Source organism: Topomyia yanbarensis, chromosome 2 (genome assembly GCF_030247195.1).
Source record: "Topomyia yanbarensis strain Yona2022 chromosome 2, ASM3024719v1, whole genome shotgun sequence".
NCBI classification, from domain to species: Eukaryota; Metazoa; Arthropoda; class Insecta; order Diptera; family Culicidae; genus Topomyia; species Topomyia yanbarensis.
The window spans coordinates 259,339,100-259,402,001 of record NC_080671.1 but is presented as its reverse complement, the minus strand read 5'-3'; the positions used below and the strand labels follow the sequence as shown (position 1 = coordinate 259,402,001).

Genomic DNA, 62,902 nt, shown 5'->3' with positions numbered 1-62,902 from the left:
CATACATACATACATACATACATACATACATACATACATACATACATACATACATACATACATACATACATACATACATACATACATACATACATACATACATACATACATACATACATACATACATACATACATACATACATACATACATACATACATACATACATACATACATACATACATACATACATACATACATACATACATACATACATACATACATACATACATACATACATACATACATACATACATACATACATACATACATACATACATACATACATACATACATACATACATACATACATACATACATACATACATACATACATACATACATACATACATACATACATACATACATACATACATACATACATACATACATACATACACACATACATACACACAGATATTTTGCGATCTCGGCGAACTGAGTCGAATATTATATGAGACTCGGCCCTCCGGGCCTCGGTTAGAAAGTCGGTTTTTGGAGCAATTGCATAACCTTTCTATATGAGAAAGCCAAACGAATAATATTTAATTAGCTTAATCAGCATAAGTTTAATGTTATCTTCATGTGATTATATTTTCAAATGTAGGTGGAATGGGTTTGAAAGTGGAGGGAATGGGGGGTTAGTAGAGTGGGAGTGGAGGATGCGTCAGAAATCCTTCATCTTATTTCGGTATACGGGGTGGAAGAAGGAAATGCGGGCGTGAGGGTGGTCCAAGGGGTGGGGAGTGATGAAAGAGGGAGGTGTAAGGGTAAGGCGGGGGGAGGGGCGGCGACGCAATACTCAACTGCATATTTTGCCTTCCATTTGAGACGTGGTTTGAGAAAATCGGTTCAGTCATCACCGAAGAACCGATGTGACTTTAATTGTGGAATATGTCCGGAATTCCGGACTTCCGGAATCGTCGATAGTGGACAATATATTTAAAGAATGTTTGATTGGCAATCCGTGATCTAGATCTGCGATTAGAAGTAATTTGGTGACCATTTCAATAGTTTTTAGCCTCTGAGGTATTACGATTGTACCGATTTATATGGGAAATTCCAGTGTATCCTTACTAACACCCCTGTAACTCCGGAAGCAAGAGTCAGAACCGAATAAAATTCAGCAGCAGTCAATGGCATTACTGTATCTTTTATTTGAAATCAAATTTGTAAAAATCGGTAGAGAATTCGTTGTGGAATGGGTGTGATATTAGCTTAGGAACTTGGCGGGTTCCCCGGGGGCGTCATGAACCTTAATAGGTGGCCAATATGGTCAAAGCTGCTTTGATTGATCATTAGTGATCTAGACCCGCAAACTAGAGTAATTTTACATCAATTTTAATATGTTTTACATCATTTGAACATCATGGTGGTACCAGTTTATATGGGAATTTGCTATGTGACCGCACTCTTCAACCCGTAACTCCGGAACTGGAAGTCGGATCAACTAAAAATTCAATAGCAGCTTATGGGAGCGTTATACCTTTCAGATGAAACTAAGTTTGCGAAAATCGGTTCAGCCATCTCTGAGAAAATTGTGTGAGTTTAAATGACACATACACACATACACACACACACACACAGACATTTGCCGATCTCGACGAACTGAATCGAATGGTGTATGACACTCGGCCCTCCGGGCCTCGGTTAAAAAGTCGATTTTTACAGTGATTGTATAGCCTTTCTTTATATGAGAAAGGCAAAAAGTGCATTTTTGACCATTTTTAAAAGTTACTCATTTTTAAATGAATTTGTTACAGAAAAACAAATTTTTGTTCGGACCTTTTAGAATCTAGGATGACAGATAATATGTTTACGTTAATTTTAAGCCTGATATTACTAACATCGGATGGAAAATGTTGATGCTATGGCACATTGAGCGAAATTTAAATTTTATGATTTTAGCAGACCCTGCCCTGGTGCGGCGGTTTAGCGGGTGTAGCACTGGTCGCATAAGCCAGTCGTTAAATATTCGAGTCCCTGTCGGGAAGGAGTCTCAGTGGGATCGTAGCACTTGCCACGTAATGTTCTGTGAACTGAGAATCTGCTGCGAAACCTGTTGCAGCAGAAGGTGAAAATTCATTTAGTTCGTTAAAGCAAAACTTTTCTAACGAATATTTCCACATTCTAAAAAGAGCATTTAGTTGTACAATGAATTATCCAAAACCATTTAAATGCCGCAGGGTGGATGGATGCAAGCTCGAGAAGACAGTACCCAACACAAACAATAACTATCAAGTATTAAAGATTATTTCAGCCGAAAGTATGATTGTGCGAAAAATAAAAAGTTTCAATTTTCAATCAGTGTTTCATACCATCTACATTTTTCATCCGATTTTTGTGACCATTGGCTTAAAATTTATGCAAAAAGATTATTTATCTCATTAGATTCTAAAAGAATCTTCTTCTGTCCTTGATTTATTATAAAAAAATTACTAGAAATATGCATTTTTTTAAAAAGGTCGAACATTAGACTTTTTTTTACTTTGGTCGATTATAATCATAATAAATTTACATTTGATCAACGCATATTCTACATTTTCGGAAAGGACACATCAATACCATTCGAACTGTTTCGATCGGATCTTATTTGAACGAGATAATTAAAATAGTGCCCAAAAACACCTTTTTCAAAGAAATCTTGAAAATGCTTCTTTGAAAAAAAAAATGGACTAGGCTTTCGTATTCAGCGATCCAAAATTAACTTAGAAAAACCTGTTTTAATCCACCTAGAGGTGCAATTATGCCTTTCTCATTTCTCCAAACTATGATTTAATACCAGGTTCGTACAATAAAACATTATGGAAATGTCTTACACTTGGTAAGTATATATAAGAGCACCTTTTTGCATTCATCGCGATATCGGTTTGAATCGGAGTTTTCTATGTGATCGCACTCCACAACCCGTAACTCCGGAGCCGGAAGTCGGATGGAGATGGAATTTAATATCAGTTTCTGGGGACGCAACACCTTTCATTTGAGACTAAGTTGATCAAATCGGTCTAGCCATTTTCGAGAAACCAATATAACCGTTATTCTGAATTTGGATGCTTCCGGATCCGTCGATGGTGGCCAGTGTGGCCAAAGAGACTTTGAATTACTGTTGGGGACCTAGATCTACAAATTCAACAGTTGTGTTTACATTTTGGAAAAAATTCACCTTTTTACATTCATCGCAGAATTCGTTAGAATCGGGATTTGCTGCGTGATCGTACGTATCACCCTGTAATTCAGGAACCAGAACTCGGATCAACGCAAAACTCAACAGCAGCTGATGGACCTTTCATTTAAAATCAAGTTTGTCAAAATCGGTTCAGAAAATTCCGAGAAACCGATGTGGACAAATCAACAAATTTTGTTTTGTAACCATACTCTTCAACTCGTAATCCGGAACAAGATGTCGGTTGAAAATGGAATTCAATAGCAACCTATGGGAATATTATACCTTTCATTTGAATCTTAGTTTGTAAAAATCGGTTCAGCCATCTCCGCGAAACCGATGTGGACATTTTGTTAACAAATCCGCACATACACACATACATACATACATACATACATACATACACACACACATAAAAACACATACATACACACATACATACACACAAACAAACACTCATACATACACACAGATATTTTGCGATCTCGGCGAACTGAGTCGAATGTTAGTAGAGACTCGGCCCTCCGGGCCCCGGTTAGAAAGTCGGTTTTTGGAGCAATTGCGTAACCTTTCTATATGAGAAAGGCAAAAGAATAATATTTAATTAGCTTAATCAGCATGAGTTCAATGTTATCTTCCTATGATTTTATTTTGAAATGTTGGTGGAATGGGTTTGAAAGGGAATGTGGGGTTAGTAGGGACGGAGTGGAGGATGCGTCAGAAATCCTTCATCTTATTTCGGTATACGGGGTGGATGAAGGAAATGCGGGCGTGAAGGTGGTCCAAGGGGAGGGGAGTGATGAAGGAGTGAGTTGTAAGGGCAAGGCGGGGGGCGGGGGTTGGTCGGCGACGCAATACTCAACTGCATATTTTGCCTTCCATTTGAGACTTGGTTTGAGAAAATCGGTTCAGTCATCACCGAAGAACCGATGTGACTTTATTTGTGGAATATGCCCGGAATTCCGGACTTCCGGAATCGTCGATAGTCGACAATATATTCAAAGAATGTTTGATTGGCAATCAGTGATCTAGATCTGCGATTAGAAGTAATTTGGTGACCATTTCAATAGTTTTTAGCCTCTGAGGTATAACGATTGTACCGCGATTTATATGGGAAATTCCAGTGTATCCTTACTAACACCCCTGTAACTCCGGAAGCAAGAGTCAAAACAGAATGAAATTCAGCAGCAGTCAATGGTATTACTGTATCTTTCATTTGAAATCAAGTTTGTAAAAATCGGTAGAGAATTCGTTGGGGCATGGGTGTGATATAAGCTTAGGAACTTGGCGGGTTCCCCGGGGGCGTTATGAACCGTCATAGGTGGCCAATGTGGTCAAAGCTGCTTTGATTGATCATTAGTGATCCAGACCCGCAAACTAGAGTAATGTTACATCAATTTTAATATGTTTTACATCATTTGAACATCATGGTGGTACCAGTTTATATGGGAATTTGCTGTGTGACCGCACTCTTCAACCCGTAACTTCGGAACCGGAAGTCGGATCAACTAAAAATTCACTAGCAACTTATGGGAGCGTTATACCTTTCATATGAAACTAAGTTTGCGAAAATCGGTTCAGCCATCTCTGAGAAAATTGTGTGAGTTTAAATGACACACACACATACACACACATACATACACACACAGACATTTGCCGATCTCGACGAACTGAATCGAATGGTGTATGACACTCGGCCCTCCGGGCCTCCGTTAAAAAGTCCATTTTTACAGTGATTGCATAGCCTTTCTTTATATGAGAAAGGCAAAAATAATTTCGAGATAACATAAAATCTCGACGTTTCATGCATTTTAGAGATGTTTGGCATCAAAAATACGAATTCGATTTCTAAAATTTCATGGGGTCCTCCCTTTGAAAAAAAAATTTGAGTTCCGGCTTATATGGGAATTTCATATGTGACCGGACGATTTAGTCTATATTTTCGGACCCATATAAGCGATCCGTACGAAATTTTATAAACATCTGAACAGCCCCACAATAGTAAACACCTAAAAATGCGCAACCAACAAGTCTATGGTTGACCTGAAAAAACTCGCCACTAGCGAATTTGCAAACGCAGCGGCTTAAGTCGCAGTGCACATAGCACAACAAACGTGAGTCACTGTGTTGCTCGAAGAATTAATGATTGTTTTCCAATGACACCGGCTGCAGGTGTTTATACGGTTGTATAGAATTTGGCTGTGCCAATATTAATTAACGTAATTATTTACATAGGCGTGGCGTTTTTATGATTGTGAGCGCATCGATACAAATGCATAATTATGTTCGGGAAATAGAGCGTTCAACTGCTTACGAATAGCTTTAGTTAGAACAAGAGAACACGAGGTTCTAGCGAGAACCGAAGGCTCACTAACACTAAACCAATTAGGAAGTACTCACGTTCGGGGAACCTTCGTAAAATAATAGAAGACAGCAAGAGTTACTTTAAGGTAGAGGAGAATAGGAATACATTAACATAAAAACTACAAACGAAGGAGAAAGATAGAAAGCGATGCGACACTAATACAAATATAATGTCAATCGCATGCTGAACAAGGATAGATAGCCAATAATTGAAATCTTGCTGAAGTAAGCAAGAAATTTACTATATAAACTTCAGAAGATTTAGAATCGAGGCTTTTTTTCTTTTTCTCCCTTTTCAATTAACTCGATCAAGGCTGGGCCCCATGTACTGTGCGTACCTCTGGCTGCCAACAACCGAGATCGATTTTAAGTTTTGAATAGTTAGGCGCGAAAAGAATCGCACAGTAGGGTAGTCTATACAGATGTGTACAAAAAGTAGGAGTAATATATGTTTTTCTAGAATCGTAAACCTGACTTTTGTGTTTTTTCCCGTTCGCGTTTTCCCCGTGTTAGGAAGGGAATAATATGTTGGTAACGTGTTGCGCGGGAGTAGCCGTTGCGGGTAGGTGCATGTGGTGACAGCGGTTTAGCAATCCTGAGAGATTGCAGGACGCATTTATGACTGGAGGCTAAAATCAGCTAAAGTCTTCAGATCAGTGTATACCATAAAGTGAGAAGAAAGGTTACATTTTGAAAGTGTTTGAGCGTTTTTTAGTGAATAAGTTGGCATTTTACCGACTACTATCGTCAAAGAGAAAAAAAAAAAAAAAACATCGAGACAGGCGTTGGTGGTAACCAGTTTTAATGCCTGAAATAAGTCTCGTCGCGAGGAAACCTTAACCATAAGTGTAGATCCGAGAAAAGCAGAAATTCGACGATTTCTGATCGTGTTAATATTGAATGTGATGAAAAAAAATGCGTAAATTGTCTGCGGAATTTGATGGTGAAAACTGAAGAAAAATAACAAACCACGAAAAATACGATAGCTTAAATGTGGAAAAAGACAAACACTCAGCATATCTGATCGATTCAGTGAAAGTTTCTTTGTTCACAAAATTTTGACAGAGTGCGTCAACGATCTCTACAAATACATATGCGCTTGCTACGAGTTTAAGGATCTAGATCATCTCGACAGGAACTAACGAGTAGATCAACAATGCAGCTCAGGTAAGTGAGAAAAAGAAATTTTCTTTTATACTACGCAGGGACAATATAAAAAGATCAACTTTATTGAGCGTTTACGCCGCGATAGTAGGATCATAAGAACTACATCTGGCTACTTTCGTTTTTTTTTCGAAGAAACGGTTAATTTTGTACATTGCATCACTTAATTAATTAATTAATTAATCCACCACACACGGTGAATACATTCGACAATGTATGAGGACATATAGTGACGACCATAACACGACGAACGAGAAGTAAATGAAACCTTACACCACGAAGCGAGAACGGACTAGCAGAATAAGCATTTTACGTTAGCTACCAGCCATGTACTGAAACAGCTGGTACCGACGAAGAGACCGAGACTGTGGTTGATGACGAAATAATTAAATAGCGGGAGAAGATATATCAACAATCGTGACGCAATCAGTGGGTGCAAGGAACTGAACGCGCTGAGGCGATACGATTGCAATTAAAACACATTTCATCCGTAAGTTTAAAGACAGCCACCCAATTTTGAAATGATGCAAGATCAACGCGTTGCGTTGATTTTTCGTTCCATATATACATATGCATATTGGTTTAAAGCAATAGAAGAATAATTGATTTTACGACTCTATACATAAGAAAGTATCGTTATCTTTCATATTTTAGAACTATTTTCGCTGGAGTTTTCTTGGCCATGGCGAACGCAGCGTTGATTCTGGAAAGACTCAATGATGTATTACTGGCACAAGGGGTCTACGATTTTAAGGTAACGCTAACGTATAAGAGTCTTGTAGAGGATCAAGCAGAATTAGAATCGGCACTAAATGCTTTTAATGAAACCTGTACAGCGCTAATAGAAAGAATTCCTAATTTGAAATGCGGGGTCATAACCTCGGTTTGGAGCAAAGACACTAGTGACATTGCGAACATAAACACGTACATCAGGTATTTCTTTAAAACAAGAACACCAAGAGGGTTTTGGTCAGCAATTGGAGCAATGGACTCCGACGACAGAACTAGAATTGACGAAAATATGGATAAACTTAGACGAAACGAAGAAAGATTCAACAAAAATACAGAACATCAAGCGTCAGCAATCGAAAAAATATACAATTTCGTGAGCAACTCAACAATCACCATGAATAAGGCAGTCGAAAGCAACAATAAAAATTTCGAATCTTTAAAAACAGAAATCAGGAACACTCTTAACAGAGCCAATGACAGAGATAAAGACCTATACCTAGAAGCAACGCTCATGGAGATAGGCATGTGGTATAACAGTATGAGACAAAACTTAAAACTAAAACAAAAAACGTGGATAGCAATATTACACGCAGAAAACACAAAGAGCCTCGACCTAGCGGAAATAATAAACCCAGTACAACTAATCCGAACATTAGACAGTGAGGAAGCAACGCTGAACGACAACCTTACTTTCCCGAGAAGAGCAGACGGGGCAATTATGCCAGAGATATTAAATACACTTCATTACTACGTAAACCTCACCAACGACTTAGATATAATTATGACACTTCAAATTCCGCTCGTGAAAAAAAGCAAATGGTATGCGTATAAAGGCACAATCGAGCCAAGCATAACCGGAAACATATTGACAATATTGCACTTAGAGGAAGACATAATAATAAAACAAGAAAACAACTGGGGATATGTATTAACCCAGGCAGATTATGACAACTGCGATAGAATAGGAGACACTAGGCTTTGTAAATTAAGCAATATAGAAAGAGACCTCAAACAAGAGGACACATGTATGGCCGCGCTATATTTTAGAAACATAACGACGACATGCAAAACAAAAGTGCTGCAGTTGAACCACGACATATGGTTGGAAACTGCAAATAGAAACATATGGACGTATTTTACACCTAACAAATTGAAGGTATCCGTTTTCACGGGAAAGAACGTTACGGAAACTACAATACAAGGCAAAGGAAATATAAAATTACTGCCGGACATGATGATACAGACGGATAGTATAAGAATTACACACTTCAGTGAAACACAAGGTGAAACAAAATTAACATACCACATACCACATACGGACATACCAAATATTTGGAAGGATAAGGGGATACCGTCTCTTTCAAAACGTAATAAGATAGTTTCGTTATTTGACACAAAGAAACTCTTCGACATAGGGGTAGAAGTCGACGAAATAAAAAACCATAGAACCACGCTAGAAAATTTAGCATATGCCCCTCTAGAGAACCCATGGACGACATTTAGTGTCTTCTTGGTCATAGGAGGAGCTTTAGGCATATTCTTCCTATGTTTCAAAGGGGAGATATCATGCTGCACACGGAAAACCGTTATAGAACCACACATACCAAATATAGGACAAAGGGAAAACAGAAGACAAACGAAACACACACTGGATAGGAACATTATAAGCAAAACGAAATTACAGACCATAAATGAGAAGAAAAAAGAGAAACAACCAGACATGAACATGCGCTTAAATAAACAACAACAAAAAATTCAGAAGGGAACGCCAAATATTAAAGAAGGGGGTACAATGCAACCCAATCAACAAAGGACGCAAAATATTACGACAGCGCATATTAGTAAACCAGCACTGAAAAAAATGCAAGGAGGAATAAGAACGTATTGAGCAACAAAACGCAATAAGAGACACAATGCAAATTAAATAAACATGATAATCGTTGTCATTAATTAACATGGATATAAGCAATTTACAATATGAGGAAAAGCGAAAGTGAAAGGAAAATAAAGAGTAAATAATCAACAGTGAGAACATAAAACCATAAACATAACATAAAGAAAAAATTTAGATAAAGGTAAAGGTATACAAATATGATACAAAGGAACAAAATTACCACGAAATGGGTAATAGTTCGTTTGATATAGGATGAAGAAAAGCTTTTAAAATGCGAATACAAAAAAGGAGTATAATTGACGAAAATATTTATTTGCAACTAAGAAAGTAATATTTGCAAAGCCAGAAGCAAAAGTATGGAAGAAATAAAGAACATACTACAATATAAGAAGGAAAAGATAAAGACAGAATTTATTGAAAACTCTTAAATTATAAAGACACATGCGGCGCAATATAAATAAGAGGTTAAAAGCATTGGAATGAAAAAGCATATCAGAAAAGCTGCAATAAAAGGAAGCGGGAAACGCCTGCGAGTAACGCAGAATTACAATGCATGATTTACAAATAATAAAAGATGGAGACTCACTCTGGAAATCATGAAGCAGAACCTAGACACAAAGAAAACATGGACAACAATATATGAAAAGAATGAACAATTTTTAATTGGAATTATTTTTTTTCTCACCCTACGCTGGCCAGCGGATAAAACATATGCAATATTGATTAAGAATCATTTATATCACTTAATACAAGTATGAAAGCATATGAGCGGACAAGGGAACCGGAACCCGGAATGAGTATGAATGTCTTTATTTTATGAACGTGATGACAAATTCTATTTACATGACGACTAAGAATCGCAGTCGAATTAAAATATACACGAAAAAGAAAAACGTAAAACATGAACGCAGCGACAGAAGGACACAACAAGAAGAAACACAAATATAACATGACCTACAGAGAAGATAATACAATAAAGGGAAAAAAAAGGTTAAACAAGAGGAACGTTTAATTAAAAACGGCAAAAGTGATAAAAACCAATGCAATCATGAAAAAGCAAAGAAAGTATTCAAGGGGGGCTAAAGAAAACAAAATAGAAGGGTTAATAATAGGAAGCTTACATACTTCCGGGGAATAATATTTTTACGGTATCTTTATAGGATCACCCTGGGTTGTCAAATTGAGAAGAATACGAATTAAGAGGTAACAGATGAAATGAAGAAAAGCGTCTGAGGGGAATAATTAAAGGAGTAATGACATACAGGATACAGATGGAAAAACAATGGTTGAAGGAATGTTTCAACAAACACGTAAAATATATAAATAATACTGGATACGAATCAAACAGATATCCATGCCCAATAGCAGGGAACTTTATAGGATGAAATTAAGTAATATAACAAAAACACCTAACAGACAACATATCGGAAAACGGGAAACAAGAGAAAAACAAATAAAGTGGAGAATTATGAATAAATAAATAAAACAAAATAATAAAGAAAGAATCTAAGTCTAATTTCAGTAAAACCAGGTCCCACCTGCAACCACCTTACTGGAAAGGGGGGAGGAGGCCACACCAATCCGAATAAAGGATACCACAGTCTCGCCGAAAGAAGGAAACATAGGTAACATTCAATCACATTTACAGCGCACTAACAAACTAAGCTAATCACAACAATTCGAAGCAAATTACTAACAAACTACTATGTCTTCATATATATATATATAAAAAAAAAAAAAAAAGAAAACAGCATAGTACTAACAAACGGTTATTTCTCCATATGAAAAAAAAATAACATAACTAACATTACTAACCACTTGTTCGAACAAACATAGATTAGATAGAATACCCGAACGTGAAGATAGACTAGATTGAATGCGCAAACGCCAATATATGATTTAATAAGCGATGAAAATTACATAATAAGAAAGATTAGATTGAAATGCCCAAACGACAATATATGAGCGATGAAAATTACATAATAACATTAATAAGCAAAAAAAAAAAAAAAAAAAAAAAAAAATTTTTTTTTTACACAATTTAATATCAATTTATTATCCACAAAGAATTTTTTTTGAAAAGCAACAAACAAGCAAGTGAAATCTGAAGATCAGGGACAAAAGAAATTTTTCACCCCCAGGAAGCCAACATCACCACATACTTTTGGTCTGAAAATTTATGATGACAAAGGACGAATCAGGCGGAAGACAGAGGGTTGAAGGTGTTGGGTTGTGACGGCAAGGGCGGAGCAACAGTGAAGGATGAGAACTGGACCAACGAACGAAAGGGCAAAACCGGAGCGGGCAAATAAATCGAAGGTAGAGAATGGTTGTAAGACAAGCCGCAATATGAAGCAAGTAAAAGAAAAACCATAGCAAAGAATCGGAGTCGCAACCACTGAAAAAAAAATCGACTCAAGCTGGACATACTGCCAGTCATTATGCAGTGTTCAGTAAAGCGCAGTCAGAACCGTCAAACTCTGGCTGGAGCTAAAACACCAACAAAATATATAAACAACGAACTAAAGAAACGCATCAACACCACAGCATGCGGGAAGCATTTTTACAAACTAGATGGCAGGAATAAAGTAGCCATCAGGAAATCAGCAAGGCAGATTAAACGTCAGTAGGAAGAATCCAGTAGGAAAGGTCGTAACACTAGCAAGTCAGCTACAGATTACGCATTGCAAAGACGACTGAGATAAGTTACACGTCGCATTTCGTCTGCAACATTTTACAATTCACGAGGCAGGATAAGTCAAATATCCTATCCTCGGTAACCACAAAAACGACAACAACAAACGGAGAAGAAGGAGAGGAAGGAAACGAAGTAACGAAATTACATAATCCACTCGAACAGGACGCAAACCAAGCCCCAGATGCAGCATAGATGAAGGAAGCTGAGGCAAACGAACGGAAAACCAACCCCGGACTCACGAGATGGCAGTCGAAACACCCACACCCGATATCCGAAGTCGACCAATTGATAAGTCCCATGATACACGGAACATATGTACAGGCAGTACTATATGAACAAACAACCCAGAAGACGACATCCCAAGGCAGACTTCAAGCAACAGCAACTACAACGGCTTCTGGGAGGGCAGCATGGTAACATATTTAGGAGAACAGTAAAGAATTTATTATAAAACCAACACGTAACATTGATAATGATCTCTTCAAGATAATTATCAACTCATTAACAAAGGGGAGATGAACAGCCCCACAATAGTAAACACCTAAAAATGCGCAACCAACAAGTCTATGGTTGACCTGAAAAAACTCGCCACTAGCGAATTTGCAAACGCAGCGGCTTAAGTCGCAGTGCACATAGCACAACAAACGTGAGTCACTGTGTTGCTCGAAGAATTAATGATTGTTTTCCAATGACACCGGCTGCAGGTGTTTATACGGTTGTATAGAATTTGGCTGTGCCAATATTAATTAACGTAATTATTTACATAGGCGTGGCGTTTTTATGATTGTGAGCGCATCGATACAAATGCATAATTATGTTCGGGAAATAGAGCGTTCAACTGCTTACGAATAGCTTTAGTTAGAACAAGAGAACACGAGGTTCTAGCGAGAACCGAAGGCTCACTAACACTAAACCAATTAGGAAGTACTCACGTTCGGGGAACCTTCGTAAAATAATAGAAGACAGCAAGAGTTACTTTAAGGTAGAGGAGAATAGGAATACATTAACATAAAAACTACAAACGAAGGAGAAAGATAGAAAGCGATGCGACACTAATACAAATATAATGTCAATCGCATGCTGAACAAGGATAGATAGCCAATAATTGAAATCTTGCTGAAGTAAGCAAGAAATTTACTATATAAACTTCAGAAGATTTAGAATCGAGGCTTTTTTTCTTTTTCTCCCTTTTCAATTAACTCGATCAAGGCTGGGCCCCATGTACTGTGCGTACCTCTGGCTGCCAACAACCCAGATCGATTTTAAGTTTTGAATAGTTAGGCGCGAAAAGAATCGCACAGTAGGGTAGTCTATACAGATGTGTACAAAAAGTAGGAGTAATATATGTTTTTCTAGAATCGTAAACCTGACTTTTGTGTTTTTTCCCGTTCGCGTTTTCCCCGTGTTAGGAAGGGAATAATATGTTGGTAACGTGTTGCGCGGGAGTAGCCGTTGCGGGTAGGTGCACATCTGTGGGGATATTATAGCTATCATTTGGGTCTAAGTTTGTGAAAATCGGCCAAACCATTTCCGGGAAACTGATGTGAGTTCGTAAATTTTGAAAGATGGCCGCTTTTCCCGGGCACTTCCGGAACCGTCTATGGTGGTCAATGTAGTGAACGAAAGTTTGGTTGGCCGTCGGTGACCTAGAACAGCAAATTTAAATTGTTTGAGAGACATTTTAGCGAAATTTTTACCTTCTTTGCTTTCATCGGAGTATCGGTTTGAATCACAATTTGCTATGTTATCGCACACCACAACCTATAACTCCGGAACCGGAAGTCAGATCGGGATGAAATTAAATAGCCACTTACGGGGACGCAATACTTTTCATTTGAGGCCAAGTTTAGTCGAATCGGTCTAGCCATCTCCGAGAAACCGATGCGACTGTTATTCTGAATTTAGATACTCCGCCGGGGCTTCCGGAACCGATGATGGTGGCCAATGTGGCCAAATAGACTTTGAATGGATGTTAGTGACCTAATACTACAAATCGAAGCAGTTGTGGTCATATTTTCGAAAAAATTTCACCTTTATGAATTCATAGCAGAATTTATTAAAATCGACATTTTCTGCGTGTTCGTACTTATCACCCTGTAATTCCGGAACCGGAGGTCGGATCCATTAGAAATTCAATAGCAGCCTATGGAAACGTTGCACCTTTCATTTGAGACTAAGTTTGTCAAAATCGGTTCAGCCATCTCTGAGAAAAATGAGTGACATTTTTGGTAACATACACACACACATACGCACATACACACACATACATACATACACACATACATATACACACAGACATTTTCCGAACTCGACGAACTGTATCGAATGGTATATGTCACTCGGCCCTCCGGGCCTCCGTTAAAAAGTCGGTTTTCAGAGCAATTGCAATACCTTTCTATTGAGAAAGGCAAAAATTTCACGTTTTTAGATTCATCGCAGAATTCGTTAGAATCGAGATTTGCTGCGTGATCGTACGTATCACCCTGTAATTCAGGAACCAGAACTCGGATCCACACAAAATTCAACAGCAGCTGATGGGCCTTCCATTTAAAATCAAGTTTGTCAAAATCGGTTCAGAAAATTCCGAGAAACCGATGTGGACAAATCAACAAATTTTGTTTTGTAACTACACTCTTCAACTCGTAACTAGGGACAAGATGTCGGTTGAAAATCAAATTCAATAGCAACCTATGGGAATAGTATACCTTTCATTTGAATCTTAGTTTGTAAAAATCGGTTCAGCCATCTCCAAAAAACCGATGTGGACATTTTGTTAACAAATCCGCACATACACACATACATACATACATACATACATACATACATACATACATACACACATACATACATACATACATACATACATACATACATACATACATACATACATACATACATACATACATACATACATACATACATACATACATACATACATACATACATACATACATACATACATACATACATACATACATACATACATACATACATACACACATACATACACATACATACATATATACATACACACATACATACACACAGATATTTTGCGATCTCGGCGAACTGAGTCGAATGTTATATGAGACTCGGCCCTCCGGGCCTCGGTTAGAAAGTCGGTTTTTGGAGCAATTGCGTAACCTTTCTATATGAGAAAGGCAAAAGAATAGTATTTAATTAGCTTAATCAGCGTGAGTTCAATATTATCTTCATGTGATTATATTTTGAAATGTTGGTGGAATGGGTTTAAAAGTGGAGGGAATGGGGGGTTAGTAGAGTGGGAGTGGAGGATGCGTCAGAAATCCTTCATCTTATTTTGGCATACGGGGTGGATGAAGGAAATGCTGGCGTGAAGGTGGTCCAAGGGGACGGTAGTGATGAAGGAAGGAGACGCAAGGCCAAGGCGGGGGGGGGGGGGGTGGAGGGGCTTTGATGCAATACTCAGCTGCATATTTTGCCTTCCATTTGAGACTTGGTTTGAGAAAATTGGTTCAGTCATCACCGAAGAACTGATGTGACTTTAATTGTGGAATATGCCTGGAATTCCGGACTTCCGGAATCGTCGATAGTGGACAATATATTTAAAGAATGTTGGATTGGCAATCAGTGATCTAGATCTGCGATTAGAAGTAATTTTTTGACCATTTCAATAATTTTTAGCCTCTGAGGTATTACGATTGTACCGATTTATATGGGAAATTCCAGAGTATCCTTACTAACACCCCTGTAACTCCGGAAGCAAGAGTCAGAACAGAATGAAATTCAGCAGCAGTCAATGGTATTACTGTATCTTTCATTTGAAATCAAGTTTGTACAAATCGGTAGAGAATTCGTTGGGGAATGGGTGTGATATTAGCTTAGGAACTTTGCGGGTTCCCCGGGGGCGTCATGAACTGTCATAGGTGGCCAATGTGGTCAAAGCTGCTTTGATTGATCATTAGTGATCCAGACCCGCAAACTAGAGTAATGTTACATCAATTTTAATATGTTTTACATCATTTGAACATCATGGTGGTACCAGTTTATATGGGAATTTGCTGTGTGACCGCACTCTTCAACCCGTAACTCCGGAACCGGAAGTCGGATCAACTAAAAATTCAATAGCAACTTATGGGAGCGTTATACCTTTCATATGAAACTAGGTTTTCGAAAATCGGTTTAGCCATCTCTGAGAAAATTGTGTGAGTTTAAATGACACACACACACATACACACACACAGACATTTGCCGATCTCGACGAACTGAATCGAATGGTGTATGACACTCGGCCCTCCGGGCCTCCGTTAAAAAGTCGATTTTTACAGTGAATGCATAGCCTTTCTTTATATGAGAAAGGCAAAAACCTTTCTTCTTAGCTTATCGCGATTATCTTAAAATTGTTGAAATATGTCACATTAGATATGAAAAATCAACTGAAAATATGAAAAATTATTTTTTCTGTAATAAAAAAATAGAGCAAAACCAAAAATAAAAACGTTTTGTTTTTTTTTAACTCGAACTTATTTGAAAGAGCAATAGAGATTTATTTTTGTGTTCAGCGACCCAAAATTAATCAGGAAAACACTTTTTCTCGTAAATTCATTGTTCTTGTAAACTAGTGTTAGCTTATTTTAGACCAAAAGAGATATATGAAAAACAGAGTAATTTTCACTCGGTGCTTAATAACATCACCATTTTTTATCGGATTTCCGTGATCTTAGGCTTAAAATTCACATAAAAATTTTGTCTGTCACATAAGATTTTTAAAGATTTTTTTTGCCGAATTATTTTTTTTATGAAAAATCAACTAAAAATGAGTAATTTTACCAAACGTTACTTTTTTGACTTTGGTTGCTCTTAACTTTAAATTGTTGATATTTTATTCTAACATGTTATACATTTTTGGAATGGGCACATATATAACTTTCGAATGGCGAGTCGTTTGTGTTAATCGGAAGATTTTTTCCTGAGATATTGACCAATAACTGCAAAAAGTTTCTAAAATCACAAAAACGGTTCTTTGAAAAAGGTAATGGATATGATTTTCGTGTTCAGCGACCCAAAATTGACTTAGAAAACACTTTTTTTCTTAACACCCCAAAATTTGTAAACTAGTGTAATAAAGGTTTAAGTAAATTTTATTAATACCTCGGCATGCAAGAAATGGATTGCGTTAAAATCGTTATCAATATGATGGCTTCATTCGTCAGCACAGTATTAAAATTCGCACAAAAAACGGATGTTACACGCAAGCTAATGATTAAATTTTAAAGTGCACGACAAACCTACATGATGGTTGAATCAGTTTATTTGTACCCTGCGTGTTTGGCTAGCGTATCATCTACTGCCCCCACAAACATTCAAACTATTCACTATGAACACCATAAAAGCACCTAGGGTGTGGAGACTATTTTCGCCCCATTTCTATTGTCACCCTACCCATTTGAACCCGTTAGTTAGAGCAGCGTCTGCCATCTTTGTTCAACGCATTGGCTCAAATGGTAGTGCGAAAATAGGAGCATTCAATTCGAGTTTTCGTGGCGCTCAAACAAAATTGTTTCCCCATTCTCCGGACATTTTTGATAATAATTTGGTTCTTGGGAACGAAGCAAGGATACTGATGCCAATTTATGCGCCTTTCATCGATTGTAGGCTGCGTAATTAAAAGAATAGTGTTGCGCCATCCCTAATGGGGCCAAAATTAGGTCTTTACCCTAACTAGAATTCTTTTTAATCAGTTTGATTTTTCATTTCGCCTGAGCTAGAAAATATACTAGTTTCCCACAAAAATACGCCATATGCACCTCAGAGAGCTTGGAAGCGCCCTACGAGTTAAGATAGACTATCCTCTACCATCTCATGAGCTCAAATACTCACCAACGCTCCAAAGAGATACAGTATATGCGTCCCAGAAAATCTGAAAGCGCCCGGTAAGTTTGGATAGACTATTCGCATAACGCCCCATATTACCTACCCGTTAGCCCAACATACTCATACTACTGACCCATAGAGCCTGAAAACGCCCTGCAACTTAGGATAGATTATTACCGCCTCATAAGCTTAAATACTCATTTATATGCGCCCCAAAGATACTGAAACTGGTTGAAAGCGCCTTGTATGTTTGGAAAGTTTATTGCCCACCTATCTAATTGCCAGGCGAGCCATGGGAATATCATACTAGCTCTCCAGCGAGTGTGGAAGTGCTCTGCAATATATGGGAATATCATACTAGCGGCCAATACAGTCTCGGAGTGCCGTGCGAACTATGAGAATATTGGACTTGCGCCCTAGGTAGTTTAAGAGAGCCCTGCGACCTATGCGAATATCAAACTGGTGCCCAAGAGACTCTGAGAGCGCCCTGCGAGCAATGCGAATATCGTGCTGGCGCCCCATTGAGTCATATTAGCGCCTTGTGAGCTATGAGAAGCACCCCAGCGAGTACGGAAGCGCTCTCCGAGCTATGGGAATATCATACTAGTACTCCAGAGAATCTTACAGCGCCCTACGAACTATAAGAATATTAGACTAGCGCCCTAGCGAGTTTGAGAGCGCCCTGCGAACTATGTGAATATCGTAAAAGCACTCGAGAGAATCTAAGAGCGCCCTGCAATCCATGAGAATATTAAACTAGCGCCCCAGAGAATTTGTAAGTTCCCTGTAAACTAAGATAACATCAGACTAGTAACCTAGAGAGTTTGAGAGCGCCCTGTGAGCTATGGCAATATCATACTAGCGTCCCAGTACCAGAGAATCGAAGAGCGCGCTGCGAGATATGTGAATATCATACTAGCGCCCCATAGAGTCTCGGAGCGCCGTGCGAAATATGAGAATATCGGACTTGCGCCCTAGGGAGTTAAAGAGAGCCCTGCGACCTATACGAATATTAAACTGGTGCCCGAGAGACTCTGAGAGCGCCCTGCGAGCAATGTGAATATCATGGTGGCGCTGCATAGGGTCACATTAGTACCATAGGGAGCTTGAGAGCGCCCTGTGAGCTATGATAAGCACCCCAGCGAGTGCGGAAGCGCTCTCCGAGCTATGGGAATATCGTATAAACGCTCCAGAGAATCTTAGAGCGCCCTGCGAACTATGAGAATAACAGACTAGCGCCCCAGCGAGTTTGAGAGCGCCCTGCAAACTACGTGAATATTGTAAAAGCGTTTGAGAGAATCTAAGAGCGCCCTGCGAACGACGACTACGAGCCTCTAGATTCGGCAGAACAGGAAGCGATCACCCCAAACCATTTTCTGCTGGGATCTTCCGCTGCCGTAACTCAGCCCACTGTTGACTTAGCAGATACCACTAAAGCAGTTCGGAGCACATGGCACTTGATCCAGTATAACCTTGACCACTTCTGTCGCCGTTGGATACGTGAATATTTACCCACGTTAACTAGAAGGACCAAGTGGTTTAGCGATTCAAGGGCTGTGCAAAAGGGAGATTTGGTCGTGGTAATCGATGATACAAAGCGAAATGGATGGATTCGAGGTAAGGTATTGGAGGTCATCCCAGAGAGAGATGGCAGAATAAAACAAGCAGTAGTTCAGACATCTACTGGAGCATTTCGGAGGCCTGAGTCCAAGCTGGCGATTCTCGAGGTGAACCAGACCGATAAAGATGAGGCCGATACCCATCTTTACGGGGAGGGGACTGCTGGAACTGGCAGCCCTTCCTACACCACTACAGTGAATGTAGTGGAAGTCAATCGCATCTGTCAACCTAGCAATGCTACACGAGCACCAGAATAGCACGCGGTTTCTGTTGAGGCAGAGTGAACGTGAGCCTATTTCTATAATTTAGTTCCTTTTGAAGTTTCTTTGAAGTGTACTTACTTGCGTTGAACAGTTTGGGTGAGGTAAAATTACAATTAATTAAGCTTAACTTAAACCTAACTTAAACCTACCTATACTTAAAATGAACCTTTACAGAACCAAATTCTAACCTAAAAAGCAATTGTTCGAGATGAAATGAAAAAACGATGAATCACTGAATTTGTAAGCCTTAAATCTAAAATGATCCCTAAAATAAATTATATATTTACAGCTTAAAGCATTACGCTGACAAGACTGGTGAATTATTATTCCGTTTCCGAACACGAGTAATTAATGAAATTGTGAGGCAACCTTCCTAATACTACTAAAGTAGGCTCTTCACTCTAATACACTCGAAAACTCAATATCACTTACAACGTGTACGAAACAGAATTTAATGCAACATAAACACATTGGAGAATGGATTAAACATTACTTGAAGTGCATAACTAGAGACAGCGCCATATGTCCAATAAAAAAGGAGAAAAAAAGATTCTGTCAACTAGCCCCAGACTCCCCTAAATATTATTAAATGATAAGAATATCCATATTCCAACTGCAACATGCACCCAAAGTTTTTAAAACATAAGTTTTTTCAGCTAAAATTGCACATAATACTGGTTTCGGTACGATAAGTAATCACTGAAGACTGAAATTTTTTTTCGCTCAGGTGCCCAACACCGCCTCTAGGCGGGCAAAGTATTTTACCAAAAAACCTAAACTTCCGAATTATTTCACTAAACCAATTCACATCTACAGTGAAATGCTAGTAACAGGCTACTCAAAAATATTTTTTTTGTTATTGAAATTTCAAAAACAGTTCAAATTTGTTTAATGAAGATTACCACTAAACACAAAATAGTTTTTTTCCACGTTTTCCTCGAATTTTCAACTTTGAGCTTCAAATGCCTTTGACAGAAAGCTACGAACATTAAAATAATGTATGTGTATGAAGGGTGTGAGCGTTGCGAAGAAATGCTAGTGCGGATGACAACATACAATCATATTTTAGTAGCTTTATTTAGATTTTTATAGAGACCGCCTAGAGGCGGTGTTGGGAACTAGAGGATTAATTAGTCATCGGGAAACTGGAACATTCAATTTGTCTTTTTTTATGTATGCACTGTAGTTCATTGTTCAATTTATCGAAATACAAATAATGTTTTATAGCTAATTTAATTAACTGAGGTACTTTCATCAGTGGAATTAGTCTAATGAACTGATTTGTTTATGGTGTATAATAAAGGTAACTGCTATGATGTACATTTTGGAAGGAAAAAGTTCTTTAAAAAACCTACTTAATCCACCTAGCAGTGAGATGACACATTTCTTACACATGTCACTATTGAAAAATTCATTAGTTTGTAGAATGCATTCATTAGTTTGAAGTTTCTCGTCCTACATGAATGAAACTTCGAATAAGCTCAATAAAATATAGGAAATCAATAAAACAAACAAAATAAAAAAATAAAGCAAAGAATGAAAAACATAACGTTTTCAAATTCATTAAATGAGTACAATGAATAATATAAATCATATTATTAAAATGCATCAATCAAATTAGATTAGCTCATTAAATAAATAATTAGGCAATATTTAAAAATAGTTTCAAAATTAATTGAACAAATTAAATTGACTCAAACTAACAAATTTAATGAAATAAATAAGTGGAATGACTGATTATGAAATGAATAAAATTAAAGAAATGAACAAAATGAATCAGATTAATCAAATTAATCAATCGAATCAAATGGATATAATGCATTTAATGAATCCAGTGAATACAATGAATCAAACGAATGAAATGAATAAAATGATTGGAATGAATGAAAAGAATAAAACTAATAAAAAATGAATTGAATAAAATGCATAAATAGAACAAACTAATCAAATAAACAAAACGAAAAGATTTGATAAAATGAATAAAAAGAAGAAGTAAATGGATTGATTAAAATAAAAAATTAAGGAATGTTAAAAAGTGATAATATATACAGGGTGTTTGGTTCATGAGTAAGAATCTCTCGAAGGGTGATTTGCTGTTGTATTTGGAGCAAAAAATCGTTCTACACATACCATCAAATCTCAACCGTTACAGAGTTATTGAAATTTTTGTGTAAAAAGCTTATTTATCTTAAAACAACTCAAAAAGTATACCTCGTATTTTAAATCTTTTAGTGCCATTGGAAAGGTGACATTTTAAGTACAAGTCAATTTTCTATTGAATAACCGTTGTGTGTCCGACGCGGTACCCGGGTACCTTTTTAAGTTTCAATTAATGAAATTCCTATGTTTTATCCATAGCTGGAAATTGAAACTTTGTGACATCTTAAAACTTCACTAAGTCAAGCTTTTGGGTTAATAATATTGTTGATATAGTAAGGGTGGGAGTGAGGAGGGGCTCCTGAATTTTTTTACTACGTAACAGGCCGACGTGGGTACCCGGGTACCCACAAAACTAAAATGCCCATAACTAAGGTAATATCCAACCGATTTCGATACTTTTGGCCGTTTTGGATTCAGGAACTCATCCACTTTTGGACTTGGTAAAAATGAATCGGGTTACTTAATTCGGTTCCCGTGGAATCCGGGTTTCCGGAAGCAGGTTCCTGTGCAGGGGTACTATTTGCGAACTTCAATGGAATACTAGCAATATGGGTATCAAAATTCTTGGAATTGCATCAGTAGGCTGTATCTCGTGGTTTTGGAACTATTTGTTGATTTGACCCCGGAACGGACATTCCGGAGCAGGTTCACGTGGGGCCGTGAGTGGCCATTCCATTCCAATTCCATTTTTCAAATTGCCATAGGGACCCTAACAATAAAAAACAGACTTCCGAGACGATTTGAAGAGTTTTACATTTCTTATAAAAGAAATGTATAGAATTCGCTCAAACTTTCAAGATATTTTCCGAGGCCCGGAGGGCCGAGTCTTATATACCAATCGACTCAGCTCGACGGTTTGGGACAATGTCTGTGTGTGTGTATGTAACGGACAAATTCTCATTCGTGTTTCTCAGCAATGGCTGAACCGATCTTATCCAAACCAATTTTAAATGAAAGAACTAAAAAACAGTATGAACGCTATTAATTTGTTTTTGATTCTGATGTTTAGTTTGTAAGATATGAATGTTTGAATGCGTAAAAATGGCGTTTTTTTGCAGTTTTTTTAAATTATCTGCCGGAATTGACAATACAGATTACCAATTTATATGTTTTTAGACAGCTTTAACGAATACCTTTCGAACAAGCTATAGATTGTTGAAATCGGACTATTATCAAAAGAGATATTTAACATTAAATGCGGACGAAAGATTTCTATCATTTCCCATTGCCAGAAATATGACCAAAAACATGTAATCTATTATTAACGCCAAAACGGCTTATTTTAGGTCAATTGTATCTTCAGTGAATTTAATGGAGATAATATGCCCTTTCTTTTTGTATTGTGCTTTTGCTAATTAATCCCCCTATGAGCGAGATATTTTCACAAATTTTCTTGGAAGTGATTATATCGAAATGATGCCTTCAGCAAATTTGTAGCTATTACTTTTGCGAATAACTTCACTAAAGACTTCAAATATCTATTTTGAATACTTTAAAAGTTATGGCTTGTTGTTTGTGGATTACTCTTTGTCGCCTATTTATTGTTGAATATAGTAATAATCCATTGAAATAAGCCAAACATTATTTCGATAAATCGAATTTTGTATTTCATTTTTCTATCTACAACCGCTAGAAGTAATCACCGAACATTTCCAAGTTGTCTGGAAGGAACTTGATAACTTATCAGTGCAAAAATGTTCATTTGTGCGAACCTTCTGACTGCAATTTTTCTAACTTATGACCATCGGATCGATCTGAAACCTTTCGGAAAATGAAAAGCGAAATAAATAACTCCAAGCAACGGCGTAGCCAAGAGAAGGTTTTGGGGTTTAACACCATACAGCCCCCCCCCCCCCCACCACAGCAAAAAAAAATGGATTGCAGTTGAAAATTTATTGATGCTGACTGATTTAATTCAATATTACAACAACAATTATCTGATCCGTAGATTGATAACCTGGTGTTGTAAACATCATGAGGACTTTTGATAAATTGTCGGAATGGGGTCCTGATATGTAACTGATCTATTGATCTTGATTTCACAGTTGTCTAATAGCATCAATATCAAATTCCTGCCTGAAAACATTCCAATAGAAAATTCCAGAGTTCTGTAATCAATCATAATCCTCAGATTTATTTTCAAATTTTCAGCTTTTTTCCTACGCAATATTACGAAAGCTTATTAAACAATTTTTCCTAATAAGTTTGTGAAAATTATAAACTATTTGAATTTTTTTAATAGTTTTATTTTTTATTCAACCGTGATTTTTTAATAAATAGTGACCATCGCTTCACAACGTAGTCTATTTTTCATGGCTTGCGGTGAGCACGATCTCTCGAATTGCTGAACTGAAAATTATGGAATAGAAATTAATTTTTAGTATTCTTTACACACCCGCTGGTGCCCTAAGACGATTTCGCTAGATTTTTAGAGCACTGTGCACTAGAAATGAAAAATGATGAATTTTTGAAAACTCCGGCCCACCCCTGAGTCGATTCCTAGTCCCACCAGGAGTACTTGTACCAAATTTGAAGCAAATCGGACAAGTCTAACTATCGGACCAACGTGCCTGAAGTTTATATTGGATTTTTCAACAATTTACATGAAGAAAACTCACTAGCTCGTATTTTCGCCGCTAGGGGACACTGTATACATCGTATTATCACTGTAAGTGAAAATAAGAAAGATAATTTAATTATCTACAACTTAGTCGAAGACTGCTAGTAAATCCGGCTATGTTAAAAGAAGTTATTAAACTTTTAACGAAGTGATGTCTGAGTCAGTTTTGCATGGGGCCTAGCAGTGCATGGTTGTGTATCAGCACTCGAGTCCCGCGAACTATATATTTTTGTGAAATAATGGTTAGATTTAGCCGAATAGTATGTTTACAAGAATTATAGTAAATAATACGAGTTATGTTTTGGTTAGAAAATTTTAGTTCCATCTGTGACCGCATAGAGGGCGCCACTACTAACTTTTCATAGAAGAGAGATAGAGTATCAAGATGTTTAGAAGAAATACTGAAAAATGCCTGTTCTATAACTTTGTAGAAGACACCAAATTTCTATCTCTCTCCGTTGAAAAGTTAGTGTTGGCGCCCTCTATGCGGTAACAGGTGGAACTAAAATTTTCTAATTAAAGCATGACTCGTAATATTTACTATAATTCTTCTGAACATACCATTGAGCTAAACCTAACGATTATTTCACAAAAATATTTAGTTCGTGTGAATCGAGTACTGATACACAACTATGCGCTATTAGGCCCCATGCAAAACTGACTCAGACATCACTTCGTTAAAAGTTTAATAACTTCTTTTAACAAAGTCGGATTTACTTGCAGTCTTCGACTAAGTTGTAGACAATTCAATTATCTTTCTTATTTTCACTTACAGTGATAATACGATGCATACAGTGCCACCTAGCGGCGAAAATGCGTGCTGATGGGTTTTCTCCATGTAAATTATTGAAAATTCCCATACAAACTTCAGGCCCGTTGGTCCGGTAGTTAGACTTGTCCGATTTGCTTCAAATTTGGTGCAAGTACTCCTGGTGGGACTAGGAATCGACGCAGAGGTGGGCCGATAGGGGCCATTTTTTTCCTGTCACCCTACTGTGCACCCAGTGCATTAACGCAAGTGACGGAAGGTTATCGAAAAGTTTCGTGGAAATGAAAATTCCAGTAATGATGATGATTTTCCCAAACGGTTCGTTTTCGTGAGGTTTTTATTTGTTCTTTTGCATTAGGATTAGCGATAATAATTCAAATCAAGAATACTACTGGGAAGTCACCTTTAGAAAAAGTCGATGTCGAAGTAAAATTTGAAACTATGCACGCATGTACTTCAGAGATAGCGTGATATCAGGAGCTGCGATTTCATTTCAACGCTTTTTTTGTGAAAAGGGCGATACTTACAAATGTAAACATAGGGCTTTTTTCTTACATGCGAATGAGGGCTTTGAAACGCAACAAATTAACCTAAAAATTTGGATTCTACGATACTGCTTTCTTAAACTACAGCAAAAAGTATAACAGGCGAAACTGTATTTTTGTTTGTTTATTTAAAGTTTCGCCCTCCACGCTCCATGCAAACAAACAGGGCGATACTTTTTTTGCTAGCAGTTTAGAGGCGAAACTGTTATTTTCGTATTTTTTAGGATTATCAAACTGATACCAGCTGTAAATAGTAACAATGATCTCTATTGAAAAAAGCCGGACGAAATCGGTGGTGTAAAACGGTAGTTATTGTAAAAAAACGTAAGGGCGATACTTCAATGCTGATAGATGGGACCGAAAAAGTAAACAATCGCCAAAGGGGCTATACTATCATTTTGTCAATTTCAATAGCAAAAACAAATTTTAATTTAATAATTTCAAATACTTTATAAAGTTTTGGGTTTCGATCACTGAATCATGCAATCTAGGATGCAAAAAAAATACAATAGTTCTTAAATAGAAAATAAAACCAAGTCTGGAAATATACACTGTTGATTTTCTTTGAATGGTATCACTGCTAGTATCGCCCTTTTCAAGAAAAAGCGTTGATTTCTTAGTTCTCAGTCGCGTTGGAAATTTGAGTAAAATATAAACTTCAAATCGATTCAAAAAAAAAAATGTTTTTTTTTGTTTCAGTACAATATATAACCCCTTTAGGAAAATTCAGTTTTCCCACCACAATATAGATATTTTATTAACAGAGCATTAACAATAATTCGTTGGTATGTCTATTTTAAGGGCCATTTTTTCACTTTCCCATTGATTTGGTTTGAGATTTCTAGCACTGATGTTGTCCTATGCTGATTTGAGCGATTCTCTGAGTCCTTCCACTATCCCATGTAGTATGTGTTATCAAAAACATCGCGAAGCATCAAGTTCTAAATGCTCTCAAACGATATAATATCCGAAGAGTGATAAGAGTTATAAGAAGTGTCTCATCACACTGTTAGGTGGATTAAACACGTTTTTATAATCATATTGCTAGTACATTATTAACAATTACAAATCATATCCTAGTACTGGAACATTACTCCGGAAAATCCGGATTACCAAAAACCAGATCCATTACTCCGGTTCTATTGTACAGAATCAAAAAGTGGACGAGTTCCTGAATCCAAAACATCTAAAAGTGTCCAAATCGGTTAAAGGCAGCCATAGTTATGAGCATTTTAATTTGTGGGTACCCGGGTACCCTCGGCCTGTTAAAGGTGTTTTTTTTGTTGGACACATAACTGATAATGTCCTCATATTTTTCAGATAATAGTTTTAATTACCTTTAAGTTGTAAAGTAATTAAAAGTTAGTGTTTTTGTTGAGGTTTTTGTTAATTTTCTCAAAATAATGAATTATGATTATAGCAATATCTATTATCCAAAAGTTGGGAATGAGGACGATTCTTAATTTGTTCTTCAACATAATATTCCTATCTCTTTTCATTTCCTTGTAATTTGACTTCTAAACTTTTCCTGTAATTGGCATGCAAGTTCTTAAAAGACTCTAATCTAAAAAATATGCTTTATATCGGTATTATCAGGGCTTCATTGGAAAGCTGAGAAAATTTCCTTTCGATGTATGTACAGATATCTTTTAATTAAGTGTACTACATGACTTTTTACTAGTAAAATAACTCGAAATTTGCGTATTTTGGTGATTTTTGTAATTATTCTAATTATTAATCAACTAAATTCATCGTCACTATTTATCATTTGGTGCCCCTTAATATTCCCTACAACTTGTTATTTGACACTTTAGCCCTATCGCTTTTCATTTCGCTGCAATTTAATAGTTAACACAGAATGGCCTCATCACAAATGCAGTGGGTTCTGTAGAGCTGCAGAGAGCAAGGTCAAAATATTATATGTAAAATAAAAGAAACCATAATTATACGAAATAAAAAAATAATTCGTTGTACTGGTCGCACTGGAAATCTTGCTTGTATATCACACATTCCTCTCCCTACTCAGTGAAAATAAGATCGAAGAAACCAGTGGCGGCGCGAGGTGTTTTGCCGCTCGGGGCCAAAAATTAAATTTGCCGCCCCTTTTATAATGATTTTTCAAATGAGTTCGATTTTTTCCCACCTATATGAAACAAATATGATAAAAGTATTAGAAAATGTCTTCATGAAAATGAACTTTATCACATTTTATTGTCAATATTTGTTCATGGCGGTAGTGCTGCGCATAAATTTGCTCGCAAAAGGTGGCGCTATGACTCCGCTCACATGTTAGCGTCGCGCTATTGGTAGATCCTTTATAAAATATAAGATATTAGTTATAATTACCCTAAATATAAAATTAAGGTATGAAATGTGCAAGATTCAAATTAAATCAAATTAAGTGCAGGATTAATTAATTTTAATATTATATAACGACAAAAAAAATCGCGAAGTTGCTAAAAAATCCTATTGAATGCATCACAATAATTTTTTAAAAAATAATGTGTTTTAAAAATATACATATTTAAAAACACTGATCATAGAATGGGACAAATCATTTTAAAATGTAATTCTTGTGAATTACTGGCGATCAACCATGCCTTTTTTTAAATTCTCTAGGTAAACGATCAGAGAAACTTGATATACATTTAACACCATTAAACCCATTTCTATCTATAACTATAAGTTTTGGCTAAGGCAAGACTAGCTTATAAAATTAATTGTTGAGATTATTAAATTAATTGTTGAGATTATTAAATTTCATTTGAGCACTAGCATATATAGGGGAACCCGGGGCTATTAAGGCAGTGGGGGTAATTCGGGCCCCCTCGATTTCTCAGAAAATAGTAAGACTTTCTAACTATCGTACAAATTCATGGAACCGCTATCCTGAAACATTAAATTTGAGAGCTGAAGTTGGTTCTTTGTTCTTTGTAGAAAGGAGTAATAACGTGTTTCGTTGTTGTGCTATTCTCAAAACAAAAATCATTATAATGGAAAAACCGGGATTAAAGCAACCAATAAAAGTGAAAAAATAAAAGGCAAGTGTTTTGGAAAGCTTGAGGCTCCTATTTTATGGAATGATTTTTGTTTGGGTGAAAACATATATTTTCGAGACGCTCACCACTTTTGTGCGATATGAGCGTACGGGGCTATTCCTATTTCGGTCCCCCTATTCCGTCAACCACCGTTCAGTGGCTTGCGGCTGCGCACACCATTGCACACGCCACAGCAAAAAAAATACATGGCCCGCCAATCGACAGCTGCGACAGACCAGATTAAGTTTTTGTAAAGCATTTTTTCTTGTTTCTTAAGGAGTGTCTCTTGTAACTAATTCATAGGTAAACATAATTCCATTGTAAAAAAATTAAAGAAAAATGACGGTCTGAATTGCCCCGTAGGGAGGTCCGAATTACCCCTGGCTGGAAAAAGGTAGAGGTTTGCAAATCATCGCCTAGCGCTGCCATTGAGTGGTGCAAATGAACCTTTAATGGCACCAAAATGTAGCTGAGGTTTCAAACTAACAATTAGGACTTTTGGTCGGTAACTTTTTCACAACTATTTACCTAAAAGGGCGATTTGCTTAAGTAGGTCCGAATAGCCCCGGGTTCCTCTACGTATTATTCGTAGAACTGAAGTAATTGCAATTTGTCTGCCTAGATCCCGCTGGAGCAGTGCTGCCATTTTTCATGCTCCTTGATCCCCACAGTTTTGATGAAAAATTGTTTTGGAGCCGTATATGGACCAGGGAAAAGTCGGACAAGAATGGATTAATGTATATTATATAAATACTAGCTGTAACCCGGTGCGCTTCGCTACACCGCTACACCCTACACCGAAATATTTTAAAAATACTAAAAATACTAAATATTTTTGATCGCGGATAGACAATGTTCTTAGTTTGACCACCTGGAGCACAATTAAATTAATTGCTCTGTTTTCCTATACACAATCGTTTGAAATCCATTGATATCATTTGAATTCGAGGTACATCTGCTCCTTTATATTTTCTAGCTACAATGGTCGCTTAAATGAAATTTTTCAACCAAAGCACAGTTGTGGTGGGTCGATGTTGCGCAGTAACTAATATAATAGGCACACAAAGTTTCAATTGCAACACATGCGGTGCACAGTGTTGCAAAACGACGTTTTCACGACCAAAATTTAATAACTCCTGATATTGGTTTTGGAGAATGGATTTTTTCGAAGAATTTTCTGGATATAAATAGATGCATGTTTTGATATAATAAATTGAGTGATTAATCCCCTAAAAGTGAGATATAAAATTTATTTCCCCAAATAATTTAGCTAGAAGCTCACTGTCTTCAGTAAAGTTCTAGAAAATATTATTGTGAAAATCTTTACTGAAGATACTAAAGCTCTATATAGTAACAGTAGCGAGATATGTAGGTTTGCTTGGGATAGACCCCATCAAAACAGTTTTCGAATATAACTTTTTACGATTACTTTATATTATTAAAAGTGTCTTCTACAAAGTTGTTAAAAGCGATAAAATACACATTTTTATAACAACGATGAATCTGTAGCTCTCGACACAACAAAGTTATTGTCAATTTTCGAATATTTTTTATCAAATTACACCTTAAGCAACTTCCTTAATCGCAAAAATTCGTAGAAAGAACTTTTTTTCGATTAAATATAAAAACCTTCGTCTGACGGAGACTGCTCTGTTGGTAACGTATGAAACCAATACTCCTGAAAGCATGGTGGATCGACTGAATTAAATAATTCAATACGATAATCCATAGATTTATATGCGTAACAGAATTACCATCGATTTTATTTTGGATGGAGTAGTGTATGAAATTGAAGACAATTTCAACAGATTGTATTATGTTACAAAATCATGTGGAAATGTGGTGCAAGTTATTGTTGCATCGATTAACATTTTCCCAACTCATATATCTAACTTTTTTTGGCGAATTAACCTGCGAAGGTGACTATAAGAATCATTCAATAAAAGTATGCACATATAGTGCAAAGTTCTGTTTTCGAAACATATTTCCAATGATACGAAGACATAACGGAGTGTTGGTGGACGTGGGTAAAGTCAATTCATAAAAAATGGTGCATTTAAAAAAATATTTTGGCGATACAGAGAGTGTTAGTATATTCATTCACTTTTCATATATTTACTGCACAATTGAACAGTATATCTTCAAATATCATAGCAGAATACTAAAAATTGAGCCAGTGACAGAAAATCTCTGGAGGCATCTCGTTTAAAACTTGCTTTGTGGTGTAAATCATAAATCAAGATATATTGGACCAATCGTTTTCAAGGTTTGTACAGTTCTCCTACATATCCCCAGGTATTGATCGAAGCTTTTATTTTTTTCCTTAATATTTTAATTTTTTATAGCATTCTGCAGCTAAAAATGCAATTTTCGCTAAAAAAAATCATGAAACTTATTTTTGTGAACAAAGTTATAATCTTTAATGATGTTATGATATGAAGGAGAACTGTGCAAAATTTCAAATAATTTGGTTCAGTAGATTTAAAGTTATTCTGTACATCGCATTTATTCGTGGTGTCTCCTGAAGATTTTCAATATTTTGCGGTGAACATTAAGGAAAATATTGCTTAAATGTTGCATTATTGTCTGAATTGACTAACACTCTCGGTATCGCCAATTTTTTTTAAGCACGACATTTTTTCAACAATAATCCTACCCCCTTAAGCAAGAACTGATTTCATCAGTAGGTGTCGACTAAAGCTGTACGCACACGAGGCGACAGGACACACGCCACAAAAAATATTCACTATGGATTTTGTTCTACCTATTCCAACGCGGCAACAGCAACAGCGTTGGAATAGGTAGATCAAAATCCATAGTGAATATTTTTGTGGCTTGTGTCCTGTCGCCTCGTGAGCGAACTGCTTAACGGATAAAATTTGACGAAGATCGCGGACCACGCTACCAAATATTCGATTAGTTCCTTTTATGGGTCATCGTGAATTCGTCCTATATAAGTGTTGCATTCTTTCAGCATTTTGCTTACATCCGAATTTTGATTGATATTGTAAGTAACGTTTTCCACAAGCGCAAGATTTAGTGGCTGTTTTAGGGCAGAGCTGTTCGTCCATAATCCAGCAATGTTGATTTAACTTCAGATGAAGCGATCGCAGGTTCAATTTTCAATTTAATTTTCGACAAATTCATGCAATTCATCAGTATTATATTGTCATTCGCGTAATAGATCTCTATCAAATAAATTCTTGCCATTTCATTTATGTGCTGGTAAACATACATGCAACAAAATTTTAGATTTTTGAAGTAATTGATAGATATTGCATCAGAAACCCTCCCTCTCCTTCAGATTCCGAAACCAACAATCATGTCCACCGTTTTGGTGCCAAATCATATATAATATATATAGCTAAAAAAAGTTCTTCAGTACACCCCCCCCCCCCTCTCCCTTTCCTCGGATTAGGTACTTCTCACCCTTCCCATCGTTCACAAAAACCACCTCATGACCATCTCCTTAGTGGAAGGAATACTTATGTCAAAATTGAATTCATCGCTAATAATCACATTGAATGAATAGATAAGGATTACTTCAGAACCCTCCCCCCCCCTTTCTTGGTCCACTCCCATCATCCATCGGCTCAGTGGGAGAAATACATATGTCAAATACTAATAAATATGGAGATAAAAATAATTCTTTGCCTAAAAAACAACCCCCCCCCCCACCCTAAAGCTAAGTGTACCCCCCCCCCCCCCCAAAAAAACATTCCATGAACATCTTCTTGGGGAAAAGAATACGTATGCCAAATTTCATCAAGATCGGACTTGTAGTTTAGACGTAGTTAGCGGGCATACATACAAACATACATTGATTTTTATATATATATATAGATAACCTTTTCATACTAAATTATCACAATGTTCACTTTCTTCTTGCCTTTGGAGGATTACCGCATTTGCCTCATGTGAGATTGATGTAGGTAGTTTAACCAGTGTTGAGGCTGTTTGGGTTAGAATTACAACTCCATCGAGGAACTTTTATATTGGTTCTGTCTATATTCCTCCTGAAAAGCGACTCGACTGCAATATCATGCAACTTCACATGGATGCTGTGAATAACGCTTCTTCACAAGCTGGCGCGGATGGCGTGATGATTGTCCTTGGTGATTTCAATCAGCCAGGACTCATTTGGGTGCCGTCACGACACGGATACGCTTACCCGGACCCGATTGCTTCGACAACCAACATCGCCTGTCGTTTGCTACTGGACGGATTTGCTTTCAACGGGCTAAGTCAAGTAAGCATGATTCCTAACCACCAGTCACGCTTTCTGGATCTCGTCTTTGTTAGTGAAACTATTATACCTGTATGTTCCGTCAATGAAGCATCCAGCGTGATTGTTCCACTTGACAACTTTCATCCCGCGCTTGAAATCTCAATTGGCACTATTCGATCAGTTCAGTATATAGAAACTCTTTCTGTCGACCGTCTCAACTTTCGCAAAACTGATTTTGTAAAGCTGCGCAGTTCTCTGTCGCAAATTGATTGGAGTGTACTGCATGCCCAAGTGAGTGTTAATGCTGCAGTTGCCATCTACAAGCGACTACTACTGAACTGTGTTGAGACCTCAGTGCCTAAATGTCAGCCTCCTAGCAAGCCACCCTGGTCAAACAGCACTCTTCGAAAGCTAAAACGTACTCGAGCAAAAACCCTACGTGCGTACACAAATCGTCGGTGTCCTCTTTCTAAGCGCATGTTCACTTTAGCCAGTAATGAGTATCGTTGTTACAACAAGCTTCTGTACAAACGCTATGTAAACCGCATCCAGAATAATCTACGCCGAAACCCGAAGGGCTTTTGGTCATTTGTCAACACGAAGCGCAAAGAAACTGGACTTCCATCAAGGATGCTTTACGACGGCGAAGAAGCTACGACAACTGTGGCGAAATGTACGCTGTTTGCCAGATTCTTCTCGAGTGTTTTTTCAACTGACTCGCCAACCGCAAACGAACTCGAAAATGCCTCTCGCGACGTTCCTGCTTGTGCTGTTGATTTGGATGTGTTTACTGTCTCTGAACAAATGGTTATATCTGCAATTCGGAAAACCAAGTCATCTTATGCACCCGGCCTCAGTGCTATACCTTCAACTGTATTGAAAAAATGTTCGGACTTACTTGTAACACCACTTGCATATATTTTTAACCTATCGCTTCAGCAGCAAACGTTTCCTGAGGATTGGAAATGCTCAGTTATGTTCCCGGTATTCAAGAAAGGTGACAAACGCAACATAGCGAACTATCGCGGAATCTCTTCGCTAGGAGTCAAATCTAAAGTTTTTGAATCAATTATCAACGAGGCGTTATTTTCTGCTTGTCGACACTACATTAGTACATCTCAGCACGGATTATTCCCAGGACGTTCAGTCGAGACGAATCTCGTCTGCTTTACGTCATTTTGCACGGAACAAATGTCTAAGAAATTGCAGGTGGATACAATATACACTGATCTAAAGGCAGCTTTTGATAGAGTTAATCATGAGATACTGATAACAAAGCTTGATAAGCTAGGGTGTTCTACTAGATTCTGCCATTGGCTTCGATCCTACCTTGTGCACCGTGAAATCGTTGTTCAAATTGGCGATATTGTTTCAGAATCCTTTTTCAACACTTCCGGAGTTCCTCAAGGTAGTACGCTAGGTCCACTACTTTTTTCACTGTTCGTGAACGATGCGGTTTTCGTTCTAAGCCGTGGAGGAAAGCTGTTTTTTGCCGACGACTTAAAATTTTTTCTTGTTATACGGAATGAAGCCGATTGCCGTGAGCTACAGCATCTTATTGACACCTTTTATAGCTGGTGTGTAAGAAACATGATGGTCCTTAGCGTTGCAAAATGTTTTGTCATCAGCTATTACCGAACGAGAAATATGGTTACCTTCAACTATAACATCGCAGGAACTCTACTACAACGCGTTGACCACGTGAAGGATCTAGGAGTCATTCTTGACGATAAGCTAACGTATACTCATCACGTCTCAGCGACCATCGACAGAGCCAATCGTTTGCTGGGATTTATTTTCAAAATATCCAACGAATTTCGGGATCCTCTATGCTTCAAGGCTCTTTATTGCTCATTGGTGCGCCCGCAGTTGGAATTTGCAAACGTCGTTTGGTGCCCGTATCAAGCTACGTGGAGCCTTAGGATCGAAGCAGTCCAGCGTAAATTCATACGATATGCGTTACGTGAATTGCCGTGGAACGATCCATTAAACCTGCCACCGTACGAGGACCGTTGTCGTCTTTTAGGACTTAATACTTTAACACGCCGGAGACATGCAGCGCAAGCTACCTTCGTGTCAAAGATTCTGCTGGCTGAATATGATGATCCGGAGCTACTAGCGCAAATCAACCTCTACGCGCCTACCCGTTCTCTTCGCCCTCGAGCCCTGCTGCATTCTGAAATGCGCAGCACTAACTACGCTACCAATAGTCCAATTTTAGCAATGAGTCGTCGCTTCAACGAGTTTGCTGAAATTTTCGACTTCGTCATGAACTCTTCGCAGTTTCGTCGTCGTGTATTGTCACTATTTTAATTATGTTTAGTTTACCTTAGTTTAGTATAGTTCATTAAGACAAATTGTCAGTTGGACTTTTTTTTTATACAAATACAAATACAAATACAAATACAAATACAAATACAAATACAAATACAAATACAAATACAAATACAAATACAAATACAAATACAAATACAAATTACAAATAACACGGTGCTATAGTGATTTTGTACTTTTCAAGTGACTTACATTAGGTTGTAGATCTCATCAAATGCAATTCAAAATAATGTATGAAAAATGTTGTATTCCTTCAAAATCTTGATATATTGCAAATTTCGTATTTCCGGACCTTTGCCGCTAAAAAAATACTACACTTCATTTGTTAACCGATTTTCGATTTCTGTGTTCTGAAGAAAAGACTTTTCCAACGGTATGCTAAGTTATGTTCTTTTGTTTAAAATACTCTGCGGGTTTGGGACAACAATTTGTAAACAATCAATATTTTGCGATTTTTTCATGAAAACTAGGAAAATTACTCAACATTCATATTTTATTAAAAAATTTAGAGAGATTTAGTTCTGCATTTAACGATCTGTTTATCTCCAAATTCGGTTAAAAATGGTAAAGTTAATTTTTGTTTCTCCAAATTAGATACTTGCTTGCATGAACTCTTAAGAGATTAGTTAGGCATTGCGCGCACTATGGCATTCTATAATCGTAACTTCCGTTATTTTTCCTAATTTTAATTTCAAAGTTTACACACATACTTTTAAATGTATAAGGAATCGAGCAAAAAAACCTTTTTTTTTAATTTTATATGAAACAGTCCCCTTAAAAGTTCATGCGAGCAAGTTTCTAATTTGGAGAAAAAATGAATAGCTACAATGCCATTTTTCAACTGATTGTTATGAAAAATACCGCATAATACTTTTAACAAAAGAACATAACAAATGACCGCGTAACTAATTGTTTAGACCCGAGAAAAAGTTTTTTGCTACAAATCAATCTTTTAAGGGTATATTAATTTGATCAAACGTAGGTTTGTATTGTATTTGATCAGACCTGCAACCTTTTCTGGATCACTTTAAAAGTTACATTCTTTTATTTTATTTTGCGGCACAGGCCTGCTATGATGAACTCCACGTGTAGGCACTCACGTTGCGTGTGAGTGCACAGAGTGATACCGTAGATGTTCACAATACGGTACAACATATAGTTAAGACTCATTCGTAACCCACAGAAGTGAGACAAGGTGGGGCTTTTTTCTACAGACATATAAAATAAGGAAAAAATAAATAATTCATGTTAAATAATTCTAGCTCGCTTCAAAATTTTTGAGTGATCTAAAAATATGCAATTATTTGCTTGTTTTTGAATTCAAATATGATATTTCGGACTGAGAATAAATTTGTAAAGTAATTTCTAAAAAAAATTGTTCAAACGCTGGGTGCGTCTTGTCTTCACAACTGCCTTATCGTTTTTAAGCTCTCGGATAATCTTCTGTCTAGAAATCAGTGAACAAAAATGTTAGTTTGTTTACCCCTTGCTAATCGCCGGTTCCAAAAAAAATCATTTAGTCGAAAAACGTACGCTACCGCACGAAACTAACCTTCTATAGAACACTTATTAGACCGGTTGTCTTATCGACTATGCTGGACCAACGTATCCATTACACGTAACAGGAAAGGAAATACCTATCCAATGGAATTAAAAGATTGAAAACACAAAGTATACTTTTTGAGTTAAAGATATTAAAAGACAAACAAGCTGTTTACGGTAAAAGTTGAATAACTTGGTAACAGTTGAGATTTGATAGTTTGTGTAGCATGATTTTTGACGCCAAATATGATTCTCTATCGCCTCTCTAGAGATTCTTAACGATGAACACTTAACACCCTGTATATGATAGAGCTTCTTGGTTTAATTCCAGCGAATTAGTCTGCATACTTCCACAACTTCAAGTGCGCTCGGAAACTCATCTTAGTTGAATCTTTCGAGACTGATGAATATGTGTATAGTTTTGTTCGATCGCATCCGTCAGTCCCGATCCCCTACCTTTTTAATCGTCAACAGACACGAAAATAATGTACATTCAAGCGTTTCACCCGCACTTGATTTTTATCGAGCTTAATAAAACTTGAACTATTATTAAAATATTAAAATTTGCTGAGCAGGAAATGCCGCCCCCTGATTTTGCCGCTCGGGGCGCTTGCCCCCTTCGCCCCCCCTTAGCGCCGCCACTGGAAGAAACTAAAGTGGCCAGCTATGAAACAGTGAGTCTCTGTGTGACCATAGCAGAGGAAGCGAACGGATTCGCAATGCTATCTCGTCAGTCGTATGTCTAAGCTTGAAACGGAAGGTTTGCTCATCACTTTGCGAACCCAGCAAGATGGCTGAGGAAGGCAAGAGAAATCACGACAATGGCGCAGTCATTCCAAAGGGAAAGTAAGTATTTTAATCGGCATTAAGGTGCGGTGTTTTTGTTGAAAAATCGGTCTGGCGAATCTGGTTAGCGTTATTTTATTGTTAACGCGGTGAATATGTGCAAATATGTGAAATATTATTGAGGCAGATGTGCTTCGATTGATCAGGGCAAAGTACCATAAAGTGTAATAAGATGTTTGTTGGAACTTCGATGGAAATAGACGATGATTCCCAAAATATATTGTGCTTCGGTTCGACAAGACGAAGTGCCAGTCAGAAACATATAAAATGCGTAGAGAACCTCGATGGAAATAGGCGATGGTTCTAAATAAAATAGCTTTGGCTTTGGCTAAATTCTCTCTCCTGCTCACGTACACTCGCGCATCATTTTCCATACGTGTGTATTAATTGTATTTATATTAACGTTAGCAAAACAAAATAGTTCATTACAGTAACATGCATATCAAAAGCAGTAATAGTTCAACATCTGTAACAATTGTTAAGAGTTACATGAAATAATGCGACAAAATATTTGTTCGTTTTCAGAAATATGTCGAAGAAAAAGTTGCAGGAAGAATTAAATGCTGCCAAAGCAGAGAACAGTTCGCTTCGAACGAAATTGCGAAAGGTGTGTACAGAAAAGGATAAACTTATTCGATCACTGTCGATGCACACATTAGAGGATGATTTTCATCAGGCTAGAACGAGCACAATTCGCGATGATTAGCCTATTACAGAAAACGAATCACTGTTGATGTCAACAATGTGTAACATGTCAATTAGTACATTAAACATTCCCGAGTGCAAACCCTCGGAAGGTGAAAGCGATATCGACAAAGGAGCATATGAACACTGGAAGGATATTGTGGAAGCATCACTAAATTTAATTAATGTATCGGATGAGCGTTCCAAGATTGGAGTTTTTAAAATAAAGGCAGGACCCAAATTGTTGGAAGTATTGAACAGCACAGTGACGTCACAAGGAATGCCCGATGAAAACACAGCGCCGTATTCGAATGCAATTAGTCGTTTAAATAGTTATTTCGGGTCCAGAACGTATACGCTTCTACAACGCAGTAAACTTATGACCATGGAACAAAACGCTGATGAGAGCAACATAAATTTTGTAAGACGTGTTGGAGCTGCTGCCAAACTTTGCGGATACACTAGTGATGAGCATATGGAGGCAATAGTACGCACCATCACTAGAGGAACGAACGATAGCCGTATCCGGATTTTAGCTCACCGAAATTGGGTGAACCAAGGATGCCTAAACGATCTCATAAATTTAGTTCGAGATCGGGAAATCGAAAAATCAAATGAAGAGGAGTTCCAACGAAATCATCATCATCCACATACAGTGTCGGTAGCTGCAGTTTCTGAGCATGCTGTTATGCAAAAATTTGGGCAACGCTCAAACCAGTTTCGTACAAACTACATGGGGCGTTGGCGTGGCAATGGCCAGCCTACCAGATACCGTGGTGTTGAAAAGGACAGAGATGGTTTAAGACGTGATCGTTCGATACCTTCCCGAGCTACGGGTTGCTGGAGATGTGGCAGTATCTACCACCTTCCATCGGAATGTCCTGTTATGGATAAAGTATGCAGATTCTGTGAACGCAGAGGTCACATCGCCCGTGTGTGCTCTGAACGGCCTGAGGCCAGACAGGAGAATCGAGGACCATTGAAGCGTTCCTGGGATGAGACCACAGATGAACCAACCCCCAAGGTGGCTGTAGTCAAGAAGCGAGAAAATAAGATAGAAGAGGAAAATAAGGTATCAGATAAAAACGACAATGAAGTATAGGCTTTACAAGCAATGAGTAGAGTGATCTTATTTTTGTACATGGTGGTTGTAGGGACGATTTGTTTTTGATATTATATGAATTACACTACGAAACAATAAAACTTCATCAACGATCATTATATGTTTTTTTTTAAGTTGGCAGTTGAATAAAAATAATAATAATAAAATTTTCAAACCAGCAAACAAATCGAAATAAGATAACTCTATGCACACAAAAAAATACATCGAGTATACGATTGGCATACGAGTATATATAAAGACAGATATTCTAATTATTATTACAGATGTCGACATCGAACTTACTCGCTGACAAATCATCCATAACCGAGCGTAACAGCGGGATAAATATGATAACAGACAAAAGTCCGAAGGAGAGCGATGCTATCATTTCCGCTTTTGTTTCCGGAGTTAAGATACAATTTTTCATCGACTCCGGAGCGCAAGTAAACACGATTACAAAAGCATCGTTCGATATGATACTAGCTAGTGAAGAAGCATTCAGTGGATTATACGATCTACGGTATGATACAGATAAACTGCTGAAGGCATATGCAACCGAAGGATCAATAAAGGTAATTGCAACGTTTACAGCAGAGCTATACATATCGAAGGAAAGACCAAAAATATTGGAAAAATTTTATGTTGTGGAAGAAGTGCGAGCGTTGCTCGGATTCCAAACAGCATCTAGGTATGGTGTTCTTGCGGTTGGTTTATCAGTGCCACTAGGGGTGTACGAAGAATCTTTCTGGCAATGTGAATTGGATCATACAAACATTTTGATGGTGTCAGACACTAGGGAGTTCCCAAAATTCAATATTCCCCCAGTTCATTTGAGCTATGACAAAGAGAAGCCTCCGGCTCGAATTGTTTACACGCATATTCCACCGGCGTTCAAAGAGCTCACAAAGCAAAGGCTAGATGAATTACTAAAATCCGGAATAATTGAACTAGTTACAAATGATATGGCCAGATCGTTTTGCTCCTCACTATTGGTTGTTCCGAAGGGAAAGGAGGACATTCGATTAGTGATCGACCTGAGGGGGCCTAATCGATGCATAAATAGAACGCCCTTCAAAATGCCGACTTTCGACTCCATTCTGATGGACTTGCATGGCGCTAAATTGATTGAATTGACAATTGGTTTACGTAGTGCATTCTTCCATATAGTATTAGACGAGGGATCGCGACATCTAACAAATTTCTTTGCTGGAGATACCGTATATAGATGCTGTCGGCTACCGTTTGGCCTGTGCAACGCACCTGATATATTTCAGGAGACACTTCAGTCGATAGTGCTTGCAGGTTGTGAAGGAACCGTGAACTATTTGGACGATATACTCGTCTACGGAAAGACCAAAGAAGAGCACGATGCAAATTTGGCAAATGTGATGCGAGCACTAGAAGACCACAATGTAAATATCAATACCGACAAATGCGCGATTTGCCAGCAGTCGTTAGATTTTTGGGATTTATGCTGTCAGCGGAAGGTTGGAAGATTGAGCAGGAAAAAATAAGTGCGATCAAGAACTTCCGGAAGCCGCAATCCCAAGCAGAGGTGAAAAGTTTCCTAGGGCTCATTAATTTTATAGAGAAATTTATTCACCAGAGAGCGGATAAAACTCGAAGATTGCGCGAGCTAGCAAATTCAGACTGCTTCTACTGGAATCAAGATTTGGAGGTCGAGTTTGAGTATTTAAGAAATGAAGCGTGGCAAACGATTCAAACGTTAGGCTATTTCAGCCGAGACGATGATACAGAACTGTACGTAGATGCGTCACCTTATGGATTGGGCGCCGTTCTCGTTCAATTCGATAAGGAACAACGTCCTAGAGTAATTGCATGTGCATCCAAAACACTTTCAGTCGCAGAGAAAAAATATCCACACACACAGAAAGAAGCGTTGGCTATCGTGTGGGGTGTTGAACATTTTTCAATGTACGTTACAAGTAAGTTCTTCACAGTACGAACAGACGCAGAGTCCAACGAGTTTATTTTCAACGGGCTACACAGAATCGGAAAAAGAGCAGTGTCTCGGGCGGAGGCATGGGCTCTTAGGCTTCAGCCTTATGACTTCAAAGTGGAAAGAGTCCCTGGTGAGCAGAACGTGGCAGATGCCTTGTCAAGATTAGTGACACAGGAGGAACCCGCGGAATCATTCGATAATACCGACGACAGACATCTTCTGTTCCTTCTTGACGCAGGCTCAATAGATATTTCGTGGGACGAAATCACCAAAGAAGCTGAAAGCGATCATGAACAAAGAGAAGTTCGAGCTGCTATGGTTTCCGGTTATTGGGAGTCTGGTTTGCGGAGGTATGAGTCGCAATCGCAAGATCTGAGAATTCTTGGTGCTCTCATTTTCAAGAACAACCGTATCATCCTCCCGTGTGTCTTACGGAAGAAGGCACTGCAAGGTGCCCATCAAGGCCATATGGGCGCTTCAGCGATGAAAAGAATCCTTCGTGAATACTTCTGGTGGCCGGGAATGAGTTCAGATGTTTTAAGTTTCGTTAAACGATGTGAAACCTGTCTACTGCTTTCTCAGAAAAACCCTCCTCTTCCTTTGACAAGTAGAAAGCTGCCTCAAGGACCTTGGGAGATACTCCAAATGGATTTTTTTACTAACAAAGAATTCGGATACGGCGAATTCCTAGTTGTTGTAGATACGTACTCGAGGTACTTGTTTGTTGTAGAGATGAGAAGTATGGATGCGGACGCAACTAACGATGCATTGACCAAAATTTTCGAGCTCTGGGGACTTCCCTTAGCGATACAGAGCGACAATGGTCCTCCATTCCAAAGCGACAAATTCGTACGATTTTGGGAGGCGAAAGCAGTAAAAATCAGAAAATCTATCCCTTTAAGTGCACAGTCTAATGGAGCTGTAGAACGTCAGAATAGGGGGATTAAGGCAGCATTGGCATCTGCCAAATTGGAGAATCGACCTTGGAAACCAGTCCTACAAACTTACGTTCACATGCACAATAAAGTGAGACCTCTTTCACGCCTAGGTGTTACACCGTTCGAATTGTTGGTCGGATGGAAGTTCAGAGGAACTTTTCCGTGCTTGTGGGAGCAAACTCCGCAGCCAGAGCTGGATAGAGTAAATATTAGAGAATACGATGCGTTATCTAAACTACAAAGCAAAAAATATGCAGATGCAAGAAGAGGTGCCAAAGATTGTAGCCAAAGAGTTGGTGATAGAGTCGTCATCACCCAGAACAGAAAACTCAAATCTGATCCAACTTTCTCATCAGAAAGGTTCACGATCGTTGCGAGAGATGGGGCCAAATTGGTTGTAAAGAGTGAACGGGGAGTTTTATATTCACGCAATGTACAAGATGCGAAGATAGCAACGGAGGTTCACGAACGAAGCAGCTCACCAATCAATGATGGTAATCAACGACAACGGGAAGAAATGACAGAACTAACTGTGCCAGAATCTTTAAATCAAAACAAAGCACCGGAAGTTGAAGGGTATCGTTCGCAGGTAGAAAGACCATCTAGAACTACCAGAAAACCAGCCCGATTTAATGATATGTTCGTATATTGTATTTTCGAATGAAGAGTAGGGGTAGGGAGAATTGTAGAGCTGCAGAGAGCAAGGTCAAAATATTATATGTAAAATAAAAGAAACCATAATTATACGAAATAAAAAAATAATTCATTGTACTGGTCGCACTGGAAATCTTGCTTGTATATCACACATTCCTCTCCCTACTCAGTGAAAATAAGATCAAAGAAACTAAAGTGGCCAGCTATGAAACAGTGAATCTCTGTGTGACCATAGCAGAGGAAACGAACGGATTCGCAATGCTATCTCGTCAGTCGTATGTCTAAGCTTGAAACGGAAGGTTTGCTCATCACTTTGCGAACCCAGCAAGATGGCTGAGGAAGGCAAGAGAAATCACGACAGGTTCGAAATCGTTGTTTTTGCATATGAAACGAGAAGATAAAAATGATTTTGCTTCGAAACTAAAAGAGATAATTAAATGGAGTCAAAGGAAGAGTTGTAGAACTTGCTCAGATGCATTAATTTCATGATAATAATGGTGATGCTTATTATTTACTATTTTAAAAAAATAACGAACATGCTAATAATAACACTAACTTCAAACTAATTAACTTCTAAAAGAATACTAAATTCACTTAACTGAAAGGTATTAATACATTTTTCTCTGCAAAGTTTTCCTGGCTTTCGAATAAAAATAAGAAAAGGTACAATAAGTGCCGTACTTTTTCAATAAGAGCTAGTATTAGTGAATATGAGATAAAATATCCAAGTTCAATAACTTAAACACATGAAAACAAGACAAGATATATGTATCATGTCAAAGAACAAATTATACAACTTTTCAAGGCAAACAATTTCAATTATTAAAATAGTGATGTTAACTATTAAGATTTTAAATTACTGTGAAAAGATTACTTAACCTCATTAACTGAAACATTTGAGGACATTTTTCAGTGGAAAATTTTCTCACCTATTACCTATTCAATGGATCTAAAAGATTTGAAATACAAAGTATATTTTTTGAGTTAGAGCTATTTTAAGACAACTAAGTTTTTAACACAAAAAGTTCAATAACTTAGTAACGGTTGAGATTTCATGGTGATTCATTGTCATATTTGGAGAAAAAATCGTTCTACACATACCATCAAATCTCAATCATTACAAAGTTATTGAACTTTTTGTGTTAAAAACTTATTTGTCTTAAAATACCTCTAACTCAAAAAATATACCTTGTATTTCAAATCTTTTAGATCCATTGGGAAGGTGAGAACATTTCCAATTTAGTGATGCCCGCACATGTTTAAGCTAATGATATTAAGTAGCCTTTTCAAAGTAAATTATTTAAAATTTAACAATTTTGATCGTTTTTCGTTCATTTCTCGAAAATCTTTATAGTTAACATCATCATTTTATTAATTCAGATTGTTAGTCTTGAAGAGCTGCATAATTCGTTCTTTGACATAATGCACTTATCTTTTCTGGTTTTCATGTGTTTGAGTTATTCAATTTGGCTATTTTTATCTCATTTTCACTAATACTAGTTCTAACTGAAAAAATGTTGCACTTATTGTACTTTTTGACATTAAAAATGTCTTACTCTACTATCTGGGGCTAGGTGTCATTCTAAAATCTAAACTATCTCCCATGTAACGAAACTATGTAAGGTTTGCACGCTTATAACTCCGATATTACTAGATGGATTTTAATCATTCATACACCAACCGATTCAGAAACACCTAACTCAAATATTGGTAATAATTTAATAACTCCCCAATAAAAGTAGACTTTTAAAAATTGGTAAAATTAAAAAATTCACGAAAAACGGGAAAATTATCATTCGTGAGGCAGATTTCTCAGACACAGCCGTCATTAGAGGGTAGGTTAGTGGCTCAATCACACACGAAAAGTCATAAATAGAAGCAACGCATGTCCGTTTAAATCAGTTGTTACTCTTATCCCATACGAGCAACATCTTCTCCGGGCGATGCAATAAGCGCTATATATATATATATATATATATATATATATATATATATATATATATATATATATATATATATATATATATATATATATATATATATATATATATATATATATATATATATATATATATATATATATATATATATATATATATATATATATATATATATATATATATATATATATATATATATATATATATATATATATATATATATATATATATATATATATATATATATATATATATATATATATATGATTCCCATCTGCATCACTCTGGCTGAGGACGTAGAATGCTACCAGCGGAGAAATGAACGTAATGCAAGGAGACTGGTTCGAGCGGACTCGTTGGCTAAGTGGCAGCAATAGTGGGATTACGCGGAGAAAGGAAGGTGGACCCACCGACTCATCCCAAATGTGTCTACTTGGGTACATAGGAAGCATGGAGAGGTGAACTTCCATCTGACGCAGTTTTTGTCCGGGCATGGATGCTTCCGGAGATACCTACATCGGTTTGGACACGCTTCGTCACCCCTTTGACCGGAGTGTGTGAACGTGCAAGAAACACCGGAGCACGTGGTCTTCGAATGCCCCAGATTCGAAGAAGTCCGAAGGGGTATGCCTGACATAACAGTGGATAATATCGTCGAAGAGATGTGCCGCGACGAGCATATCTGGGACGCTGTCAACAGAGTTGTTACGAGTATACTCTCCGAGCTGCAAAGGAAGTGGCGAAGGGACCAACAAAGTAACGACATTGGTTAGAACGCCGCAGTAGATCCACAGATAGGGTTTCGGGAGAAATTCCGCCGCCGGGAAACTCACAGATGGTGTAGACTGGGTCCACCGCCGGGGACCAGTTGAGTAGTACGCGATGTAGCACCGGGCTCGGGTCGTCGGGGCGCCAGCGAACCGGACGTCAGGCTCCACCAGAATCGCCGGACCGACCTCGACACTCTACCGGGTATCTCGTGAGTAGGCTAGATCCACCGTCGGGGATTAGACCGAGTAGACCGCGTCGAATAGCTAGAAGTGGGTCGTTGGGGCGCCAGCAAACCGGAAGCTACGCTCTACCCGGAATCGCTGGATGGACCTCAGCATCTGCTGGCTGGCCGTTGAGTAGGCTAGGTCCACCGCCGGGGACTAGACCGAGTAGACGAGACGGGGAGCCTAATGGCTCACAGAAACGTACATCGGTATTGGAAGCGGTCTACCGCCGGGGAATTCACGATAGGGCTGATTCAGCGCCGTGGACTACCCGACAGAATCGTGACGAAAAGGGGAGCTGATTGGCTCACGAAACAAACACCGGTAACGAAAAAATTCCGTTGTCGGGGAACTCGCAATCGGAATAGGATAAGCGGTAAAGCTGGAAGATTTTAGTGGAGCTAAATGGCTCAAGAAAGTGGGTATCGGTTTTGGGGGAAATTCCTCCGTCGGGGAACCATAGGTCGGAGTAGGATGAGTTCACCGTTGAGCACTATCCAAACGGATCGTGATAAGGCCGGGAGCTGAATGACTCACGGAAACATGAGCTGAATGGCTCAGGGAATCAGCACCTAAACGGCTCACCACAGGGACGAGAAATAAACGGCGACGTAATGGATGGAGACAAGAAGCAGGAGAGGAACCGAGAGTTAAATCAAAGCTCATAGGTCGTGCCACTCCATGAACCAAGCGAGGCTCCGAGATAGAGCAGCAGAAAGAGGTGCGACGAAAGCGCAACGAAACCCCCCCCCCACGAAGTAATACGATGACGTAGTTCCGTGGGGAAGAAGGGCGTAAAAAGTAAGGAATGTTTTTAGTGGTTAGGCACGAACGTGAGTCGTGAGTCCCACACAGTGCCAATACACTACAGGCCAGGCTTTTAAAGCTTTTTTAACCTTACTACAAAAAAACCTATTTTAATCCACCTAGCGGTGCAATTGTGCCTTTCTCAATCATGAATCACGAGAATGTGTGCGTTGTTTATATTCATTAAAAACTTTTAAATGCATATATTACATTTTATTATTATACATCACATGACAACTATATACAGGAAAATAAATCATTATTCGAGATCTAAAATTTTGAAAAAGAAAAAACAGCCACGGTAATATTGAACTGAAAAAAGGTGCGATATCGGCAAAGTCCCAAAAAGTCGATTTAAAAAAAAAAATCGAAATAACATAAAATCTCGACGTTTCATGCATTTTAAAGACGTTTGTCATCAAAAATACGAATTCGATTTCTGAAATTTCATGGGGTCCCCCTTTGAAAAAAAAATTTGAGTTCCGGCTTATATGGGAATTTCATATGTGACGTGACGATTTAGTCTATATTTCCGGACCCATATAAGCGATCCGTATGAAATTTTATACACATCTGTGGGGATATTATAGCTATCATTTGGGACTAAGTTTGTGAAAATCGGCCAAACCATTTCCGGGAAACTGATGTGAGTTCGTAAATTTTGAAAGATGGCCGCTTTTCCCGGGCACTTCCGGAACCGTCTATGGTGGTCAATGTAGTCAACGAAAGTTTGTTTGGCTGTTGGTGACCTAGAACAGCAAATTTAAGTTGTTTGAGAGACATTTTAGCGAAATTTTTACCTTTTTTGCTTTCATCGGAGTATCGGTTTGAATCACAATTTGCTATGTGATCGCACGCCACAGCCTGTAACTCCGGAACCGGAAGTCGGATCGGGATGAAATTAAATAGCCATTTACGGGGACGCAATACCTTTCATTTGAGACCAAGTTTAGTCGAATCGGTCTAGCCATCTCCGAGAAACCGATATGACTGTTATTCTGAATTTAGATTCTTCCGCCGGGGCTTCCGGAACCGATGATGGTGGCCAATGTGGCCAAATAGACTTTGAATGAATGTTAGTGACCTAATCCTAGAAATCGAAGCAGTTGTGGTCATATTTTGGAAAAATTTTCACCTTTATACATTCATTGCAGAATTTCTTAAAATCGACATTTTCTGCGTGTTCGTACTCATCACCCTGTAATTCCGGAACCGGAAGTCGGATCCATTAGAAATTCAATAGCAGCCTATGGGAACGTTGCACCTTTCATTTGGGACTAAGTTTTTAAAAATCGGTTCAACCATCTCTGAGAAAAGTGAGTGAGATTGTGTTCGCGTACACACACACAGACGCACATACACACACATACATACACACACATACATACACACACAGACATTTGCCGAACTCGACGAACTGAATCGAATGGTATATGTCACTCGGCCCTCCGGGCCTCCGTTAAAAAGTCGGTTTTCAGAGCAATTGCAATACCTTTCTATTCAGAAAGGCAAAAAACACACACACACACACACACAATCAATCTCTCTTTCTCTCTCTCCCTTCCTTCGTGTTCGTGGTAACTGTCAAGACTCACATCTTTTTTGCTGTTTCTCTATCCATTTCTAAGTTCTGTGATAAGATCTTCCGATAAGGGACCATTCACAAATTACGTATCGTTTTTAGGAAAGGAGGGAGGTACGACAAGTTGTGACATGTTGTGACATAGGGGGAAGGGGGAGTTAGCTAGATCGTTATGTCACATGTTGTCATCGAAGAAAATTTTCTTGGAATTTGTTACGTGATATGGGAGGGGAGGATGGAGAAATTTGTGACAAATTGTTACATGGGGGAAGGGGGAGTCAATTTTGGGCAATTTTTGCGTTACGTAATTTCGTCGCTGTTGTGCTATCTTATGACAAGCGCCATTTTGCACATTTCGAGAAAAACGATTTTTAAAGTTTGAGATTGAATATCTTGCAATTGGTAAATAGTAGAAACAATTCAGAGAATACAATTGATGCTTCTGTCTATTCTGTATTAATCTCTCAAATATTATGAAGATCGGTTGACTATAATACGAGTTTTTGCTAAACATGTAAACAAAAGTCGCACTCATACATGTCATAGATGTGTATTGATGACAAAATTTGTATGGCATGTCATAATCGTGCTTGGAAAATTTTCCATAGAAAAAAATCATCAATTATTAACTTTTATTTATATCTTTGGCTTTATTTGGTCTATAAACAATCGGTGAGATGCATTTTAAAGGAAATGAGTAAGGGAAACTAGAAAAAATAATGATTTTTGGATACAGTGTTGTCAAATATGCTATATTTCCAGTTTAAAACTAAATTTACTTTTTTCTCGCATTTCGTGTATTTTTATTTTGAAAATGATTTTTCCATTGTGTTTCTCAGACATTTTTACATAGAAAAACATCCAATCCATCAAGATAACTTGTGCCAATGCCCAGACACAGCCATTTTAAGCAAATATCACAGAATTTCCCAGCACGTTTCTCGCTATATCTCAGTAACCAATTAGTATGTCAAAATTCCAAAAACGCCATTTTGTAGTGATTTTTTAGACCAGCAATATGGCATATTTAACTCAGTTTACCCCAAAATGGCGTTTGTCATAAGATAGCACATCAGCGACGATTTATTAATTGTATCTGAAATATTTATTAATGATTGTTGAGGTTTGAGAAGACAATACTACTTTTTGTCTGCCGTTACTCTGTAAATAGTTTTTTGCATTTTAGTATAGAAGAGAGCCACTCGTGAAAATATTACATCATACTTGGTAAATACAATATTTGTAGTCCTGAGAAAATTTCCACAGGCGTTTTTTTAAACTTTTCGTATCTGAATTGAATTTTAAATGAATCATATGCTCAAATATGTCATGTGAAAAGTAAAAACAACTTTTTTGTGATGATATTATTAAATGTTAATTATATATATATATATATATATATATATATATATATATATATATATATATATATATATATATATATATATATATATATATATATATATATATATATATATATATATATATATATATATATATATATATATATATATATATATATATATATATATATATATATATATATATATATATATATATATATATATATATATATATATATATATATATATATATATATATATATATATAGGGTAAGGTGGGGCTAATCCGACCGTTGAGTAAACCCGACCTCCCTCTGTTATCGAAAATCAGAAGCACTACGCGAACTAATATCAATGTTGTCGTGTAGAGCATCAAAAATAATCATAATGGTGGTATCACAGCATTTTATTAGGCTACATTGAGATGCTCATACGACAAAAAGTGTGTTTTTACAACTTTTGATTTGACTTTTGTGCAACATTGACTACAGGATATTTCTGATTGTTAAAGAGATTGCATAATAAATGTAAGTGGATTTAAATTCTTTTATTTAAGTCCTACAAAGTGCATAGATGAATTTTTCAACCTTTTTCATATATTTTTTAATTGCATCGTAATAAAAAATGACGCGGTGGGGCAAATCCGACCTCTAAATATTGGGGTAAATCCGACCGCTTTTTGCCAAGAAAATTTTTATTTGTCAAACTGAAATATATTTTTATTGCTATTATTTATTATTTTTAAGCAAAATGGTTCATAATTACAAACGAAAGACACAAAAACGTGATACAGAAAGTTGCACAGCAAACCTTTAATTTGGTATATAAAACGACTTGGTCCGATGTAAAAATGAGCATTTTACAGCCAAAACCATTTACTAGGTCGGATTTGCACCTTACCAAATATAATATATATATATATATTATATATATATATATATATATATATATATATATATATATATATATATATATATATATATATATATATATATATATATATATATATATATATATATATATATATATATATATATATATATATATATATATATATATATATATATATATATATATATATATATATATATATATATATATATATATATATATATATATATATATATATATATATATATATATATATAGGGTAAGGTAGGTTGGGCAGATCCGACCTAGTAAATGGTTTTTGCTGTAAAATGCTCATTTTACATCGGACCAAGTCGTTTTATATACCAAATTAAAGGTTAGACTGCTGTACAACTTTCTGTATCACGTTTTTGCGTCTTTGGTTTGTAATTATGAACTATTTTGCTTAAAAATAATAAATAATAGCAATAAAAATATATTTCAATTTGACAAATAAAAATTTTCTTGGCAAAAAAGCGGTCGGATTTACCCCAATATTTAGAGGTCGGATTTGCCCCACCGCGTCATTTTTTATTACGATGCAATTAAAAAATATATGAAAAAGGTTGAAGAATTCATCTATGCACTTTGTAGGACTTAAATAAAAGAATTTAAATCCACTTACATTTATTATGCAATCTCTTTAACAATCAGAAATATCCTGTAGTCAATGTTGCACAAAAGTCAAATCAAAAGTTGTAAAAACACACTTTTTGTCGTATGAGCATCTCAATGTAGCGTAATAAAATGCTGTGATACCACCATTATGATTATTTTCGATGCTCTACACGACAACATTGATATTAGTTCGCGTAGTGCTTCTGATTTTCGATATCAGAGGGAGGTCGGGTTTACTCAACGGTCGGATTAGCCCCACCTTACCCTATATATATATATATATATATATATATATATATATATATATATATATATATATATATATATATATATATATATATATATATATATATATATATATATATATATATATATATATATATATATATATATATATATATATATATATATATATATATATATATATATATATATATATATATATATATATATATATATATATATATATATATATATTTAATAATTAACATTTAATAATATCATCACAAAAAAGTTGTTTTTACTTTTCACATGACATATTTGAGCATATGATTCATTTAAAATTCAATCCAGATACGAAAAGTTTAAAAAAACGCCTGTGGAAATTTTCTCAGGACTACAAATATTGTATTTACCAAGTATGATGTAATATTTTCACGAGTGGCTCTCTTCTATACTAAAATGCAAAAAAAACTATTTACAGAGTAACGGCAGACAAAAAGTAGTATTGTCTTCTCAAACCTCAACAATCATTAATAAATATTTCAGATACAATTAATAAATCGTCGCTGTTGTGCTATCTTATGACAAACGCCATTTTGGGGTAAACTGAGTTAAATATGCCATATTGCTGGTCTAAAAAATCTCTACAAAATAGCGTTTTCGGAATTTTTACATACTAATTGGTTACTGAGATATAGCGAGAAACGTGCTGAGAAATTCTGTGATATTTGCTTAAAATGGCTGTGTCTGGGCATTGGCACAAGTTATCTTGATGGATTAGATGTTTTTCTATGTAAAAATGTCTGAGAAACACAATGGAAAAATCATTTTCAAAATAAAAATACACGAAATGTGAGAAAAAAGTAAATTTAGTTTTAAACTGGAAATATAGCATATTTGGCAACACTGTATCCAAAAATCTTTATTTTTTCTAGTTTCCCTTACTCATTTCCTTTAAAATGCATCTCACCGATTGTTTATAAACCAAATAAAGCCAAAGATATAAATAAAAGTTAATAATTGATGATTTTTTTCTATGGAAAATTTTCCAAGCACGAATGACATGCCATACAAATTTTGTCATCAATACACACCTATGACACGTATGAGTGCGACTCTTGTTTACATGTTTAGCAAAAACTCGTAATATAGTCAACCGATCTTCATAATATTTGAGAGATTAATACAGAATAGACAGAAGCATCAATTGTATTCTCTGAATTGTTTCCACTATTTACCAATTGCAAGATATTCAATCTCAAACTTTAAAAATCGTTTTTCTCGAAATGTGCAAAATGGCGTTTGTCATAAGATAGCACAACAGCGACGAAATTACGTAACGCAAAAATTCCCCAAAATTGACTCCCCCTTCCCCCATGTAACAAATTGTCACAAATTTCTCCATCCTCCCCTCCCATATCACGTAACAAATTCCAAGAAAATTTTCTTCGATGAAAACATGTGACATAACGATCTAGCTAACTCCCCCTTCCCCCTATGTCACAACATGTCACAACTTGTCGTACCCCCTCCTTTCCTAAAAACGATGCGTAATTTGTGAATGGTCCCTTATCGGAAGATCTTATCACAGAACTTAGAAATGGATAGAGAAACAGCAAAAAAGATGTGAGTCTTGACAGTTACCACGAACACGAAGGAAGGGAGAGAGAGAAAGAGAGATTGATTGTGTGTGTGTGTTTTTTTTGTAGTAAGGTTAAAAAGGCTTTAAAAGCCTGGCCTGTAGTGTATTGGCACTGTGTGGGACTCACGACTCACGTTCGTGCCTAACCACTAAAAACATTCCTTACTTTTTACGCCCTTCTTCCCCACGGAACTACGTCATCGTATTACTTCGTGGGGGGGGGGGGGTTTCGTTGCACTTTCGTCGCACCTCTTTCTGCTGCTCTATCTCGGAGCCTCGCTTGGTTCATGGAGTGGCACGACCTATGAGCTTTGATTTAATTCTCGGTTCCTCTCCTGCTTCTTGTCTCCATCCATTACGTCGCCGTTTATTTCTCGTCCCTGTGGTGAGCCGTTTAGGTGCTGATTCCCTGAGCCATTCAGCTCATGTTTCCGTGAGTCATTCAGCTCCCGGCCTTATCACGATCCGTTTGGATAGTGCTCAACGGTGAACTCATCCTACTCCGACCTATGGTTCCCCGACGGAGGAATTTCCCCCAAAACGGATACCCACTTTCTTGAGCCATTTAGCTCCACTAAAATCTTCCAGCTTTACCGCTTATCCTATTCCGATTGCGAGTTCCCCGACAACGGAATTTTTTCGTTACCGGTGTTTGTTTCGTGAGCTAATCAGCTCCCCTTTTCGTCACGATTCTGTCGGGTAGTCCACGGCGCCGAATCAGCCCTATCGTGAATTCCCCGGCGGTAGACCGCTTCCAATACCGATGTACGTTTCTGTGAGCCATTAGGCTCCCCGCCTCGTCTACTTGGTATATAAAACGACTTGGTCCGATGTAAAATGAGCATTTTACAGCCAAAACCATTTACTACTATATAAATATATATATATATATATATATATATATATATATATATATATATATATATATATATATATATATATATATATATATATATATATATATATATATATATATATATATATATATATATATATATATATATATATATATATATATATATATATATATATATATATGTATATATATATATATATATATATATATATATATATATATATATATATATATATATATATATATATATATATATATATATATATATATATATATATATATATATATTTAATAATTAACATTTAATAATATCATCACAAAAAAGTTGTTTTTACTTTTCACATGACATATTTGAGCATATGATTCATTTAAAATTCAATTCAGATACGAAAAGTTTAAAAAAACGCCTGTGGAAATTTTCTCAGGACTACAAATATTGTATTTACCAAGTATGATGTAATATTTTCACGAGTGGCTCTCTTCTATACTAAAATGCAAAAAACTATTTACAGAGTAACGGCAGACAAAAAGTAGTATTGTCTTCTCAAACCTCAACAATCATTAATAAATATTTCAGATACAATTAATAAATCGTCGCTGTTGTGCTATCTTATGACAAACGCTATTTTGGGGTAAACTGAGTTAAATATGCCATATTGTTGGTCTAAAAAATCTCTCCAAAATGGCGTTTTCGGAATTTTGACATACTAATTGGTTACTGAGATATAGCGAGAAACGTGCTGAGAAATTCTGTGATATTTGCTTAAAATGGCTGTGTCTGGGCATTGGCACAAGTTATCTTGATGGATTAGATGTTTTTCTATGTAAAAATGTCTGAGAAACACAATGGAAAAATCATTTTCAAAATAAAAATACACGAAATGTGAGAAAAAAGTAAATTTAGTTTTAAACTGGAAATATAGCATATTTGACAACACTGTATCCAAAAATCTTTATTTTTTCTAGTTTCCCTTACTCATTTCCTTTAAAATGCATCTCACCGATTGTTTATAGACCAAATAAAGCCAAAGATATAAATAAAAGTTAATAATTGATGATTTTTTTCTATGGAAAATTTTCCAAGCACGAATGACATGCCATACAAATTTTGTCATCAATACACACCTATGACACGTATGAGTGCGACTCTTGTTTACATGTTTAGCAAAAACTCGTAATATAGTCAACCTATCTTCATAATATTTGAGAGATTAATACAGAATAGACAGAAGCATCAATTGTATTCTCTGAATTGTTTCTACTATTTACCAATTGCAAGATATTCAATCTCAAACTTTAAAAATCGTTTTTCTCGAAATGTGCAAAATGGCGCTTGTCATAAGATAGCACAACAGCGACGAAATTACGTAACGCAAAAATTGCCCAAAATTGACTCCCCCTTCCCCCATGTAACAAATTGTCACAAATTTCTCCATCCTCCCCTCCCATATCACGTAACAAATTCCAAGAAAATTTTCTTCGATGAAAACATGTGACATAACGATCTAGCTAACTCCCCCTTCCCCCTATGTCACAACATGTCACAACTTGTCGTACCCCCTCCTTTCCTAAAAACGATACGTAATTTGTGAATGGTCCCTTATCGGAAGATCTTATCACAGAACTTAGAAATGGATAGAGAAACAGCAAAAAAGATGTGAGTCTTGACAGTTACCACGAACACGAAGGAAGGGAGAGAGAGAAAGAGAGATTGATTGTGTTTGTGTTTTTTTTGTAGTAAGGTTAAAAAAGCTTTAAAAGCCTGGCCTGTAGTGTATTGGCACTGTGTGGGACTCACGACTCACGTTCGTGCCTAACCACTAAAAACATTCCTTACTTTTTACGCCCTTCTTCCCCACGGAACTACGTCATCGTATTACTTCGTGGGGGGGGGGGGTTTCGTTGCACTTTCGTCGCACCTCTTTCTGCTGCTCTATCTCGGAGCCTCGCTTGGTTCATGGAGTGGCACGACCTATGAGCTTTGATTTAACTCTCGGTTCCTCTCCTGCTTCTTGTCTCCATCCATTACGTCGCCGTTTATTTCTCGTCCCTGTGGTGAGCCGTTTAGGTGCTGATTCCCTGAGCCATTCAGCTCATGTTTCCGTGAGTCATTCAGCTCCCGGCCTTATCACGATCCGTTTGGATAGTGCTCAACGGTGAACTCATCCTACTCCGACCTATGGTTCCCCGACGGAGGAATTTCCTCCAAAACCGATACCCACTTTCTTGAGCCATTTAGCTCCACTAAAATTCTTCCAGCTTTACCGCTTATCCTATTCCGATTGCGAGTTCCCCGACAACGGAATTTTTTCGTTACCGGTGTTTGTTTCGTGAGCCAATTAGCTCCCCTTTTCGTCACGATTCTGTCGGGTAGTCCACGGCGCCGAATCAGCCCTATCGTGAATTCCCCGGCGGTAGACCGCTTCCGATACCGATGTACGTTTCTGTGAGCCATTAGGCTCCCCGTCTCGTCTACTCGGTCTAGTCCCCGGCGGTGGACCTAGCCTACTCAACGGCCAGCCAGCAGATGCTGAGGTCCATCCAGCGATTCCGGGTAGAGCGTAGCTTCCGGTTTACTGGCGCCCCAACGACCCACTTCTAGCTATTCGACGCGGTCTACTCGGTCTAATCCCCGACGGTGGATCTAGCCTACTCACGAGATACCCGGTAGAGTGTCGAGGTCGGTCCGGCGATTCTGGTGGAGCCTGACGTCCGGTTCGCTGGCGCCCCGACGACCCGAGCCCGGTGCTACATCGCGTACTACTCAACTGGTCCCCGGCGGTGGACCCAGTCTACACCATCTGTGAGTTTCCCGGCGGCGGAATTTCTCCCGAAACCCTATCTGTGGATCTACTGCGGCGTTCTAACCAATGTCGTTACTTTGTTGGTCCCTTCGCCACTTCCTTTGCAGCTCGGAGAGTATACTCGTAACAACTCTGTTGACAGCGTCCCAGATATGCTCGTCGCGGCACATCTCTTCGACGATATTATCCACTATTATGTCAGGCATACCCCTTCGGACTTCTTCGAATCTGGGGCATTCGAAGACCACGTGCTCCGGTGTTTCTTGCACGTTCACACACTCCGGTCAAAGGGGTGACGAAGCGTGTCCAAACCGATGTAGGTATCTCCGGAAGCATCTATGCCCGGACAAAAACTGCGTCAGATGGAAGTTCACCTCTCCATGCTTCCTATGTACCCAAGTAGACACATTTGGGATGAGTCGGTGGGTCCACCTTCCTTTCTCCGCGTAATCCCACTATTGCTGCCACTTAGCCAACGAGTCCGCTCGAACCAGTCTCCTTGCATTACGTTCATTTCTCCGCTGGTAGCATTCTACGTCCTCAGCCAGAGTGATGCAGATGGGAATCATCCCGGCAATTACGCATACCGCCTCCGACGATATCGTTCTGTACGCTCTCGCGACACGACCAGTCATTAGGCGAAAAGTGCTTGTCAACTTCGTCCGGTTCCGCTTTGAGTTCAGCGCAGCAGCCCAGGCCGGTACGCCATATCTCAGGATTGAGGATGAGACATTCGCCAGGAGACGTCTCGTGCTGCCTCTTGCCCCTCCGTGATTCGGCATGATCCTTGCCAATGCGTTAGTTGTCCTCGCAGCCTTCTCACATACATAGTCGACATGGCAGTTGTAATTCAACCGATCGTCAACCATCACACCCAGGTGCTTCAGCGCGCGCATCGATGGAATGGGTTGTCCCCCGACGCTGATCTTGAGATGCTGGATTTGCTTACGATTGCTAACAAGCACTACCTCAGTCTTGTGGTGAGCCAGCTGCAACCTGACATTAACCATCCAGGTTTCCACGATGCCTATTGTCTCTGCCGTCAGCATCACCACCTCCTCAAGGGTCTCGCCCGTTATCGTCAGGACAACATCATCTGCAAAGCCAACGATTTCCACTCCCCTGGGCAGTTCCAGTGTTAGCACTCCGTTGTACATAATATTCCAGAGCGTTGGGCCGAGTATGGAGCCCTGAGGTACTCCCGCCGTTACCCTAATTGACCTCTGCCCCGTGTTCGTTTCGTAGACCAGCACTCGGTTCTGAAAGTAAGTTTTCAGAACCTTGCACAGATAGTCCGGAACCCGCATTCTATGCAGCGCTACGGCGATGGCTCCCCAGCTAGCACTGTTGAACGCGTTCTTCACGTTTATCGTTACTACGGCGCAGTCGCGATTACCCCTTCTCTTTTGCTACAATGCTTTCTCCGCGTTCGCGATAACGATGCGGATGGCGTCCACCGTCGATATTCCTTTCCGGAACCCGAACTGTCTCTGCGATAGTCCGTTCTCACTTTCAGCGTAGGTCGTCAGCCTGTTGAGGATGACTCTTTCCAGGAGTTTACCAAGAGTATCCAGCAGGCATATAGGCCGATACGATGCTGAATCTTGTAACCTTTGCGCGTTTTTTAATTTACTAGCAAAGTTACAATTTGCATTGCCAAACACCACATGCTATTGACGGATTCAACTATAGGGCAATTTCAGCATTTTTATAGCAATCACAACCCCTAACAACATCACAACACAAACATAAATTTCGATCTCCCTATTATGCAACGGTCAGCACAGTTGACATCTCCATCGTGCCAGTTAAATTGGCGCGAAACGAACCCATAAAATTAAATGCTGCAGAAGAACCGTTAAAAGCTAATTTGAAGCTATTAGTCACCCTCATTTTGCCCGAAATCGTTGGAAGTACGCTACATATACTCCAACAGAAGAAGTTACAGATTATTCTAGGTTGTGGAAAGTGTGAATAATATCCCAGTGAAAGAGGGATCAGTATTAAGTTTGAATTTGTGCAGTAAGGCAAAGTGAGAGAAGGGAAAGAATCCCGACCGACGCTAGTCGAACTAAACGTCAAGGATCAGAGCGCGCAAATAGGTCGTTTGATTAGCGGGTGTATTTAGCACCAAGAGAAGACGCATTACAACGAATCATATAAAAGGCGGGGTGCGATGATGCTGTAAATTGAACGCCATTGTAGTCCATCCGGTTTTCCTTGGTTCAACACAAATAAAGAACCAGTCCGTAGCGACAAGGCGGAAGAGGCTGAGAGCGATGTGAATGATGCAACAATATCCACGAAATAGACCAAATCCGTTGCTGAATCCTTTGGCACCAACCAACGCAGAGGAAGGTTGATTGTGCCTGTGCCAAGCTTGGCCTGAGGCTGGGCCTCAGACATTTCTGTGCTCGACCACCGAGGGATACTTCCAGGACACACTTACACTCACACACTTAACACAAGGATAACTAACTAACAAAACACCGTACTTTGAAGAATTTTATTATGCGCAAATTATGTCTAACTCATGTGTATTTCATCCTACATCCAGGTTCCAAAAATAAAGCAGCATTGACTAACCAAACCGATCTTGTGAATGAATCTGTCGAAACACCGTGTGAGTTGCTGAAATCGAACCAGAATTGTGGAAGGGTAGGTTACAATACACCACCCCATCGGTAAGTGAGCATTGTCAACCTCATAAATTTTCATGTTCTCAACAAGAAGCTCATGTTCTGATTCGCTCAATCATATAATTGGTAACAATCTCTGGGATAAAAACCAGCGTTCTACTGGCTAGCCCCTTTTAAAGTTACAATCTCCTGGTGGTTTCCCTGGTTTTGGCAGTAACACCAGCTTCTGGATCTTCCATCTATCCGGGAAGTAGCCATCGTCCAGGCATTTCTGTAGGACTATCCTGAACATGTCCGGAAACACCAGGATCGCAGTCTTCAGTGCCACGTTGGGGATACCATCCGGTTCGGGAGCTTTCTTCGCTTTCAGCCCTTTTGCCACTATAAGGAGCTCGTCGTTGGAAACCCGATTGTCACCTGCATTTCCACCATCTGCATTAGCGTACGGTGTAGGCGGCGGTTGGGTCGTGCTTCGGGAAAAGGCCCTTCACGATAATTTTCAGCTTGTCGCCGCACATTTCGACTGGCGTCATTGGACCCTTGATCCTGGCCATAACGACACGGTAAGCATTGCCCCAGGCGTCTACTTTTCTGCACAGCTCCTTGTAGCAGGTGGACTTGCTTAGCACTATCTCACGTTTAAAAGCGGCCCTGGCCGCCCGGAATGTTACCATACACTCTTCTCTGACTACCTCAGATCTTGCTCTCTGAACGTGTCTTCTGGCTTTTAAGCAAGTAGCCCGGAGGATGCTTAGCCTTTCGTTCCACTAGTACGCCGGACGCCGGTAGTTCCTCGGCTCCATTTTCCTCGGCATTGTTATATCGCATGCCCTAGCTATTGTTTCCGACAGCTCATCGGCACTCGGAATTGGAGTGGCGTTGTCAGCACAAAGTGCTTCCACAAAAAGGTTCTTGTCGAATTCCTTTATTTTCCACTTCCGCTCGCCAGTCCTCACTCTCTGCGTCACCGTACGATTTCGTCAACCAATGGTGTAGTGGATGGCTTGGTGATCACTATGTGTGTACTGCTCACTAACTCGCCAATTCATGTCATCCATCAGCAACGCGCTGCAAAATGTTACGTCTATGATGGATTCCCGACCGTCTTTACGGAATATGCTAGCGGAACCTTCATTGCACAGCTTTACGTCCAGCTTCGCCAGTGCTTACAATAGGCTGTAACCTCGTGCGTTGGTCAGCCTGCTACCACACTCCACGGCCCAAGCGTTGAAATCTCCTCGTATAACAACCGGCGTTCGCCCGACTAACGAGTCGGTTAATGCGTTCAGCATCCGGTTGTATTGCTCTGGTGTCCACCGTGGAGGAGCATAACAGCTACACACGAATACGCCGTTTATCCTGGCGATCACGAAACCTTCGTATGTGCTATCCACCACTTCTTGAACAGGGAAACCGCCCAACACTTGGATTGCCGCTATCCCTGCACTATCCACCACCCAGTTACCGTTATCGGGAGGGACACGGTACGGCTCTGCTATAATTGCAACGTCGCAGTTCATTTCTGTTGTTGACTGCCACAACAGTTGCTGTGCAATGTCACAATGATTGAGATTGTGTGTGTGCGTGTGTGTGTGTGTGTGTGTGTGAGAGAGAGAGAAAGCAAGTGAGAGTGAGAAAAGGGCGGTGTGTGAGAAATGGCGAATGATGTTTAGTGCCGTGACTTTATATTTATAGGTATATTATGCGATATATTTATTTCTTTGTACCCTTATTGTAAATAACCCAACTAGTACTTTTTGCGCCAGGACCTGTATAATTTAAGTCTTGCAAACGAAGACAAATTTTCGCTTGAATTTTGGGATTCAAAAATACAGTTGCTCTCGGTGATGCTACGAGTATAATTATATGAGAAATCTTTTATCTCACTACTAGGTGGATTACTTGATGATATATGAATTAATATACCTTCCAACATCTACCTCAGGGTTGAACGCAACGCCTAATTCAAGGGATCAACACATGCACTCTAGAAAAAATTTCACTGTGATGTCAAATCACACATTATTTTGATTTTGAAGAAAACTTACATGTTCAATTTTTGAGAAATAATAATTTATATATTATTGAGGCAATTAACATTATTTTAAGAATCAAATTCCTCGAATCACGTAGATGTTTCCATACCCCGATATTCAAAATCGGTTTAGTTTAGCCCCTAAAACACCAGTAAAGTAATACTCTGTATATAACGGTCTCATTTTTAGTTAGTGGAAATTAGTAAGCGAGGAATAAAAATATAAAATGTTTAATATCTCTGACACTCGTAAATGGATTTTGACAATCTATAGCTTATTAGAAAGGTATTTTCATAAGCTTTCTACTTCTATACGCGATGGGATCGCTTTGTTCGAAAGTTATTCGCTTAAAACACGTTTTGCTTTGACAAAATTTCCCATATATCGGAAAGTAAACAACATATCGAAAAACAAAAATAATAGTACTATGCTATATTTCACCCTAAGGAGGAAAATTTGGTAAAACCAAAATTTCTCACTAGGGTGAAAATTTGTTGGTAAAACCAGTCTTTGTACAGGAGGGCACAAATACTTATTTCATACTTAGTTGCGTTTCGGCTTCGCCTCATCAGAAACCGACACTAACTTATTGTCGGAATAGATTAGCGCCGGCTTGACACAAATCCCTTAAAACTAAATCACACTTTATGTTTCAATCGAACGACTGATAAAATGTGATGTCCCGTTCGAGCAGAAGTGTGTTTTAGTTTTAAGGGATTCTGATGAGGCGAAGCCGAAACGCAACTAAGTATGAAATAAGGATTTGTGCCCTCCTGTACAAAGACTGATTTCACCAACAAATTTTCACCCTAGTGAGAAATTTTGGTTTTTATCAAATTTTCCTCCTTAGGGTAAAATATAGCATAGAGCTTTCGCATAGGCCTGCTAAGCCAAGACAAGTTTCGGCTTCACTGTGTCTCATCGGAATAAACAGAACTTCTGCTCGAACGGGACATCACGTTTGATCAGTCGTTCGATTGAAACACAAAGTGTGTTTTAGTTTTAAGGGATTTGCGTCAAGCCGGCGCTAATCTATTCCGACAATGTGTTAGTGTCGGTTTCTGATGAGGCGAAGCCGAAACGCAACTATATATGAAAAATAATAGTGTCAAATGGTCACGATAGGCCTTTCATTTGAAACTAGTTTCATTAAGATCGGTTCAGCCATTGCTGAGATAATTACATGACATTTTGTACATACATACACACACATACAAACATTGTCTCAATTTGTCGAGCTGAGTCGATTGTTATATGAAACTCGGCCCTCCGGGCCTCGGAAAAACTTTTCAAAGTTTGAGCGAATCCTATACCCGGGAAATAGCTCTGCACTGAAG

The 62,902-nt window shown here is 38.0% G+C and overlaps 2 protein-coding genes across 2 annotated transcripts; both read left to right on the top strand.

Annotated features, from left to right (window-relative positions):
* Positions 1-6,595: 6,595 nt before the first annotated feature.
* Positions 6,596-19,743, top strand: LOC131680276 (uncharacterized). The gene is made up of 3 exons (XM_058960994.1): positions 6,596-6,692; positions 7,344-8,788; positions 19,205-19,743. The coding sequence occupies exons 1-3, from the start codon at positions 6,682-6,684 to the stop codon at positions 19,741-19,743; spliced, it is 1,995 nt and encodes a 664-aa protein (XP_058816977.1). The 5' UTR covers positions 6,596-6,681.
* Positions 19,744-38,573: 18,830 nt separating this feature from the next.
* LOC131680275 (uncharacterized) lies at positions 38,574-39,617 on the top strand. The gene has a single exon (XM_058960993.1). It carries the CDS (start codon positions 38,574-38,576, stop codon positions 39,615-39,617), a length of 1,044 nt encoding a protein of 347 aa, XP_058816976.1.
* The last annotated feature ends 23,285 nt before the right edge of the window (positions 39,618-62,902 follow it).

Coding starts and splice junctions, on each gene's coding strand:
- LOC131680275 (XM_058960993.1), top strand. CDS start 38,574: ATGTGTAACATGTCAATTAGTACATTAAACATTCCCGAGTGCAAACCC.
- LOC131680276 (XM_058960994.1), top strand. Junction 8,789..19,204: donor GATACCGTCTCTTTCAAAAC/GTAATAAGATAG, acceptor ACGAGCCTCTAG/ATTCGGCAGAACAGGAAGCG.